Source organism: Macrotis lagotis, chromosome 5, assembly GCF_037893015.1.
Source record: "Macrotis lagotis isolate mMagLag1 chromosome 5, bilby.v1.9.chrom.fasta, whole genome shotgun sequence".
NCBI classification, from domain to species: domain Eukaryota; kingdom Metazoa; phylum Chordata; class Mammalia; order Peramelemorphia; family Peramelidae; genus Macrotis; species Macrotis lagotis.
In genome coordinates this window covers 419,788-491,876 of record NC_133662.1, presented here as the reverse complement: position 1 = coordinate 491,876, position 72,089 = coordinate 419,788, and the positions used below count along the sequence as shown (strand labels likewise).

Genomic DNA, 72,089 nt, shown 5'->3' with positions numbered 1-72,089 from the left:
AAGTGTCTGAGACCAGATTTGAACCCAGGTACTCCTGACTCCAAGGCTGGTGCTTTATGCACTATGCCACCTAGCCACCCCATGGTCAACTGACTTCTAATTGGAGGAAAGATTAGGAACTTTCCAAACTGGGAGGTGCGGAGATGAGTGAGTTTCAAGAATTAGGAGGGATAGAGTGAGTAGGTGACTTTTCTGGATATGAAATAGAATATTACTCAATTCTCATGATTAGCAAATATATAGAATTCATAGAAAAATGAAATTAAGGACTCCAAATGGAGTCAATTTGGTTCATTCAATTTCTAGTTTTTTTTTTCATGATTCCAATAACATTACATTCTACTCTGACTGGCTGGTCACCATAATAAGGATGAGATCCCTCACTGAGGGATTCCCTGTTTTCTACAAGGAAGAATTACAGAACAGAGCCTCTCCCAAAGTCAAGATCCTTAGGGGAACCAAAGAAGAGAGAGTTCTGCCAATCCTTGTCTGCATTACTGTCCATACTGAAATAGCCCAGTAGTACTCCATTTTTTAATATGCCTGATGAAAAGGGTGCTGTAATATTTAGTTGAGACAGCTAAGCTGGAGATGATAGATACTGCAGACACCCATATAAGAGCAAGCCCAGGGAATCCCGCATATCCACCTGCTGAGTAGAAATGCCATACCCTATGAAGAACTCAGCAGCTGAGTTATCTGCTAGATCTAGCCTGGCAGCCAAGTCACTCATCCAGCCAAGATGCCATGCCAGCCCAGTCTAGCAGTGGAATGACTCATCTACTTTCAAACTAATGTCCCATCCTGCAATAATGCCTTGAGGCCTTTTCTGAGAAAGAAAAATCACTAAGTCTCTGAAGTTCCAGAGATGTTGGCCATGTGTTCCTTATATATGTGCCTTATGACCATTGTATGTTAAAATTGTGCCTACTCTCCCCTAACACAAATTATGTATTTGTTGAAGAGTTCATCCTAGGTTTAGGAGAAGTGAAGGAGCAAAATGTAATCACTGCTCTTGATATAATAGGTGAGTAAATGTCTTTTTAAAACAGCTTATTGGTTGATTATTAATGATATTCACATTAGTGGGTTACCTTCACGAGTTATTAACAGTATTTCTCCTAAAATCTGAGATAGTAGCTGCCCTTTTAGGTATTTAGTTTTTGGGTTTTAATGCAAGTTGAAGGAGTAAGTACAGACAGGGTGCTACAGACTCAAAAAGTGTTAGATCTAAAAGGGACTTAGAACTCATTTAATTGTAGATCAATGTCAACCATCCTTTGTAGGGTCTTGAATTCTATTTGTTCTGGTCAAGAACTGTGTGTATTCTGGAACTGCTAACACAGTGAAATAAGACAGGAAGAACTCTAGAATGGGAGACCTGGATTCTAGTCCTCTGGCCATTGCAACTGATTTGCTGTGTGAACTTTTATATAAGTCACAAAATTCAGTAACTCCATTTTCTGATCTGTAAAATGAAGATGGCATTATTGTCCTCCTGACTCATAAGTTTTATGTGAAGATTGAATGATTTCTTGCCTAATTTCTACCCTTCCTTTGGTAGAGAAGTAGTGAAGTGGGACCTCCCATTTCAGCCTCCTTTGAGAAGAGGAGTGGCACCTTTTACTAAAGGATGAATATTCTCACACCTGGTCCTTCACATCCCAGTGATTCTGAACCCCTTTAGGTTAGCATTCAAAACCTATTCTAGTGTTCACCTTCCCCACCATCCAATTTCTTATTCCTAAACTCTCAACCCTCCTACCAAAAAGTTTCAATCTAATTTCCTCCCATCTTTCCACTTCCAGAATGCCTATTCTATAGGCAATAAAATTCCTTCTTAAATTTTTTTCCTCATCCTCTCCTTCTATGTACTTTTACTGAAACTTGCCTTATGACAGAACATCCCTGACCACTCTTTTTAATGTTGGCTATACCTTCACTTCTACTCAAGTCATTAATTAAGAAGGGGGAGTTGGAAAATCCCTTGCTCCTCATTTTTACTTTTATGGTCCTTCCCAAAATCCATACCCCAATAACTTTCTCTTCTTTTGAAGTTCATACTACCATCCAATCAAAATTCAGTAGCATTTATCTACAGACATCTACAGCACTCCCTTTCCTTCCAGTGAGTTGAGTATATGACTCATAATTTTTCTCTTGTCTTCAACTTTTGCCCTCATGCTAGGACACTTCAACATACATATTGACTCTTCTTTAAATACTCTAACCACTCAGTTCTTCAACCTTCTAATTTCCTATGACCTTCCCCTCTACCCATCTCAGTCATACACAAAGAAGATAGTCATACCATGATTATTGTGGTCTTGCCATCACCCCAAAATTGACCATCTCTATATTTAAGAATTCTGAAATCACTTTAACCAATCACACTTTGACTTTTTACCTGTCTCTCTCTGGCTCCTTTCCCACTTTTCACCTCCACTATGACTTCCATTCCCTTGACTCCTTAATATTCTCCCAGGCCATCTCTCCCACATTAGCCACTCTCTTTTCCTTTCCCCATTTTGGCCCCTAGGTGAACCAATTCAACTCTATCCTTCCTCTCTTGAATCCCTAGTCTTATCTTTTCATTGATTATGCTCAAACTTAGATCTCTCCCACCATTTACCACTTCCTCATGCTGCTGTATGAAGGTGGAGAAAATCATGTAACCATTTTGACTATTTCCATTGCAAAAGTTATGTTATACAACCTCAACTAGATCCTCAATGCTGCTAGACAATTCTCCTATAAACTACCTTATCAAGTCACTATCTTACTCTCCACAGTATTTTTTTTCAAACTTTTTCATGCTTCTCCAAAACTCTCCAGTAATTCACTATCACATCCAGGATCAAATACAAAGAACTTGGGCATTCAAAGCTCTTCATATCCTGCCCCCTTCCTACCCTTTCCAATCTCCTTACACCTTGTTCCTGGAAATGTACTTTTTCATTCAATGACACAGGTCTCCTGGCTCTTCTATGAATAAGAACCTCCACTTCTAGCCTCCAAGTATTCTCTCTGATTATTTGTCATGCCTGAAACACTATCCTTCCTCATCTCTTCCTTTTTTTCTACAGGAATCCTTCATGCTTGTACTTCGCTATTTTTCATTATTTCCTTTTTATCTTGTACATAGGTAATTTGTCCATATTTATTTACTTGCTGTATCCCCCAATAGATTGTGATCTCCTTGAGGGTTGAGACTGTCTTTTTTTTTTTTAGATTTTTGCAAGGTAAATGGGGTCAAGTGGCTTGCCCAAGGCCACACAACTAAGTAATTATTAAGTGTCTAGGGATAGATTTGAACTCAGATCCTCCTGACTCCAGGGTCTAGCTGCCCAAACCCAATCATGGTTCTTTACAAAAACTGAAGTAAGACTTGGAGGTTTAAAATTTTTTTAATTTTTAAAATTAATTTAATTTTTTAAAATTTTATCTTCACAATAACTGTGGGAAATAAGAGCTATTTTTTTTCATTTTACAGATGAAACAATGAGGAAGACTAGAGGTTAAATATTGCTCCAAGTCACACAGTTAATAAGTGCTGAGGCTAGATTTAAACAGGGCTGTCCCTAACTAAAGACCCAATACTCTATCCAATACTCTACCTAGTTAAAATATTGATTTGAGGACATGTTTCCTAGATTCTTTAGGTAGATTTACCATATTTCCATTTTAAAAAACCCACCTTATTTCCTAAATGAAACATAATCAGATGAGGGTTGATGTTTGCTCTCTCATCATAGGATCTCATGCATTAGAAGATGGTCCTGTACATCCATTACTTTGTTGTCAGTCTTTTAGTGAGAGCCTTATGATCTTATTTAGGCTGGTCCTCAAATAGCAAACTTCACTTGGCTTTTACATGTAGTGGAATACAGTCAGAGGAACCTGCTGACCTGTTGTTCTCAGGTACCCTCAAGTTGCTTCTGCTCTGCCTTAGGAAGGATAGCTAGAATCTGGGTTCCATTGGGATTGCCTTTGAGACTCAGGGCTACCACGCCTAGATTAAGTATCCAAGGGGAGCTTGATTTCTTATATAAATAAAACTTATTTCTTTAGTTTACCAGCAATAACCCTAGTGCCACAATCTTGTGAATTTCTTAATTATGTAGAGTTAATCTTGAAGTTGGAAGGGACCCTAAGAGATCATCCAGTTCAGTTCAATTTAACTTTACTGTCACAGAACTATTAATGGTTCCCTAGGGCCCATTGAATAAACCTCAAACTCCTTAGCCAGCATGGGAGATTGTGCAATATAAGAAGGAGGGAGAGTCTCACATGTGCATTTAGAATCTGAAGACCTGGGTTGAAATTCTAACTGGTTCTTATTACCCATGTAACTTCTGGATCTAACTGGTGTTAGACAAGATTAGTGGTTCTCAAAATATGACCCAGATCCCTGACCTTTCAGGAGGTAGTGCTGTTTTGGATAAATTATTTTTCAGTCACATATAACTTTTTGTGACCCTATTTGGGAAATTCTTGGCAAAGATACTGGAGTGGTTTATCACTTCATTCTACAACTCATTTTACAGATGAGGAAACTGAAGTAAAACAGGATTGAAATGACTTGTCCAGGGTCACACAGTTAGTAAATATCTGAAGCCAGATTTGAACTCAGGGAGAGAAGTCTTCCTGACTTCCAGACAGGGCACTCTATCTGCCATGCCATCTACTGCCCTTCAGGGGTACACAAGATGTTTTAATGAGATGTTTTAATTTCTAATATAATAAATATCAATAGATGTAATCTACATAAATAAAAACTCTTTAAGGTCTTCTATAACTTTGAAGAATATAAGGGGATCGGGGCAGCTAGGTTATGCAAATTAATAGACAGAGCACCAGCCCTGGAGTCAGGAGTACCTGAGCTCAAATCTGGCCTCAGACACTTAACCCTATTGCCTTAAATTTTTAAAATAAGAATATAAGGGGATCCTGAGACCAAAAAAGTTTGAAAACCTGGGTTAGATAACATCAGAGGTCAGGGTTATATAGCATCAGGGAGGAAAATGCTCTGATTCTAGTCATCCTTAATTAGGTACATTAACTAATTATGCAATTCCAGAGTCAGCTTTATTTCTTTTTATTCTTTTTCATGAACACTACAACCCAGTTAGAGTTTTAAATTGGAGTTCTAGTTGGCCTTCAAACTCAAGTACTGAATCTCCCTCTTCCAAGTGTTTCTATAAACTGGTCTCCATATCTAGAATATGCTCCCTCTGCATCGCTGTCTCCCAAATTCTTAACCTTTCTTAAAAACTCAACTCATGTCAGTTTTTCTGTGCAGCTTGTTCTGATTACCCCTAGTTCTTAAAAGTATAGATATAAGGTCCCAAAAGACATAACAATTTGATTGTTTTCTGCTAGTAATGACCTGCCCTCCTCCCTTCACCTCTTTTGGTCAAAACCCTATCATCCTAATAAGGCCAAGCTCATATGCTACCTCTTTTTTTAAAGACTATTTTATTTTTCCCCCAATTATAAATAAAGACAATTTTTAACATTCATTTCTTTAAAATTTTGAATTCCAAAGTTTCTCTCCCCCCTCTATGAAACAGTAAACAATTTAATATGTTATACATGAACAATTATGAAAAACATATTTCTATATTAGTCATGTTGTGAAAAAAGACAAACCAAAAGAAAAAAACATGAAAACATAAAGTGAAATTGAAAACTAGTATGCTTCAATATGCATTCAGATATGCATCAGTTTTTTTTCTGGATGTGGATAGCATTTTTCAACATGATTCCTTCAGAATTGTCTCAGATCATTTTATTGCTGAGAATAGCTCAGTCATATTATTATATTGTTGGTGGAGCTGTGAACTCACCCAACCTTTCTGGAGAGAAATTTGGAACTATGCCCAAAGGGCAACAAAAATGCGCATGCCCTTTGATCCAGCAATACCCTGGGTCCCTACTGGGGGTATTGACCCTGAAGAGATGGTGAAAAAGGGTAAAAACATCACTTGTATAAAAATATTTATAGCAGCCCTGTTTGTGGTGGCAAAGAATTGGAAATCAAGTAAATGTCATTCAATTGGGGAATAGCTTAGCAAACTGTGGTATATGTACATCATGGAACACTATTTTTCTATTAGAAACCAGGAGGGATGGGAATTCAGAGAAGCCTGGAGGGATTTGCATGAACTGATGCTGAGCGAGATGAGCAGAACCAGAAAAACACTGTACATCCTAACAGCAACATGGGGGCAATGATCAACCTTGATGGACTCACTCATTCCATCAGTGCAACAATCAGGAGCAATTTGAGGCTCTCTGCAATGGAGAATAACATCTGTATCCAGAGAAGGAATTGTGGAGTTTGAACAAAGACCAAGGACTATTACCTTTAATTCAGGGGGGAAAAAACCTGATATCTTATTGTCTGATCTTGCTATCTCTTCTACTTTATGTTTCTTCCTTAAGGATATGATTTCTCTCTCATCACGCTCAATTTGGATCAATGTATACCATGGAAACAATGTAAAGACTGGCAAATTTTCTTCTGTGGGGGGTGGGGGGAGGGAAGTAAGATTAAGGAAAAATTGTAAAACTCAAAATAAATAAAATCTTTAAAAAACATTTGATGAACACTTTATAAAAGTTATCTCTTTCCCTTAATCCTAAATCCTTATACCAAAAATGACTAATATTTAAATATGTTTATCAAAAACATGCTACTCTGACTGTTCGCCACTGAGGGGAAGGAGTAGGAAGAGAGGGTGACAGGAAATTTCATAACTTCAAAATATACTTGTGCATAAGGATGAAAATAAATAAATAAATGAATTTTTAAAAATAGAAAAAAAGAATAGCTCAGTCATTATTAACTTATCATCATACAATTAGACTATTACTGTGTACAAGATCCTCCTGCTTCAGCTCACTTCACTTTGCATCGGTTCATAAATGTCTTTCCAGATTCTTCTGAAATCAACTCGTTATCATTTCTCATAACATATTCCATTACAACCTCCTTAGTAGAAAATGTAGTAGTCAAATCAATAACCTTTTATTAAACACCTGTGTTAAGCACTGAGAACATAACGAAAAATAACCCTGCTCTGAAGGAGCTCACAGACTGATATATATGTATATATTTATGATAAATTGGAGATAATCTCAAAGAGAGGATATTACCATTAAGGAAAACAAGCCCAGGATTTTGAGTCTTAGCCTTGCTACTTACTGCCCTGTTCAAAGTACTTTATTTTTTAAGACTTTTACTACCCTCGGAGGGCTATTGTCAGGTTAGTTCATTTGAAGCACTTTGCAAACCCTAAAGAATTCCATAAACATTAGTTGTTATAATTAGTCCCACTATTGGACATGATCTGAACCCTGTGGCACTTGATTCCTTTCTCACTGCCCTTACCCATTTTGCCTTGGACTGAAGTGACTTATGTACATATCCTAAGATGAGATGGAAAGATTTCTGAATTTGGAGTCAGATGATTTGAGTCTGAATCTCAGGGCTTCTATCTCTGATCTATCATTTAATTCCTTTGGGCCTTAGTTTCTCCACCTGTAAAATGAGATTAGATCTCTAAGATCTTTCCAAGCTCCTATGAGATCCTTTACTAGATTGTAATTTCCTTGAGACCTGGGACTGTGTATTAGTCATCCCTGCATCCCTCTCAGAACCAAACACATTCCCTTGAGCATCATATTCATTCAGTCAGCTGTTATTGTCCCACTCCGAAGCCTAATCATAGTGTGGCACAGGTGGTGCTTTGTTCTTGAAGGTTATGCTAGGGGACTGCAAGTTTTAGCAGGTTCTTCAAAACTGGAAAGACTTCATATACAGGCCTGGTGATGGATTGGGGGAGATGGTGGGGGAAGAGGGGGGCTCTGTTTCTTGAGAATCCAACTAATAAAGTTCAGAGAGGTTTAGCATTGGGTTGCCAACAAGATGATGAATGTTTTGGCGGCAGAAGTGGAGAAAGAATCATAGATCCTTGAACTACAGAAATTACTAAGTGACTGCACCAGAGGAAATATCCAAATCACGTGTAATAAAATAAATGTAATTAAGAATAACTTTCAAGTTTCACTTCACACCTAGAAGATGGGTTACGATGACAAAAGATGAAAATGGCAATTGTTGGAGGCTCTGGGGAAAATGGTTGTAGGTTTGTTGCACTATCTGGAAACAAGTCTGGAAAAAAATTTTATTTTAAATGTTCTAAAGTTATGCATTAAACAGTTAGAAGGACTTGAGTTTAAATCCAGCCTTAGATACTAACTGTGTGACCCTGGGCAAGTCAGTGCTAAACCACTCTGAACTTTATATAGATATAATGTATAGTTAGTTGCCTGACAGAACACTGCCAAGTTAAGGGACTTGATCAGAATAAAAAATAGGGCTACCCGGCTCAAGGGTCAGGTATTCTATCCATTTTTGTTGTTGTTCATTTGTTTCAATTATGCCTGATTCTTTGTGACCCCATTTGGGATTTTCTGGTCTAAGATACTGGAGTAGTTTACCATTTCCTTCTCTTGCTCCTTTGACAGATGAGAAAATTGAGGCAAACATGGTGAATTGAATTACCCAGGGTCACACAGTTAGTATGTTTCTGAGGCTGGATTGGAACTCAGGAAGATGAGTTTTCCTGACTTTAGGCCAGGGCTCTATCCACTGTCATTCTGCTATGGTGTATGAATGTGCTGGAGTATCCTTGCAATGTAAGAAATCATATATGAATAATTTAGAGAAACTTAGGAAGAACTGATGCCAAGAAAAGAAAAAAAATAGGAGAATCCTTAACACAATTGCCACCACAATAAAGAGGAAAACAATATTGGAAGTCTTCAGAACTCTAATAAAAAAGGGGCAGCTAGGTGGCGTAGTGAATAGAGCACCGGCCCTGGAGTCAGGAGTACCTGGGTTCAAATCTGGTTTCAGACACTTAATAATTACCTAGCTGTGTGGCCTGGTGCAAGCCACTTAACCCCATTTGCCTTGCAAAAACATAAAAAAAAAATCATTTGTTATTTCACTGGACTGATGATAAAGCATGCCACTTGCCTATGAGAAGGAGGTGGAACTTTGCCTATCAGAAGGAGGTGGAACTAGGTGAAGCAGAAATGCCTTTGTGGAAGTGACTACTATATTGGTTTGTTTAGTTTGTCTGTCAAGGAAGAAATCTAAAGGGTGGAGAGAAGGAAGTCATTGAAAAGTTATAATGCTGTAAAAAGTATCAATAAAAAATTTATTTGAATAGAAAAAAAAGATAAGGGAACAGAGTATGATAGAAAGGACAGTTGAGTAGAGTTTCATTACAGATAGCATGATATAATAGATAAAATGCTGATCTTGGAGTCAGGAAGAACTGGGTTCAAATCCTACTTCAGATATTTGAATGTGTGACCAGACAAATTATGTAACTTCTCTATGCTTCAGTTTCTTTATTACTAAAAATGAGGAGAATGTACTCTATGGCTTCTAAGATTCCATCTAGCTCTACATGTATAATGTTAAGATTATAGGCTAAAGACTATAAGATTAAGTTCTAGATCTAGTTCTTCCTGGGTCTCAGTTTCTTCATCTGCAAAATGACAAATTTGGATCTTTAAGGTCCCTTTCCAACTATACTGTTTTCTGATATAAGGATACAGATGGCCCTCAGTAAATATTTGTTGAAGGTGAATGAATGAATATCCTCACTATAAGACACTCAGGGTTTCCTGCTAATGACTAGGTCTCCTTCCAGCAGAGTGATCCCTTCCATTGGGAACATCCTTTCCAGAGCTTTCTTTTATATGGGTCTTGGTTGCGTGAAAGGACTAGAGAAGTAAAACATTTTTTAGGATAGAAATCTTTCAGGAAGTCAATTACTAGGAAAGCTATTAGTCTTGCTGAGTCTTTCAGGGCCATGCCAAGAAAATAAGGGAAGCAGAGGAGGGCTGTAGGGGAGACAGACTGATTAGTCAAGAATGGGTGGGGTCCCTCTGAGGGGGAGGCAGGGCTTGCCTCCACCTTGCACGATGTTTCCCAACCTCTGGTCCTTTCCAAGCCATATTGGGGTGTTTCCTGACGACAGGTAGTGACCTGTTGCCCTGTGTGGGAAGGAGGCTTGGAGGGATATGTACCATTTCATTATCTGTGACTCACCTACGACTCACCTGTCACAGTCTGTTCTATTTACCAGAACAAAGTAAAAAACCTCTGAGTAATTGTGGAGACCACACTAATTCCATTCAAAAAACATTTCTTGTCATTTATCACAAGGCTGTCAATGTGCTGGACATTCAAAGATATGACCTAGACTCTGCTTTCAAAAAACTTTCTAATGGGTAAGAAAGTCTCAAATATAGGTAACTACTAAAACTTAGGGGAAGAAGACAGCTTGGTGATGGCAGAGTGGATAGAGCACTGACCTTGGACTCAGGAAGACTCATCAAATCCACTCTCAGATATTTTCTAGCTGTGTGACCCTGGGCAAGTCACTTCACACTGTTTGCCTCAGTTTCCTTATCTATAAAATGAGAAGAAGAAGGAGGAAACGACAAACCACTCCAATATCTTTGCCAAAATACTGGATCCAAGATGGAGTCACAGAGAGTTGTATATGTATGACTGAATAACAAACATTACAAGGGTGGCACTGGCATTTAAAGCAAAGAAGACAGCTACTTGAGGAAAGAAAAAATCCTTTGCCCTGAAAGGGTCAAGGAAGACTTCTTGGAGGAGGTGACAACTGATTTGGGCCTTAAGGAAAAGGATGGGGGCGGCTAGGTGGCGCAGTGAATAGAGCACCGGCCTTGGAGTCAGTAGTACCTGGGTTCAAATCTGGCCTCAGACACTTAATAATTACCTAGCCGTGTGGCCTTGGGCAAGCCACTTAACCCCACTGCCTTGAAAAAAAAAATCTAAAAAAAAAAAGGATGGGAGGTGGATAGGGAGGGGAGTCCATTCAGCTGGGCTAAGATGGGCAAAAGCTGAATAAGAATATATGTTACCACTGAAAAGCAGAGTTCAGAGATAGGAATGATGAGAGACAAAGCTGGACAGGTTAAGTTGGAAGCCAGGCTATGGTTGGTCTTCCATGGCAGAAAATAAGTATATTATTTATAAAGCATTTAGCACAGTCCCAACTAAAATTCCATCTACACAAAAAGTCTTTCTCAACCTCTATTTAAGTACCTTCCCCGCTTTTTTCTTTTTCTTCTGTCTGTATATATTTTTTCTCTTGTATGTACATATTTGTTTGTGTGTGTCTCTCCCATTAGATGATAAGGGCAGAGATTGTCTTTTGCCTTTTTTTTTTCTATGATTTTAGCTGTGTCTGGCACATAATAGATATTTAATATTTATTAACTAACAGTGTTTGGTATATGTAACAGGCACTATATAAATGCTGTTCAAATCATTTTACCCTGTTGGCCTCATTTTCCTCATCTTTAATATAAGCTGGAGCAGGAAATGGTAAACCACACCAGTATCTTTGCCAAGAAAACTCCAAATGAGTCACAAAGAGTCAGACAAGACTGAAAATGACTGAAAAAATGATGATGATGATGATGATGATGATACATGAGGTAGAGGAAATGGGGAGTTATCAAAGGTTGTTGAGTAGAAGTGTGAACTTTTCAGCAAATTAGAGATTTTTGTGGAAGTATATTAAAGGAGGGAGATAATTAGGAGCAGACTCTAACACACCTACCTCACTCCCCTACCCCTCCATAACACACAGATCCAGGGGTCAGAGAAATGAGGTCCCCATGCAAAGAAAGCAGCAACAACAGAGATGAGGCAGGTGTCTGCAAAAGGAGAAACCGAGCTAAAAGCAGAGGTGTTTAAATATGCTGAAGTCACGGAATCTTATACTCACAAGATTTAAAACTAGAAGAACTCATCCAGTCCAATCCCCTCATTTTATATGTAACCTTTGGCCTAGAACACCCAAGTTCTGAATTTACCCAGATGGGATTTAATCCCAGGAGCATTTAAAAAAGGATAAAGCAATAGTCTTTTATTGTAATAGAAAATTTACTCTCACAGACATCGAGGTCAGGGCATGGGGGACCAGGTGCAAGGACAGAGGGGTTCAGGGCAAAAGATATCACTAGATTTCACTCCCCAGTGGGGAAAGATCCACCTGGACCTTAATTGCCAGATGCAGAGTTATATTTATTGCTCTTTTTCTGGAGTATCAATGATGATTACCTTCAAGTCATATAAGAAAAATAGTGGTCAGCAATGGAACTTCCAATAAATTGCCCTAAATCTGATATACCCTGTGTGTGAGTTCATGTTTAGGTCTCTACAGTGGGTAAAAAGAGACCCACTTCTCTCCTCATGTAAGCAGTCAGGGTAACAATACATATTTCACCTTAGAGAATACCTAGAAAATACAGAAGACTCACAGGAGTCACTAATCATCCAGACATTTCCCTTTTCAGCAGTTTTGTACCATTTGAATAATCCATCATAATAGCACAGAACAAAGTCCAGATTTTGCTTCCTCACTTCACTTGCTGATCTCCTAGTTGTGAGATCTAGAAACTCTTGTCTCACATCCAGAAGGTTGAGGTTTGGGAACATCTATCCCTGAGCAGAGGGGGTGTGCTGGAGCTAGTTCAAACCAGCTCCTAAAAGTTGAAAGTTAAATCTTTAGTATGGAGGTTTATACCTCTGATGTTGGCAAGCTACAAATCAGGGATTGACTTTTTGTTGTTATTGACAAAAAATGACCAAGAAAATGCAAATTAAACTTAAAAGTATGTTCTGTGCACGCTTTTTTTTTTTTTTTAGAGTTTATTGTTAAACATTTACCAGCACATCTCTGGATTAGACTTTGCTCTCTTGAAATTCCCAGATATTTTGCCCTTCATTCATGATGGTAAGAAAAGCATTTGAATATAGTGGACTTGGAATCAGGAAACTATTGGATGAAATTCTGCTTCAGAACTAGCTGCAGCATCCTAGGCCACTCATTTAACCTCTCTCTCTCTCTCTACATCATGGTTTTCTCATTGGTAAATTGGGGGTAAAAATAGAACCAACCCTACAGGGTTTTGCGTAGATCAAATGAGATAACATTAGTACAGTACTCGGTGAACCTCAATTATTAGCTATTATTCTAGTGCTTTCTGTCTTATAGTGTGGCTCACTGTGTCCCTGCCTGTCTCATCTTCTCAGTGAGTTATTCTTTTTTTTTTTAAGTTTTGCAAGGCAATGGGGTTAAGTGACTTGTCAAAGGTCTCACAGCTAGGTAATTTATTAAATGTCTGAGGCTGAATCTGAACTCAGGTCCTCCTGACTCCAGGGCTAGTGCTCTATCCACTGCATCACCTAGCTGCCCCCAATGAGTTATTCTTAATATGAGTAACTCATAAATATGTAGAGCTTTAAGTTTAACATGACTTTTGAAATGAGGTAGTTCTATTAGTTACCTCACTTTATTGGTGAGGAAATTGAGACTCAATGAAATAGATTACATGTGAAGCTAGTGACAGATATATAAGGGCTAGAGTTTGTCAGTCAGAGGGTCTAGCCATTAGGCTGAGTATTTGGCCGAGTGTAGCCCCTTTTTTGGACTTCAGAGTAGATACAAATTATTTTTTTACTGTTTCTGGTTCACTTATCAAGTGGTGAAGAAAGGGTCTTTTCTGAAATGAGCAGCATTTAAAAGACACCCCCCCCCCCCAAAGACCCAAACTCTCTTTCCCAGCAATCTCTGAGGCCAGGGTTGATGTAAACTGTTACCTAGTACCCCTCCTAGGGGGACCTGGGGGTATGTTCATGCCACATATATCTCTTTTTCCCTCTTCATTTGTTCCTCCCTGTTCTTCGGTGAAGTTACTGGAGACTGACCAGGTAGGTTATAACCTTGTGAACTTCCATAAGTCAGTCTGCAGCCCATAGCTATTTGCTGGCAGTCAAGACAGGTATGGAGTCAATAAAATACTGAGGAGCAACCTGCTTGACCCAACTCAGCAATAGACAGTAGATTCTATTGAATCAAGGAAACAACTTTATCCATAAGAACTTGTGAACTTTGAAAGACTCAGAGACCAAGTAATATGAATGGCAGTTGAGCCCAGAGGAGCAAAAGGTAGATTCAGATTCAGCAATAAATCAGACAACATCCAAAACCAGGTTTCTGAAAGCAAAGGAGTGACTTCACCTAGAAGCAATTGGATATTGAGAACTTGATGGGACTTTGGAGTAACCTTTTTAAATTTAAGTCTAGAACAGCTAAGTAAAACAGTGGATAGAAGAACCAGTCATGGAGTCAGGAGGACTGAGTTCAAATTTGACCTCAGACACTTAATAATTACTAGCTGTGTGATCTTGGGCAAATCACTTTACTCCACTGCCTTTTAAAAAAGAAGAAGTAGTTTAAGTCTAATCTTCCCCAGGAACCTAGATGGCATGGGGACAGTGTGCTTCCCATTAAGCCGATTGTATTTGTACTTTCATTCTTGCTATATCTTTTCAGTAAATATCTCTTTATTGAAGTTAATTGCTGTTCTTTGGTTAAATCAAACAGAGGGGCTTATCACTGGATCAGTCAATGACATACTGTGAATGGAGATTGATAATTGTTATTATTATTTTTCTCAAAGAGGGCCAATGACAGAAGAGTGACATGCAAATGAATTGGTTTTAGGTGAGGGAGGACTGTGCAAAGACACCAGCCTCATTCTCTACTCTGGAGTCATCTGAGTCTGGTGGCAAGATATAGATCAGAACAACTGGAGTTATCCCTGATGCAATGGAAGACCTTGGCCTTTTTCAACTGAAGTCTTTAAAAGGTCTCAGCTTGAAGGAGGCAACACTCATTTAGTAGCTAAAGGCTAGGTAAGAACTGAGGTATTAAAGCCAAAAATGGTTTACTTTGCCTTCACAAAGAAAACAGGGACGGGAAGACTTTCAGTTTTGCTATTTCTATTTACACTCACTCTGGGGCCATCAAAATCCAAACAATGAGCAAGTGAGGCTTGGGTTGGGACCTGTTATTGGTCAATGATTTCTTGAAATATAGCTGTGAAAAACCAAGCTTTGATAAAGCCCTTGGGATTCAAATAGATCTGCTTGACTGTCTTTAAACTGACATCGCTCTGGTTTCTTACTGATTGATAGTAAAGAGAAACTAACAGAAATGGGGGCTGGAGCAAATGACAGAGGACTCACTCTGACACTCAGGCATACCACCCCCCCAAGAACCTTGAAGAGATATAGCCATCCCAGGATGGGCTCCTGACTTGGTCAGGCCAAAAGGGAGTTGGAATAAGGACCCTCACAGCCTTTATAGACTACAAAGGAAATAAGAGATCCTAAGGTTTAAGTGAGGAGCGAGGGCATCCCAGGTATGAGGTACAGCCTCTGTAAAAGTGTAGGGATGGACATTACCCACAAAGGAGCTGAACTGATTTGGGAATATCTGGGAGTCTTGAGAATACTCCCTGGGAGACACTGGCATGCCCTTGGGAGATCTTAGGAGACACTGGTAAAAAGTCCCTAGGGCACAGCTTCTCATTTTGTAGCTCTTGTCTCACATATCCTCAAGCTCAGTTTTCAGGGGGTCAAGGACCCCAAATAAAGTCCTATTCCATGGTACTGAACATGGGCAATAGGGAAAAAAAAACAAAAACTGCTAGAGAATAACAAGACCCTTTTCAGTACCCCAGTTTGGGCCTCCTGGGCTATGTCCCTGATTACTGACTTAGCAAATTCCCGATTTACTTGACTTGTTTTTTCTCACCTCAGTGAAAGCTATGCCAGAAAAAAAAAATATCCTCCACCTTCCTAAACCCTGCTGTGTAAGGACATGGCTCTAAAGAAGCTGAGGGAAAGCAAGTGTATCAACTCAGGTGGGAACTATGAAACAGGGAAGGCTTTTAAATCATTGTACTGGTAGAATTAAGGAAGTGGGATGGTTTCTACATGTTTCAATTTCACAACAAAAATCATGTTGCTGTGAGGTCCCTTTCAACTTGGAATCCTGGGGATCACTGGGTTTCCCTGAGGTCATCCAGCTCATAATTGGAGGAGCTGGGCTTGAACTATAGATTTCCTGATGCTTGGTCCAATGCCAGAACTATGACAAGTGCTGAAACTAGAATGAGAAGTATTTAGTGCCTACTATGAGCCAGCTATTATTAAATGCCTACTGTGCACTCACCATTATTAAATGCCTACTATGCACCAGTCAATATTAAATGCCTACTGTATGCCAGTCATTATTAAATGCTTATTGTGTGTCAGGCACCATACTAAGAACTTACAAATATTATCTCATTTGATCCTCACAATAACCCTGAAAATTAGGTGCTATTATTATCTGCATTTTACATTGGGCAAACATGTTAAGTAATAGGCCCTGAGACACATAGCATTGTTTGAGGTTAGATTTGAACTCAGGTCTTTCTGACTCTAGGAATATTAGCCTAATTGCTTCCTTAGTTCTTAAATCAAAAATGGTTTTGTAATGCCATTTATTATACTAAGTAAAGATGAGATAGTTTTCTTATCCTTGAGAAGTTCATAGTTTAATTAGGATGTTGCTTCCTGACATCTCCTTCCCCTCCCTCAAGTACCTTCTTCACCCCTATCTAGCAACCCTTTATGTATTGTCTTACCCTATTAGAAATTAAATGCCTTGAGTTCAGCAGCTATCTTAATTGTTTGTTTTGGTATACCCAGAGCTTAACACAGTGCCTGTCATATAGTAAGTGTTAAGAAATGCTCTGTCTATCCATCCATTTGTCAGTCTGTCTATCCATTTGTCTAACTGTTATCTATCTGTTTACTTATCCATCCATCCATCCATCCATCCATCCATCCATCCATCCATCCACCCATTCATCCAACTGTCTGCTCAACTATCTATTTGTCCATCTATCCATCTATCCATCTGTCATCCATCCAGCTAGCTAGCTAGCTATCATCTATCTATTCATTGATACATTCATCCATCTATCCATTCATCCCTTCATCCATCCATTTATTTTTCACATGCAGAAACTAAGATGGTTTGGGTACTATTTTGATTCAACACACACCTATGGTGGCACAATGGATAGAGTGGTGGTCCTGGAGTCAGGAAGATCTGAATTCAGATCTTGGTCTCAGATACTTCTGAGATGACTTCATGACTGGTCTCAGATACTCAGATGACTTCATGACTGCATGCCTCAGTTTCCCCAACTGTAAAATGGGAATAGAAGCACCAATTTCCCAGGGATTGTTGTGAAGATCAAATGAAATGTTTATAAAGCACAATCATCATTATTATTATCAACTATAGCAATAGTCAATTATAAGTACTTGCTATAGAGTCCTTGCCCATATAGAACTTACCATTTATTAGGATGCAACTATTTGTACAAGAAAATAGAATGGTTGTAAGGATATGAAGTGAGAAAGGACCATAGAGGTCTTCTAGGTTAACCCTCTCTTCATCACAAAGGACATCTAGGTAGCATAGTAGATAGAGCACTGGACCTGGAGTCAGGAAGATTCATCTTCCTGAATTCAAATCCAGCCTCAGACACTTGCTAGCTGTGTAACCCTGGGCAAGTCACTTCACCCTGTTTGCCTCAGTTTCTTCATCTGTAACATGAACTGGAGAAGGAAATGATAAACTACTCCCATATCACTACCAAGAAAACCCCACATGTGGTCTGAAGGATGATTTTTGGCAAGTCACTTCAACCTCTACAGGTCATAGTTTCAACTAGAAAATGGGCATAGTGAACCAGAAGATCCCCATTAGCTTGTTGTCGTTGATCAGTCATTTGAGTCACGCCCAACTCTTCATGATCTTATCTTGGCAAACATACTGGGGTAGTTTGTCATTTCTTTCTCCAACTCATTTTACCAAAGAGGAACTGAACCAAACAGGGTGTGAACTGACTTGCCTGGGATCACACAACTAGTAAGCATGTGAGACTGGATTTGACCTCAAAAAAGATGAATCTTTGTCTAGCATTCTATCCACTGAGTCACCTAGCTGCCCCTTCTAGTTCTAGAATCTAATAAATTTTCTCTAGAAAGGCAGATATCAAAGATGCCAAGATTATCCTTTGCATCCTGGGCCATCTGACTTTTTTTTGCTACTGGACTTCCATAATTCAGGAAGAGTGAGGCACAACTCTGCCTCCCTAAAATCCAATTCACTTTGAAGTCAAGTCTCTGGGGTTTTAGAAAACAAAGGATAAGCAATGATAGAACTAGGAAGTGAGCCTAGATTTCCCTTTCAGAGAAATCTGCCTTTGAGAAATTTCTCTCCCTGGGACCCAAGAATTTACAGAAATGACAATTACTGAATCATTATTATTGATCTTGCATCAAGCTTATATTAGTTCATCTTCCCAATCCTTTAAGGCAGGTGGCACAAATCCACTCTCCTGTGACCTGTGATTTCATTGGTGTACAGAATTCCAGATGAATATTATTATTCCCATTTTAAAGGTGAAGAGATGAAGACTCAGAGAAGGGCCATGAGTTGCTTAGGGTCACACAACCTGATATTTTGTAAAGAGCACTAAACAATATAAGATTGGAATCTTATCTATCATTTGTTGTTGCTTATCCTTTGTTTTCCAAGAGACCCATTGACACCACAGGTAATGTCTTGATTTGAGAGTGAATTGGATTTATAGGAGGCCTCACTCTTTCTTCTTGAGTTATGGAAGTTCAGTGGCAAAAAACATGTCAGGAGGACTGGTGATAGCCCAGAATACAACGATGATCTTAGGGTCTTTGATGTCTGCCCAAGCTCTAAGAGCTCCACAGGGCCTGCTTCAGCTGCCTTCAGGGCCATTGGAACAAATTGTTCTCATCCACCGTTTAGTCCATCTGCTCAAGACAGTTTACCAGGGTGTGGCTGCTGCATATGCTACAACTTCTTGGAACTGATAGTTAGGTGAAGGACATCAAAAGTAGATGAGTATGAACTGGTGCTGAGTGAAATGAGCAGAACCAGAAAAAACACTGTACACCCTAACAGCAACATGGGGTGATGTCCAACCTTGAAGGACTCGCTCATTCCATCAGTGCAACAATCGGGGACAATTTGGGGCTGTCTGCAATGGAGAGTGCCATCTGTATCCAGATACAGAGCAGTGGAGTTTGAATAAAGTTCAAGGACTATTCCCTTTAATTAATTAATTAATTAATTTTTTTAGGTTTTTTCAAGGCGAACGGGGTTAAGTGGCTTGCCCAAGGCCACACAGCTAGGTAATTATTAAGCGTCTGAGACCAGATTTGAACCCAGGTACTCCTGACTCCAGGGACAGTGCTTTATCCACTGCCACCTAGCTGCCCCCTTATTCCCTTTAATTTAGGGAAAAAAACCAGATATCTGATCTTGTTATCTCTTAGACTTTTGTCTCTTCCCTAAGGACATGATTTCTCTCTCATCACACTCAATTTGGATCAATGCACAACATGGAAACAAAGTAAAAACAGATTGTTTCCTGGGGGGGGGGGGGGAAGCAAGACTGTGGGGAAAATTGTAAAACTCAAATAATATCTTTAATAAAAAAAAAGAAAAAAAAAGTAGATGAGTAGTCCAGATTTTCAGCTTGACAAGTCCACACACCAACGGTATTAGTTCTCCCTGAACATCCCATACAGAGTTGTAGGATTCTGAGTTGGAAAGTCACAGAGGTCATTGAATCCAATCCCCAGTTTTAAACAAATGAGGGTGCTAATGCCAAGAGAGAAGTGATCAGCCCAAGGTAATACATTTAGCAGGAGAAGTGGGATTATAATCCAAATTTTCTATCCCAAATCCAAAATAATTTTACATTTCCTCTTTCACTTTTACACACACACACACACACACACACACACACACACACACACACATATCCTCCCTGTTATTAAAGTTGAATGGATTGAATGATCTTTATATCTCTTCTGACATAAGCAATGTTGAATCTAGGATCAAACAATCAATTGATAAATATTGACTGCCCAGTATGTGTCAGGCACTGTGTTAAACTCTGAGGAAACAAAAAAGAATCAAAAGATAGTCCCTGCCCTCCAGGAGTTTATGCTCTAATGGGGAAGACAATATGCAAACAAATATATATATATATATGTATATATATACATATATATATATATCAAGCAAGTGATGCATCAGATAAATAGGAAAGTATTAATAAAAGGAAAGTTCTAGGATTTAGAGGGGTTGGAAGGTTTCTGATAGAAGGTAGGATTTTAACTGGAACTTAAAGGAAACCAGAGTTCAGCAGGGGGAAGGGAAAGAGGGAGAAATTTCAGGCATGGGAACAGCCTGAGAATAGGCCTAGAGCCAAGGGATTGACTGTCTTGTTTGTAGAACAGCCAGGAGGTTAGTGTCACTGACCCAGAACACATGGTAGGGTGTGAGGTGCAAGAAAACTGGAAAAGTAGGAGGGACTGGGTTATGAAAGCCTTTGAATATTGGAGCACTTTGTATGTGATCCAGGAGGCAATAGAAAGGTACTGGAGTTTATTAAGTAGAGGGATAAATGACATAGTCAGACCTATACTTTAGGAACATCACTTTGGTGGCTAAATGGAGATTGGATTAGAGTGGGGAGAGACTTGAAGCAGACAAACCACCCCCTCGCCCCGCCCCCAAGAAGACTTTGTCATAGTCCAACATGAGACAATGAGACCTAAAACCAGGGTGGTAGTAGGGTCAGAGGAGAGCAAGGGGCATATTCAAGAGATTTTGTAAAGATGATATCTACAAGTGTTTGCCACATTACCAGATATGGGGAGGGGGGTGCTTGGAGAAATAGAGAGAAATCCAGGATGAGTCCTAGATTGTGAGCCTGAGAATTTAGGAGGATGGGGTTGCCTTCTAGAGTAATAAGGAAGCTAGGAGCAGGGGAGGGTTTGGGGGAAAGAGAGTGAGTTCTGTTTTGTATATATTGAGTTTAAGATGTCTACTGGACATCCAATTGGAGTTATCTGAAAGGTGGTTGTAGATACAAGATTGAACATCAGCAGATATTGGGTCAAGAAAGGCAGATGTGAGAATCACTGGCATGCAGATAGTTATTAAATCCATGGGAGTTGTTGAGGTCACCAAGTGAAGGAGAAGAAAGCCCAAGATAAAACCTTGAGGGTTCTAAACCTATAGTTAGAGGGTATGGTCTAAAAGAGAATTCAGCAAAGGGATAGAGAAGGATAGGTAGGAGGAGATCCAGGAGTGAGTAATGGTCCCAAAACCTAGAGGAAAGAGAAAGTGAGCAACAGTGCCAACGGCTGCAAAGAGGGCCAGGAGAATAAGGACTGAGAAGAATAAGGACTGGATTTGGCAACTAAGAGATTATTGGTAGATTTGGTAGAATGATAAGATCAGAATCTGGACTATAAAAACCAAGAAGGAGAGGAAAGAAAATGAAAGTATTTCTTGTAGACAGCCATCTTGAGTTCAGCTACAAAAAGAAGAGATATAGGATTATATATAGTTAGAGGGGATGGAAGGCTGAAATGAGGATTTTTTTCAGGATGGGGAAGACTTGGTCATGTTTGTAGGCAATAAGAAGTAAGTCAGTAAGGTGGAAGAGTTGGAAAATAAATGAAAAAGGAGGGATGACAGCAAGGCAATCTATTGGAGGAGATGGGATGGAATGGGATCAATTGAACAAGTAGAGAGGTTAGCCCTGGTAAGGAGTAAAGCCACTTCATCATATGAGGTAAAGGTGGAGGAAGACATAATAGCAGAAAATATCTGAGTGAGAAGAGATGAGGAAGAGGTGAAAAAGAGAGAACTGGGGCCAATGACTTCACATTTTTCTGTAAAATAGGTGAGGAAGGAAGGGAACAATGGGAATTTTGAGGAGAGATGATAAAGTTTGGAAGAGTTGCTTTGAAGTAGAATAGTGAGTTTATAAGGTAGGTATAGTAAGATTGCCTAGCAGTAGTGAAGACCCAGCTGAGGTTGTGAAACATAAATTTGAAGTGAACCTGGTCAGAAAATTTGTGTGATTTTTCTACACTATCATTCATCAGCACGTGGATGGGCACAAAGGCAATGAATAGAGTGAGAGTGATATAAGGCTAAGACATGGCTGGAAAAAATTGTTAATACATTCAAAGGGCTTATGAAGAGAGGAGAATAGTGTAGAGTTAAGTTTTCTATACATGGAGTCAAGAAGGGGAGAAGAGGTGAGCATGGTTAGTGAAGGGGAGATTGGAAGAAAAATGAGGAGTCAAGAGATGGGAGGTCATGATATAGACAAAAAGTAGAGTTTTTAAGGGAAAACAAAAGTAGAGGTGAAAACCTGATAGATTATCTTAGGAAAAGAGGATTTCAGAATTCTCATACATACATGGCAAGATCAAAGGTATGACCATCTATGTATGCGTTACTACAATGGAGTAGAGCTAAAGCTCATGGGAGTTGAGAAGTTTAAAGAACTGAGTAGATAGCTTTTTTGAGGAGAATCAATACGTATGTTGAAATGTAGTCTGAAGACAAGGAATTGAAAAGTAGAAAAAAATTGTGAGCTAGGTACTGAACTCTTTGAAGAAGGACTGGGAGTTCATAGACAACAACTATCAGGATATTGATTGGTAGATATGAATAGCATTGGCCTTCAAAGAAAAAGAGATTACTGAGTGATAGATATAGGAAGGAAACCTGAAGTGGTGTTGGAGAGCCAGAAGTATCCCTATTCCCCTGCCTCAAGGCAAGGGGAATGAGTAAAGGTGAGTCAGCACTGGAAAGGATGGCCAAGGAGACTGTTTCAAGTAAGAGCTAGTAGATGGTAGGAGTGGAGAAGAAAGTATTTAAGATGAAGAGAAGTTTATTACAAGCATTTCAGAGGGCAAATGGAAAGGTTAGAGGAAGTTCAGCTGCAACTTTAAAGTGGGAGGGTCGAAGGGGATGGGAATGAGGAATCAGGGGATACAGAATTGAGTTTGGATCATGACCCACAGGGTTCAAAATCTCTGGAATATGAAGGAAATTATCAAATATGAGAAGATTCATGGAGAATATCACTCCTTTGCCTTCAAAGGACAGGCATAGCAAGGAGGCAGGAGGCCTGAAGTCAAAGAGAGAGTTATTCTTTGCATCAAAAGTTTTCCACATCCCACAACCCACTGCCCCCAACTTTCCTCAAAACCCTCCCTCCCCTTGAAGGAGACAGAAGGCACCAGTACCCCAGCATCTTAGTATTCATAGCTAGAGAGGACTAATAACATAGACTTCTGACTCTGTCTTCAATCCCTTTACCTCTATGGTGCTTTCCCTAGTTAATTCACTTAATTCTCTTCTACTTCCATATTGCTGAACAATGCCATGTGAGGTAGTCAGGGAGTACTGGAGTAGTCAGGGAAGGTTCCATGGAAGAGGTGAGATCTTAGCTTAACTGTCTGTCAAATGTAAGGGACTAGGAGAGGACTGAAAGTAGCCCCAATCAAGGGTGAGGATGAATTGGTGGGGTGGAGGGAGAACCTACCAAGGTAGAGATTGGTTTTGGGGGGGGGGAAATCATAGGCAAATGTTTCATAGTTCTAACTTCTCCTTGATAATGACATAATTACACATCCCCCTAATCTATAGGTAATCTTTGTCTTTAGTAGCTACAGGAATTTTCCAAATCTTTTCAAGTCCAGGAGATGATATTAATGATATTAATAATGATGATAATACCCACACTACCCATCTCATTGAGCTGTTGTGAAGAAAGCATTCTGTAAACTGTATATCATCAGTATGCAAGCATGAGTCTTCCAAGAACTTGCTTTTCATTAAACAACTCTTTATAAAAAATTATTTTAGAGGACACTAATATTTTGCATTTAAGGAAATGATATGACTCTGGAAGAACTGGACTGACCAAATTTCACTGTTATATTTTTGGAATATAGCTTTTCCTATGTTCAAAATGTCTCTTCCAACACTGTTTTTGAAGCCTGGTCAATAATATCTCCATCATAGATTGTAAAAACTCTAGTTCAGAATTCAGAATATCTGAATACTCCATACACGATATACCCTCCCTCCCTCAACATTCCCACTTCTTTATAATAAGAGCTCTAACCAGAGTGGGATGACTTGGACTTTGCCCCAGGATTCTGAAAAGAAACCTTCCAGTTTGCTTTCCCGACCCTCAGGAATGTTCCTTGCCTGGTTCCCACCCCCTTCATCCCCCTTCCCAGAGCTGTCTCTCGGTGTCTCTACCTCCACCCATCCTAAACCTTCTCCATTCTTCATTGCTACAGGGGCAGCATCTGAACTCCTGGGGAATTGTAGCCCTGTTCTCTTACCACAACCACATCAGAGGCATACTCTCCTCCCCTCAGTCTCCTGCCCCCAACAACTAAATCTGCCCCTGGAACAAGAACTCCTAGAGACAGTTCTATTTAAAAGCTTTGACTTCCTTCAAGAGTCAGGTGAATCATCACTTTTTACATTGTAAAATTTACAAGAATCCTTTCCCTGGTGAGATGATCAACTATGATGGACTTATTTCCTCTCAGCAATTCAGTGACAAGGATAATCCTAAAAGACATGTGACAGAAAATGCCATCCACATTCAGAGGGAAAAAAAACTATGGAACCTGAATGTACACCAAGGTATAATATGTACAATTTTTTAATTTAATTTTTTTTTACTATGTACACTTCTGTTTTTGTTTTTGTTTTTGTTTTTAGGTTTTTGCAAGGCAATGGGGTTAAGTGGCTTGCCCAAGGCCACAGAGCTAGGTAATTATTAATTTTCTGAGGCCAGGGGAGGCTAGGTGGTGTAGTGGATAAAGCTCCAAGCACCGGTCTTGGAGTCAGGAGTACCTGGGTTCAAATCCGGTCTCAGACACTTAATAATAATTACCTAGCTGTGTGGCCTTGGGCAAGCCACTCAACCCCATTTGCCTTGCAAAAAAAAAAAAAAAACCCTAAAAATAAAAGTTTCTGAGGCCAGATTTGAACTCAAGTACTCCTGACTCCAGGGCCAGTGCTCTATCCACTGCACCACCTAGCTGCCCCTATGTATACTTCTTAAAACTTCTTTTGTGTTTTTTCTTTATTTCTCATGGATTTTTTCCCCTTTAGTTCCAATTCTTCTTTCACAACATGACTAATATGGAAATGTGTAAAACACAATTGTACATATACAACCAGTATCAGATTATTCACTGTCATGGGGAGATGGGAGAGAAAGGAGGGTAGTAGAAAAACGTGGAACTCAGAAGCTTACAAAAGATGACTGTTGAAAACTATCTTTACATTTAATTGAATAAAATAGAATAAAATAACAAGAAAAAGAAAAAGAATTCTTTTCTTAATATTCTAGGGCTTCATGTTCCCTTTCTCTTCAAATTGTATTTACTTCCTTGTGTCCATGTTGTATATGCCCATAAGAATATAAATTCCTTGAGGATAAGGACAGTCTCATTTTTGTCTCTATGTCCTCAGTATATCACACAGAGCTTGGAATGTAGTAGGGGGTGAGTTATGCTGATATTTGTTGAATTGAATTGATTGTTTAAGTTTGTTTTTGGAATCTTGTTCTGCCATTTTCTGTGGGTTATTTGACGGCTTTACAACTAGAAAGGAGGGAAAAAAGACATGATCTAAAATTAGAAGACCTGGGTTTTGCATCCTGGCTCTAAAACTAACTAGCCATCTAACCTGGCTTAGGCCTCATTTCTCTCATCTATAAAATAGTAGAGAGAAGTCAGCTAAGATCTCTATGAGTTCTGACATTTTGTGCTTCAGTGATAAACATCATACAAAGCACCCTGGATATGTAATCTATTGTTATTTTCCATAAATGAGGGGAAATAATATTTGCACGACTTGCCTCAAAGGGGTGATGTAAAACAAGTACTGTGTAAATGGGAATACAGTAGAATTATTGATTAATAATAAACATCATTGCTATAACTTCAGACTAGGGAGCCCCATGGTGTGACGAAGGCTTACTTTGGCTCTGACCTTCACCCCATTGCCCTTCCACAAACATTTTGTCAACAATCCAAACCAGTCAGGCTTTCATCACTGACTAATTATCTCTTTTTTTCAAGGGTAACTACAAGAAATGATGCTAGCAGATAAAAGAAGTAGCTCCCTGTTTAGGGGTGATTGGTGAACCAAAAATGTCTCTGCCTATGTTCTCCAAGTTGGGAGGGGGTCTCTATGCTCCTGCCAGTCACTGGCTAGTTGGAGTGGCATTCCTGACCAATCAACATTTAAGCATCATCATTCCTAGTTCTTACTGCAGAACTCACATGTATGCTATCCATGCTACCTAGAAAACCAAAGATAGATACCACCAACTATTGCCAGACCAATAGCTGACAAATTGTTACAGAGCCCAAGTTGCTGCCTTAGTCATTGAGATTGGTAACACAACAAACCCACATATCAGTGAATATTGAATTTTATCACAGATTCAGAGGTCACCTAATCTAATTCCTCATTCTACAATGAATAAACTGAAGTCTAGAGGTTTAAGTGCCTTGACCAAGGTTATACAAAGTAGTAGGTGGCAAAATCAGAGTTTGAATGGACTTTTATAATTGCTCATTACGACCTCTCCTTGAGCCAATCCTGAATTCCAGAACTGTAAGGAAACACAAACTCTTTAGTGTTGATACTACTTTTTTGATGGATTATGGATAAAAAATATAGGCTGGGGGCGGCTAGGTTGCACAGTGGATAGAGCACCTGCCTGGGAGTCAGAAGTACCTGAGCTCAAATTCGGCTTCAGACAATAATTACCTAGCTGTATTGCCTTGGGCAAGCCACTTAACCCCACTGCCTTGCAAAACAAAAATCCTAAAAAAAAAAAATAAACCTAAGGCTGGAGGAATGTCAAAACTGGCAATTTGGGGAATCTTGTCCTGCCATTTTCAGTGGGTTGTGTGCTATAGCAATATCAAAGATTTCACAAAGGAAGAAGATGTCTCCTTGTTCCTAGAGCTGGTGGATTTGAGTTCTGACTCCAACATTGACTAACCATCTGAGTTTGAAGGAGTCCTCTCCTCTCTCTGAGCCTCCTTTAAAGTGGTGGAGAGAGATGGGTACCTCACTGACTTGTTTATAACACCTTAATAAAATCATTGTCAAATGACATTGGTTAGAGTATCCAAATGTGAATATGGATGTCTATACAAGGCTAGCACTGTATCTGTTAGCTAGATGTTCTCTCAATATCTCTGATTGCTGAAGCTGACTCTGGCTATATTTTCTATCACATTGGCAAGTTAAAAGGAATATTGCTTTTACAAGGCAGACAACATTAATAAGCCACCTACTTCCAAGTTGCATGATGTCAAACCTAGTCTTATAACTTTAAAATTCCATGATCCTTTGTTTCCCACAGGACCTCCACCATCTACCCCCAACCTACTTGGCCTATTTATTTCCCACTACTCCCCCACATGAACCTGTTGTTCCAGTCAAGCTGTCCTCAAGGTATCTCAAAGTAACAGAGGTATTCCTGATTCCTCCAGATACCAATACCCACTGCCAAAATTTCCTTCTAATTTGCTTATACTTGTATAGATACATGCTGTTTCCCCTAGTAGACTGGAAACTCCTTGAAGACAACTAATTATTTTGCTTTTGTTAGTCAAGTCAACAAGATTTATTAAGCACTTAGTAGGTACCAAGTTCTGTAATAAGCACTAAGGATACAGATTTCCTGCCCTCAAGGTGTCCAAAGTATAGTAGAAAAAAACCAGGTAAACAACTACGGACAAACAAGATTTAAACTGCATAAATGTGAGATAATCTCAGGGAGGCTCTAGCAACAAGGGGGAGTTGGGCAAGGCTTCTTACTGAAGGTAGGATTTTTAGGAAACTGGGGCAGTCAGGAGATGGAGAAAGAACATTTGCTGTAGGGGGTTTGCTTTTTAATTCCCAAGCATCTCACATAATGCTCAACATCTGAAAAGAGGGACCTAAGAAAACTTGTTGATGGATTGAGATCTTTGGACTCCCAGTCTACTTTACAACACCATCTCCCTCCAGTCAGTTTCTTTTTTTTTTTTTAAGATTTTGACAAGGCAAATGGGGTTAAGTGGCTTGCCCAAGGCCACGCAGCTAGGTAATTATTAAGTGTCTGAGACCGGATTTGAACCCAGGTACTCCTGACTCCAGGGCCGGTGCTTTATCTACTGCGCCACCTAGCCACCCCTTCCAGTCAGTTTCTAAAGAGGAAAATGACTTGATTGAAACAAAAAAACAATATATTTTCTAAGCTTGTGGAAAACAGAGGACATCCTGGGAATTATTTATGTCAGCTATTATTTCCTCCACCTTCCCCACCCAACCCCCACCCATGCATTTTTCAGCTAGGAAGCCAGAGAGACCCAAAAGCACCCAGAGAGCAGATTTTTAATCATCTAGACTGTGAGAGAATGGATTGACTTGGAAACAGAACAAGGTAGACCTGATGCAAGAGAGACAGTGCACTTTGCTTGGCTGAGGGAAGGGTGGAGGCCAGGTGGAATGGGAGAGAAAGCCAGCTAGGTAAGAAGACAGTGTAGGAGTAAGCAATGGCTACTGGTCCAAAAGTCAGAGGTATCCCAAGATCTGGGACAAGTGATAGAGATGATCTGGGTGAAAGGGTAGAAGAGGGACAAGTTATTTAGGTCTAAGATTTAAATAGGCTAAGAAAGGATAAAGAGTTCTCAATTATGGGTGAGATTAGCTAATAAGCAATAATAATAATAATTGAATAAATTAATAAGCTAACATTTAGATGATACTTTAAACTTTACAAAGCACTTACAAACATTATCTCACTGGATCCTCTCAACCCCTTGTGATAAAAGCTATTATTCTCATTTTGCAGATAAGGAGACTGAGGCTAAGAGTTTAAATGATTTTTTTCCCAGATCACAGGTCATGCTAATTAGTGTCCTAATTCAAATTTGTATTTAAATCTTCCCCTCAATCAATCAATCAATCAACATTTATTAAGTGCCTTCTATTGGTCAGTGCTACACACTGAGGATATAAAAAGAGACAAAAGACAGTCCCTATCCTCAAGGAGATTACAATCTAATGGAGGAGTCATAAGCAAACATATGTGTACAAATAAGTTATATAGATGATAAAAAAAGGAAATGATTAATCAGAGAGAAGTCCCTGAAATTAAGAGAGATTGGGAGGGCTTCCTGTAGAAGGTAGGATTTTAGTTGGAGCAGAGAAAGAAGAGCATTACATGAAAGACAGGCAGAAAAATGCCCAGAGCTAAGAACAGGCCTGGTCATTAGAACAGCCAGGAAGCCAATGTCAACTGAATGGAAATGTGCATGTCTCTCTATATCCAAGCTTCTCTCTCATCTCTGAACCATCATGTCACCAGAAAATTGGAAAGATATTCTCTCTGAGACCATCCTTTCTCTCTATCTTATCTCTGCCTCACTGCCCAGTCATCTCCAAACTATACAGTTTGCTCTGTGACCATCATCCCTACTGTCTCCCTACTGAAAATGTGGGATTCACCCTTAGAACCATCCTGAGCTCATACAAGTGAATATTCACCTTATCTTGTCCACATTCAAGCCTCTACCTCATTCCTACTGAGGAATCTCCAAACCATGATCCAATGGGTAAACTCTCCCACTCCTGTTTTGCAAATTTCCCTGGTGTAGTTTTCTGCCATTTGAAAGTAATTTCCATGAGGGCACTGATTGCCTTGCTTGTTTTTATTTACATCCTTAGTACTTAGCATTGTAATACATAGCAAGCACTTTATAAATGTTCTTCTGTCTAGCTATGATATTCTATCTAAACCCACCTAGCTGCTTCTCATAGGTAACTTCCCTTGAAATAATAGAATTTTAGGAACTTTGGAGAAATCTAATCCAATCTAAATAAGAGAGAGATCCCCTCCCTGCAGGAGGAATCAGGGATTGACTCATTAAAGAAGTCCAAGGACATCACCAGGAAGCAATTTGGGAAAAGGGTCATGTATCTTCCAGTTTAAAGTTGGAAAAAGGACTTCAGTGGTGATGTCCTATCCTTTATTTTTTACAGATGAGGCAGCTAATGCCTAGAAAGGTTAAGTGAACTTGGTCAGGGTTACAACAGTGTACACAGAGATGGTGTCTGAAAACTAGGTTCTTTTGACTCCAGAAACAATGTCCTTTCCTACCATGCTATACTGACACAGTAGGAAGTAAGGTCAAGAATGGAGAAATGCAATTTGCAAGGCATCTCCTGAAATAAAGATGAAGGAGGGTATCAGGATGTACTAATAGGTAAAGGCAAGATGGTCATCAAGGAGTCTAGAAAATAGAAAGCTGAAGATGATTTGGAACCAGGCATAATAACATGTGCTGTAAACTGGGGGAGGCTGAGGTTGATGGATTCTTGATCTTAGGAGTTTGGGCTAGACCCAGTTATGCTAAGCTGACTTGATGTCCTCAATAATGCAAATCTGGTGAACTTCCAAGATTGGAGGTCACCAGGTTGCTTAAGAAAAGATGAACCAGGGGCGGCTAGGTGGCGCAGTGAATAGAGCACCGGCCTTGGAGTCAGGAGTACCTGGGTTAAATCCGACCTCAGACACTTAATAATTACCTAGCCCTGTGGCCTTGGGCAAGCCACTTAATCCCATTGCCTAGGAAAGAAAAGAAAAGAAAAGAAAAGAAAAGAAAAGAAAAGAAAAGAAAAGAAAAGAAAAGAAAAGAAAAGAAAAGAATAGAAAAGAAAAGAAAAAAGGTGAACCATTCCAGGTTGAAAAGACAACAAATAATTATTGGGAATGGGCTGATGGGTGGCTGCTGCGCTTCTGGACTTGGAAAGATAGGGAGATACAGTATCAAATCAAGAGAGACAAAGAGACAGATACAGATACAGAGACAAGACAGACCAAAACAGCGAGAGACCAAGAAAGACAAAGAGAGAGACACAAAGGGAAAGATAGAGTCAGAGAGTGAAAAACAACAAGAAGACAAGACAGAGAGAGAGAGAGAGAGAGAGAGAGAGACAGGAAAATAGAAAGACAGACATAATTAGAGGCATAGAGAGATAGGTAGACAAAGAGATAGAGGGAGATATAGAGACAGCAATAAAAAGAGACAGAAAAAAAGAGGGGCAGAGACAAAAGAGACCAGAGGCAGAGACAAAACAGAGAATGAAGAGATAGAGTCAGAGACAGAGAAAGAAAGGATTGTTAGATGTCACCATCACTGCCCCATTAAAGGGGAATGAGGGGAATGGGGGGGGGGGGCTCCAACAGGAAAGCCACCCCAGTTATGTGGTAGGTGTATTCCTCTAGTGGAGAATGGTGACTCATCAGACTTGTTGCAAAAATCCCTTAAGACACCTGACTCCCTTTGCCCTAATTCTAGACTCATTAAGCAACTTTTAGGGGATTAATCAGATTTCCCAGGCACCTTGATACTAGGAGGAGGTGCCTGGCCAGGAGACACCAGGACTGCGGTCTGGGTAGCAGCAGGTATGGCCCACTTCATAAACAAGTAAATTGGTTCTCTGGCTTATTAATTTGTTTTGTGAGAGTTGAGAAGGGTGAGGCACCCAGCCAGAAACAACCAAGCAGACCCTATGATTATTTAAGATTATTGTTAATAACAACAACAATAATAATAATAATCCACCAAAGCCCTCCTCCTGTGTCTTATCATGCTATCCAGGTGACCCTAAGTTCTCCAAGGCTATCCAGATGGAGCACAGGTCCTGACAGGCATTACCATAGAAATATTTCTAGCCCTGACCCAGGGACAGACAATGAATCTATAATTATAAGACCAGACTAATCAGGTGAATAGACACTGAGCCACCAGGACTCTGGCTACCAAGTGGTGGATTTTGTTTTTTGACAGAAACACTTGCAACCATTTACTAAGACATGATGTGTATATTGGCATTTGTTATGTTGATGGAGAAAGGACCCACATGAATGAAATTACATATCTTTTAAAGCCACAATAATGAATAACAGTGTTTTCCTTATAAAGTACTGTACATACATTAGTTCTTTTGATCTTTACCCCTAATCTGTGAGGAGGGCAAGTCATAGGATCATAGACCTAGAGTCCAAAGAAACTGTTAAGGAAAGCTACCATACTTCCCCATGTATAAGATGCTCCCATATATAAGAGGCACCTTAATTTTGGGGCTCTAAATTTGAAAAAAAAATATGTATTACATACTTACTAAGCTCAAGTTTTACTCATCATGAAATTCAAGGTCCTTCTGCTCATAGCTTTCAGGCATCTTATGGTCTTCTTCTGTCATGGTGTTTTCAGGAGGGTTTCTTCTTTCTGAAGCCAGTCTCTGATTGTTTTCTCAATTGGAGGAGAACCAAATTGACACTCAGCAGCACAATTTCCATTCACTTTTGCAAACTGGATCACTTTTAACTTGAATTCAGCACTGTATGAAAATCTTTTCTGAGCCATTTCTAGGCAGAACATGGCAAAATGTAACCTATTATACAGGTAACAAATGGAAACATAATGAGCGCCAAGACAATAAGCATGAAAAAGCAGGAAATGCAAGTTAAAAAAATCTACGAGTGCAAAAACAAGCTCAAAAAAGAGAGAGATTTGAGTAAAAAAATTTACAACCATTGTATAAGATGCTCCCAATTTTTAGACCCCAAATTTTTCAAAAAAGGATGAGTCTTGTACATGGGGAAATACAGTAAATGGTGCAGTACATAGAGCACCAGTCCTGAAGTCAGGAGGTCTTGAGTTCAAATTCAAACTCAGACACTGACTAGTTATATGACCCTTGGCAAGTCACTTGACCCTGATTTCCTGCCCTTTCCCCCCCAAAAAAGTAAATAATAATCAAGTAAACTGGTAGAGAGGTCACTTGGTCCAATCTCTTCATTTTATATGCAAAGAAACTGAGGCCCAGAGATACTAAGTGATTTGCCAAGGTTGGCCAGACTGTAAGTGAAAGCTAGAATTCAAATCTAGTTCCTCCAAATTCAAATCCTGTGCTTTAAATATTATCACCAATTTTTTTAAAAGAAAGATTTTATTTATTTTGAGCTTTACAATTTTCCCCCTAATCTTGTTTAATATGATTTTTTTTGCAAAGCAATGGGGTTAAGTGACTTGTCCAAGGCCACACAGCTAGGTAATTATTAAGTATTTGAGGTCAGATTTGAACTCAGGTACTCCTGACTCCAAGGCCAGTGCTCTATCCACTGTGCCACCTAGCCACCCTATCCCCCTAATCTTACTTCCCTTCCCCCCCCCAGAGAATGCAGTCTGTTAGTCTTTGCATTGTTTCCATGGTATACATTGACTTAAGTTGAATGTTATGAGAGAGAAATCATATCCTTAAGGAAGAAAAATAAAGTAGAAGAGATAGCAAAATTACATAATAAAATAACAGGTTGTTTTTTTTTTTAATTAAAGGTAATAGTCTTTGGTCTTTGTTAAAACTCCACAATTCTTTCTCTGGATACAGATGGTATTCTCCATCGCAGATACCCCAAAATTGTGCCTGATTGTTGCACTGATGGAATGAGCAAGTCCATTAAGGTTGATCATCACTCCCATGTTGCTGTTAGGGTGCACAGTGTTCTTCTGGTTCTGCTCATCATGCAAATCCTTCCAGGCTGCCCTGAATTTCTATCCCTCTTGGTTTCTAATAGAACAATAGTGTTCCATCACATACATATACACAGTTTATTAAGCCATTCCCCAATTGATGGACATTCACTTAATTTCCAATTCTTTGCCACCACAAACATGGCTGCTATGAATATTTTTGTATAAGTGATGTTTTTACACTTTGTTATAATCTCTTCAGGGTATAGACCCAGCAGTGGTATTATCACCATTTTGCAAAGAAAGAAACTGAGGCTCACCCAAGTAAAATTACTCAATATTTTCTTTTTTTTCTAAATCCTCATCTCTTAGCACAGTGATTGATGAATAGAAATAATAATTAATATTTATAAAGCACTTAAAAGATATTACCTCATTTGTTCCTCACAACAACAATTCTGGGTAGTAGACACTATTATTTTCTCCAATGTACAAATGAAGCAATTGAGGCAGACAGTGGTTAAGTGAAATATCCAAGGTCACAAAGCTAGAAAGTGAGTGAAGTGCGATTTGAACTTGGGTCTTCCTGATTCCAGGTTCAACTATCTAACTGCCTATCAATCAGCTATCAAACATTTATTAAGTACATAATACTTGCCAGGCACTGTGTTACCAAAAAAAGGCAAAAGTCAATCCCTGCCCTTAAGCAGCTTACAATTTAATATGCAAACAAAAATAGAAAAAAGCAAGTTATATTCAGGAAGATGATGTTTGTTCTTCATTCTCAAAGAAGACCATGACATCAGGAGAGGTTATACCATGACAAGCACATGGATTGGATTTGAGTGGGGAGTGCTGTGCTAAGTCACCAGCCTTACTTTCTCCTCTGGAACCATCTGGGTCCACTGAGCAGATGTGAATCAGGACAATTGGAGATGGCCCTGGATGCAGAGGCAATCATATAAATTCTCTAAGGCCAGATTCAAACTCCTGTCCTCCTGACTCCAAGACCAATGTTCTATTCAATGCATCAACTGAGGTTAGGAAAGACTTCCAAGGTGATATTTTAGTAGCGATTTACAGGAAGCCAGGGAGGTCACTAATTGGAGTAGAGGAAGGAAAGTATTCCAGACATGAGAGAAAGCAAGAAAAAAATAGCAGGAGCAAAAGATGGAATCATTTTTCATGGAACAACCAGGAAACCAGTGTTTCTGGATTGAAAATATAAATGCTGAGGAGCAAGATGTAAAAAGAATGGAAATAGAGGAGGACACTAGGTTATGAAGGGCTTTGAATGTCAAACAGGGCAAGACATTTTGTATTTGATCTGGAGGTAAGAAGGAGCTACTTAAAGGAGCTAGAGCAGGGATTTGCACTTTAGGAAAATTATTTTTGTGGCTGAATGTATTGAAGGGGGAGATACTTGAGGTAGGCAGAGCCCCAGGAGATTATTTAGTTCATTCATGAGGTAAAGAGAATCTGCAGTAAGTTGGTAGTAGTGTCAGAAAAGAAAAGGGGGGTATATTTTAGAGATATTATAAAAAAAACTGATAGTTCTTGAGCTTAACTTGAATATGGGGAGAGATAGTGAAGCATCCAGCAGGACTCCTAGGTTGTGAGCCTGAAGGACTGGGAGAATGATGTTCTCTATGGTAATAGGGAAGGTGGGATAGGTAAGTGGTTAGATGGAAAGATGAGTTTTATTTTGAGTTTAAGATGTCTTCTGAACACTGGAAATGTCTGGAAGGCAGTTGGAGATGAAAGATTAGATCAGCAGAGAGATTGGGGTAAGATTTTAAAATAGTCAGCATAGAAATGATAATTAAAATCCATGGGAGCTTTTGAGGTCACCAAGTAGTATAGAGGAAATGAAGAGAAGAGATCCTAGGACAGAACCTTAGAGGAACACATACAGTCAAAGGGCATGATCTGAAAACAAGAGGATAAAGTAAAGGAGACAGAGGAGTGGTCATATAAGTGGGAGAACAACCAGAAGAGAGGGATATCCTAAGAAGCTAGCCAGAAGAGTGAATCAAGGAGGAGAAAATGATCAACAGTGCCAAAGGCTGCAGGCAGGTTCAGAAGAATAAGGACTGAGAAATGCTCTTTGGATTTGGAAACCTAGAGATCATTAGTAATGTTGGAAAGATCAGTTTGGGTAGAATGATAAAGTCAGAAACCAGATTGTAGGGGTGGCTAGGTGGCATAGTGGATAAAACACCGGCCTTGGAGTCAGGAGTACCTGGGTTCAAATCCAATCTCAGACACTTAATAATTACCTAGCTGTGTGGCCTTGGGCAAGCCACTTAACCCCATTTGCCTTGCAAAAACCTAAAAGAAAAGAAAAGAAACGAGATTGTAAAGGTTAAGAAGAGAATGAGAGGAGAGAAAGTGGAGGCACCTACTGTAGATGGCATTTGGGAAGTGAAAAGAGATAAGATAATGGTTAGCAGCAGTGGAAGGATCAAGTGAGAGCTTTATCAGGATAGAGGAGACATGGGCATGTTTGTTTATTTATTTTCCAACTACAAGATAATTTTCAAAATTAATTTTTTGGCAAGGTTTTGAGTTTCACATTTTTTCTCCCTCCCTTCCATCTATCTCCCCCTGAGAACAATCTAATAAAGGTTATATATGTATAACTATGTACATAGGTATATTTGCAGGAGGTAAGAAATGATCCAGTAAACAGAAACTAAAAGATGGGTTAAAACTGGAAGAACTAGGAAGTAGGAAGATCAATTAAAGAAGCCATGAATATACAGTTTTACATTTTACGTTACATTTACAAATTTACATTATGATGAGAGCTTAGGGATCATCTAATGCAGTCCCCCTAACTATGGTAGTCAGTGGACTTTTAATAAAAAGAGCTTTTGAAGTCTGAAAAGCTGAGTTCAAATCCTAACTAGAAATTAATCCATTAAAAGAATTTATTAATCATTTACCATTCACTTCATCAAGGTTAACTCCTCTACCTGTTCAATTGACCCTATTCCATCCCATCTCCTCCAATAGGTTGTCCCCTCTCTTTTAGTTTATATGGAACTTTTACTTCTCTCAAGCAATAATATGTATTTAGTAATTGCTTTCTAAATCCAAGTAGGGCAGCTAGATGGTTCAGGGAAAGAGCACTGGGACTGGAGACCTGAGGGATAGAAAAGAAGGTGAAACACAGTCCCTACCCTCAAGGAGTTTGCAATCTCACAGAAAGTTCTCTCCCAGAAGCTTTTATTAAATATGTCATACAAGAAGCATTCCTTTTGCCCCTCCCCCCCAGACTATGCTATTCTGATTAGTACCAGACACAAGAGTTCCTGAGATATAGGAGAAACTGTTGGGTACCTGGGGGACATCTAGGTAGATCAGTAGATAGCATGGGGCCTGAAGTCAGGAAGATCTGTGTTTAAATCCAGCCTCAGATAATTCATAGCTTTGTGATCCTGGCAAGTCACTTAACCCTATTTGCCTTAGTTTCCTTATCTGTAAAATGAATTGGAGAAAGGAATGACAACCAAGATAACTCCAAATCGACTGCTGAAGAATCCCAAATGACTTAACAACAATAAAAGTTGTGTGACTGTCTGACATATATGGGCTGTGTGATCCTAGAAAAGTCACCCAACTTCTCAAATGTCCCCAAAAAAACTTCTAAGATAACAATATATTAAAAATAACATTGATTACCTTCAAGGAGCTTGTATTCTATTGGGGAAAATAATATGAACAAATATAGGTCGATACTAAATTTTAACATAATAAGGAGAAAGTAATTTGAGAGGTTGGAGAGGAAGATGGCGGCATCTGGAATTTTCCTAAAAGGCCTCATATAGGAAGTAGCTTTGAACTGAATTTGAAGAAAGATAGCAATTTCCAAAGGTGAAGGTGAAAGAGTGCATTTCAATCTATGAAACAGGTACATTTTTTGAAAGTTTCTTTGCCAGGTGTTCCCTCTTGTCAATGAAATTTCTGGAAAAATAAAAAGAACTGGGTGTGAATTCCAACTCTGTTTGTGTGATCTTGGACAAATCAGGTGGTAGAGGTTAAGTTTTCTGGGTCTCAAATTCCTCATTTGTATATTAAGGATGTTTTATAAGATAGACCCTTCTCCATACTGTGAAGTCTCAGTTTCTCAGTTTATGGCATCCCCTAATAAAAAGACAAGAAAGCTGAATTCTCTGAGGGCCTTAAAATTGAAAAGTGTTTCCTCAAAACAACCCACAGTGTGAGATGGAGCAGTTTACAGATAAAGAAATCAGGAGACATGAAAGGACTGGAGGATTCGATGAAGGTCACAGATCCAAGTCTCCTACCTCCCAAAAGAAGTGTTCTTTCTCCCCTTACTGAAGTAACACAGCCTCCTGAGAGCTGACAATTCTAGACTCCATTCAAATTTAAACTCCCTATTCCCAATGTAGTCACATTCACTGTCCCAGGAATTTCCTCCCTCCCTAACTTTGCCCAGGATGTTCCTAGATCATCCTCCCTATGTACCTTTCTTCTTATCCAAATCATCTCTATCTTTCAGTACCCTGCTTAAGTTTCAACTCCTCTTCAAAGACTTTTTTTTTTGGTTTTTGCAAGACAAAGGGATTAAGTGACTTGCCCAAGATCACATGGTTACAGAATTATTAAAGTGTCTGGGGCTGAATTTGAACTCAGGTCCTCCTAACTCCAGGGCCGGTGCTCAATTCACTGCACCAACTAGCTACCCCTCGAAGGCTTTTCTGACCACACAATGACCTCTTCCTGGTCAGGAACTTTTATATTACTCAATTCAGTACTTGATCAAAATGCACTTACTTCCTAATATTGGTCTCTGATAGTTTTGACGGCAGCAAGGTGGCACCAGGATAGATCTGGCATCCCTGAGTTCAAATCTGTCCTCAGGCACCTATGTGACCCTAGGTAAGTCACTTAATCCTGTTTGCCTCAGTTTCGTCATCTTTAAAAATGAGCTGGAGAAGGCATTGGCAAACCACTCCGGTGTCTTTGCCAAGAAAACCCCAAATGAGTCAAGAAGAGTCTGACTGAATAACAACAATAATTTCACTGATATGACTGAACAATGGATTCAGCCTTGAAAGAACTGTGCTTGAAGTCTGCCTCACTTGTAACCTTTGTCACTTTGAAATATAAAAGGAGAGGGTTGGACTAGAGCAGCAGCAGTTTTCAAAGGGTTGTCTAAGGACCCCTGGAAGTTCCTGAAGTTCTTTCAGGGAGTACAAGACGTCAAAATTATTTTCATAATAAGACTAAGATCTTATTTACCTATTAAGTGCTCCTTATCACTTCTCGGCCTTTTGGCTAAGATCAAATGTAGTATTAAATGCTTCTTTTTCAAATTACTTAACTGTATGAGTTCAGATTTTCCTCATATACTTCCACCAAAATAACATTATAACAGATTGAATACAGAAGGCATGAAATCCAGCTGTCTTCTATAAAGTCAGACTTTAAAGAGATTTGCAGAAATATGTAAAACAATGCCACTTTTTTCCCTAATTTTTTATTTTGGAAAATATTTTGATAAAAATGTTGTTTATTGTTATTTAACTTATTAATAATTTTTATTTCAAAATTTTTACAGCTTTAAAAAATTTTGTATTTTCTGTTCCAGAGTCCTTCCCCTCAGTCCCAACCCCACATTGAGAAGGCAAGAAATGTAATCTCCAAATAAATAATTTTTAAAAGTTCATGAGTTTTAATGTCTAATACAGTAAGTATTAATAGATTCTAAAATCCAATAAACAACAGCTCTTTGGAGCCTTTAATAATTTTTGAGAGAATAAAGGGGCCCTGAAACCAAAAGTTTGAGAACCACTAGAGTGGTTGAACTCTTAAGTACCTTCCAACTCTAAAACTTCAGATTCTCTCATGGTTGTTGAGTTGTGTCTGACTTAATGATCTCATTTGTGATTTTCTTGGCAAAGACACTGGAGTGGTTTGCCTTTTCCTTCTCCAGCTCATTTTGCAGATGAGGAAACTGAGGCAAACAGGGTGAAATGACTTGTCCAGGGTCAAAATAGCCAGAATGTGTCTAAAGTCAAATTTGAACTCAGGAGGATGAGTCTTCCTGACTCCTGGGACTGGATCCATTGCATCCTCTGAATGCTATGTGTGTGTACATAGAAACTCCCTGATTAGTTTATAAACTCCTTGAAGACAGGACCCACATCTTCAGTCTCTTCCTCACAGAGATCTGGAAGTATAATAGGAACTCAATACATGGTCATTGATTGATTGATAGATTCAGGAAACACTCTTGGAAAAGCAGCTTCTCTCTCGGCTCCCAGATGCCTCTTCGAATGATCTCCACAACTTCCTGTCACATCAGCACACACTGTCCTCTTTGTCCTGATTTGCCCCTTCCCCTCAGTTACCCTGATGCAGGCTTTTCCTTGAGGATTCCAGATGTGCCTCCCGGGATGCTCTAGCATCTTTCTAATGGGCTCCAGATGTGAACTGTCCCAGGAAGACAATGCTGCTCCCTTCCAAAAAACAGGAGCAGCAGCTGCCAGCCACCATCCCAGCTGTGAGCTGGAAATGATGATGTCCTCTTATTCACACTGCTAGATTGGGGGTCTGTGGCTTCCTCCCAGCTCCTTGCATTTCCCCCTCCCACCCCAATGGAATGCAAAGCACTCTGAGTCTCTGCCTAAATAAGGTCTTTGGTTTCACTCTTCCTTGGGCCCAGGGCCTCCCAGAGAGGCCCATCAAGGTGGCAACCGCTCTAAGAAACATACTGCTGGCTTGGATCTGATACAGAATTCCTGCATCCAGACCAAGGACTAGACACAGCTTCTTCAAAGCTGTATGAGAGCAGAAAGAGCACAGAAAAGTCAAGTCAGGAGAACGAAGTTCAAATCCCAACCCCGTTTCTTGAGCCTTCGGTTTCCTTGTCTACAAAGAGGGAATAATATAATCTCTCCTCCCTACTTCACAGAGTTGTCCTAAAGTACAAAAGTAATAATTCATATAAATCATATTAAAGTTGTGAAGTATTTTATAAATTATTTATGGAACCCCCTTAATTCATACTTTTTTAATGGTGCCAGTCCTCCATCCAAACCACATACATGATAATATTGGCTAGCACTTAATATGTGTGAAACACCTTTTTACAATTATCTCATTTTTATCCTCTCATCAACAACCATGGCCAGTAGATGTTATTAATGTGCCAATTTTACAGATGAAGAAACTGAGGCAAACCAAGGTTAAGTTACTTAGCTAAATAAGGATCTGAGGTCAGATTTGAACTCAGGTCTTCTTCAAGGCAATGAGCCAGCTATTTGCCCAGAAATTGCAAGGGAGAAAAGGGGAGGGAATAAAATATGCCCCTCGGGGTTGTCTTTCATTGGAAAGGACTCAAGAGGCCATCTAGGCCAACTCTCTCTTTTTTTTTTAGATTTTTCAAGGCAATGGGGTTAAGTGGCCACACGGTTAGGTAATTATTAAGTGTCTGAGGTCGGATTTGAACCCAGGTACTCCTGACTCCAAGGCCGGTGCTCTATCCACTGCGCCACCTAGCCGCCCTGTAGGGCAACTCTCTCATGTAAAAAGTGAGGAAATTGAATCGTGAGGTTAAATGATTTGCCCAGGTTCACACCAGGTAGTGTGTGAGTCAGCTTTTTTGCCTTTTTTTTCCCTAAAGATCAAAGAGAAATCTTTGCTTCCTCCCCTCCCCACTTCCAAAAAGAAAAGAAATTCTGCTCTTCTACCATGCCAGCAACTGGATCTCCCCAAGATCCTTTTGACCTTGGCTGAACTGGCAAGGACCGTCTCAGAAGAATCCCATGGCAATCATGCCTTCAGAATTTCCTGAATGCTGCACAGGCAGATCCAACAGTAGAATCTCATCCCTGCATGTCGTAACTTGAGGTCAGCCAACAGTATTCTTTAATTGCATTTGATTAACTGGAATTTGGATTTGAGACAAAAAAAGGCAGAGGGAGTCCTTGATTGCACAGGTCAGATAGCCATATATTGCTAAGAGGAACAAGAGGTTCTCTTTCCTACGACGCTATTACGTTGCCAACACTGGGTTTTTAACCTTGTCCTTGGGCCCTTTCACACCACTCTCCTCATAGATTGCCATAGAATGTAAGAGTTGGGAGGGACCTGAGGACATAAAAAGCTGAAATACAGAACATAGACCAATAAGAAGAATTGACTTGTTCATTCCACTTTTATTCTTATGAATATATATCACTTCATATTGAGTCTCACAACAACCCTGTGAGATAGGTGCTAAAATAGTTGCTAAAAGATAGGTTCAGGGTGGCTAGGTTGCACAGTGGATAGAGCACCGGCCCTGGAGTCAGGAGTACCTGAGTTTAAATCCGACCTCAGACACTCAATACTTACCTAGCTGTGTGGCCTTGGGCAAGCCACTCAACTCCATTTGCCTTGCAAAAACCTAAAAAATTAATAAATAGATAAATAAATAGATAAACAAATAAATAAATGAAGGAAGGAATAAATAAATGAATGAATGAATAAACAAATAAATGGATGAATGAATAAATAAAGAAATAAATAAAGGATAGATTCCCATTTTACAGACAACTAAAACAAGACTCAAAGAGGGTAAGGAGCTGACCCAAGATGTGACAATCAGGGGCAAGACTGGAACTTAAGTCTTCTAGTACTTTCTCACATGGACTATAGGTCAGAACTAGAAAACCATTTCCTTCATTTTACTGAGAAGACTCTAAAGAGAAGAGATTTGCTCAAGGTCATTCAATAAGCTGGTATCCCCATTTTATAGATAAGAAAGTTGAAGCTTATAGAAGAAAGAACCTTGACCAGGATAACATAGCTTATCTGAAGTGAGATTTAAACCCAGGTCTTTCTGACTACTTATTGGTCTACTCTAATCATATTGCCCCATTCTAAAATAATAATTTATTCAGGTCCAATTAATCAGCTATATAAGGATGTGGATGGAGGATATTTGCTTTGAAAGCAATCCATGTAAAAAAGATTTGTACCATATAGTTAATTACAAACTGGCACAAATTGGCACATAAAATTCATATTTTCAGAATTGCTTCATGATTTGCCAAGACAGACCAAAATCACTGAACATGATAATCTCAGAAGAATCGAGAATGCAGGTGATACAGAAGTAATGAAGATGTTCACAATAGATGTGCACCACATTAGGATTATCTAGGCCTGGAGTCAGTAAAACCTGAATTCAAATTAGCCTCACATATTATAGTTGCATGACTCTGGGCAAGTCATTTAACCCCTATTTGCCTCAGTTTCCTGGTTGGTAAAATGGGAAAAATAATAGCACTAACTCTCATAGTAGAGTTTTTTTAACTGCTTAAAATTTTTTTAATTAAAAATAAAAACTCTAAAAATTAAAAAAAATTGTTGCTGTTCACTCATGTCTTTTTGTGATCCTGTTTGGGTTTTCTTGACAGAGACACTGGAATAGTTTACTTTTTCCTTCACCAACTCATTTTAGAGATGAGAAAATTGAGGTAAACAGGGTAAAGTGACTTGCTCAGAATGGCAAAGCTTGTAAAGCCTGAAGCAGATAAGAACTTACAAATATGCCAGATTTAAACTCACAAAGATGAATCTTCCTGACTTCAGGCCCAGCACTCTAGTTACTATGCCATCTAGCCATAAATGTTAGATATTATAATCATTATTATTATCATCCATATGTTAAGAATATCTAAACTAAAAGGAGACTACCGGCAAATGGGGTAGACCTTTCATAAAAATTATGGAAAGGCATGGCCAAGAAAATTGGAGAAAGAGTGAAATCCTTCAGCCTCCTCCTCTGGTGAGGAAACTCTAGTCAGCCATGCTCATTCCTTCACTGCTCTCCCAAACCATTCCTGACTCTCTGAAGTTCACTATGTCCATAGTCAAATAACTTATTTTCCCCACCCCACCCCACCCCAATCCCCTTTTCATCATCCTATATGTGTTATCTTTCTTCATTAGAATCTAAATTCCTTAAGGTCAGGAGCAGTTTTTCTTTGGACTATTTGTTTTCCCAATGCTTAGCATAATGTCTGTAAAAAATGATTCATGATCAGGGGTGGCTAGGTGGCACAATAGATAAAGCACTGGTCCTAGAGTCAGGAGTACCTGGATTCAAATATGGTCTCAGACACTTAATAATTACCTAGCTGTGTGGCCTTGGGCAAGCCACTTAATCCCATTGTCTTGCAAAAACCTTAAAAAAAAAAAGAAATTCTTCATGATCTGTTGGCTTGAGTTGGCAAAGAGAGTACTATCCACTAATGAGAATATAAGACCTGGGCATGAATGTCAGAATAAAAGTGATGGTTCCATTGTACTCAGTACTAGACAGGTCTTACCTGAAGTCACTGTTACTTCTCCAATAGAAATACTAGGCAAACTCCCCAAAGTCATTGGAAGGGAATCATTTACCCTGGATTCCTCCCTTTTTTGCCAAACTTGCCCTTGAGACATGAAAGCAAAGTGTCCCTCATATCCTATATTTGCCATTGCTACCAATGAGATTTTTGGGGGCAATTACTTACCAACTCTGACCTGATTTCTTCATCTATAAAATGAGTTGAACTAGATGACCCCATCTGGGGTATTCGTGTCAAACAAAATGGAGTGTTTTGCCATTATGTTCTCTAGTGCAGATAAGGAAATTGAGGCAAAAAAGGTGACTTGTCCAGGGGTTACACAGCTAATAACTGTCTAAGGCCGAACTAATGTTGTGAGCACTGACTACCTAGTGTTGTGAGCATTAAAAGAGAGACAAGAGGCTACTGAAAGACCACAGGACAAGATGAAAAATTTCACACACACACACACACACACACACACACACACACACACACACACACACACACACAACACAGACACACCCTGCAATACTCAGAATAGTGAGGAATAGAAAGGCAGAGAAAAGCAGGGAGGGAAAAACCTATTTTCTTGTAATACTTCTAGTTACTCTTAATAACAACGTGTATATTTTTAAACCTTAGAAAATAATAGACAAGATAGCTTTCTTTTTTGTATTTTTAAAATAATATTTTAAATAAGTATTTAAAGTGTATTGAAGTAAGATAACATTTTTTTTAAAAGAAGGGCTTTCTAAATAAGAAGAAAATGATTAAAACTGAACTCTATAAAATTTTAATGACCAAGGCTGACCTTCAAGAAAAGATGTGAGAAGATACCACCCACAACTCTCTAATCTGCAAAGAAGGGGAAAGTCAGGGGTAAACATTAGTATATATAAAATCAGACTTCTGTTCATATGTTCATTAGTTTTGTAGAATTTTTTCTTTTTTTCTAATTTAAAAAACTTTTTTATTCTTTATTATGAGAGAGCTGGGGGAACATGCACTGTACTAAGCACTTTATAGATATTAATTCATTTGATTCTCACCACAACTGGTGGGAGGTATGTACTATTTTTATCCCAGTTTTACACTTGAAGAATCTGAGGCTAAGAGCACTTAAATAACTTGTCCAGGGACATATAGCTAGGAAAATATCTGAGGTAAGATTTGAACTCAGAATTCAAAATGGGATACAGTGGAAATCATAGGTGATATAAAAATGAAAAATTCCATTTTTTTTTTCAAAAAGGTAGGTTTCTGTTGAAATCATTTTCCTTTGCCCTATCCCTCATCATGGTATCCTTCTCAAAGACTATATCAGTGAACCAGAAACCCAGGCAGGTCCTACAAAGCTGTGTGTGGGGAAATGGTGAAGTGATAGACTGCTAGGCCTAAAGTCAAGAAGACCTGAGTACAAATACTACCTCGGCTTGACTCAGTTTCCTCATTTGTAAAATGAGATAAAAATATCTCAGGACTGTTGTCAGGATCAAATGAGATAATATTTATAAAAACTTAGCACAGTTCTGGTCCTACAAAAGGCCCTTAATAAATTCTTGCTTCCTTCCTATTTTCCTTGGGCAACTGGATCCCTGCTCAGAATAATGTTTTTAAATGCATTAAATGAAATACCTAATATTATTCCCTAAAAAGATTATATTAAAAGACATTTTTCAGAGTATTTTTACTTATGTATATATTTGTGGTATTTTTGCAATTTTGTATATTTTTAAAATTTATGTATGATTTTTTAATTCATTTTTTAAAGTTCCAAATTCTCTCCCTTTTTCTTCCTCCTCTCCCATACAATAATAAAGAAAAACAAAACCTATAACAAATATATACAGTTATGCAAAATAAAATTTCACCTTAGCCATGTTTGAAAGAAAGTAAGAATGAAAGAAAGGAAGGAAGAAATAAAAAAATAAAGAAAGGAAGAAAAGGGATAAAGAAAAGAAGGAAGGAAGGAAGGAAGGAAGGAAGGAAGGAAGGAAGGAAGGAAGGAAGGAAGGAAGGAAGGAAGGAAGGAAGGAGAAAAAAATACGATTCAATCTTGAGATCATCAGTTCTCTAACTAGAAGGGGATAGCATATTTCATCACAAATTCTAATAAGGGTTTGGACTAGATGGTCTCTAAGCACCCTTTCTTGGGGATTATGTATCTATGTGTTGATTAGAATTCCCAGATCTGGGGGCAGCTAGGTGGAGCAGTGGATAGAACCCCGGTCCTGGAGTCAGGACTCAACTCCAACCTCAGACTCTTAATAATTGCCTAGCTGTGTGACCTTGGGCAAGACACTTAACCCCACTGCTTTAAATAAATAAATAAAAATTTTAATAAGTAAAATAATTTCCAAATCTTTCATAGTTGACTATCTTTACAATAGTTTTTTTTTTGTTTTTGTTTTTGTAAGGGAAAGGAGGTTAAATGGCTTGCCCAAGGCCACACAGCTAGGTAATTATTAAGTGTCTGAGACCGGATTTGAACCCAGGTGCTCCTGACTCCAGGACTGGTGCTTTATCCACTACGACACCTAGCCGCCCCAATAGTTTTGTTTTTGTATAAATTGTTCCCTAGGTTCTACTCACTTCTGCATCACTTTATATGTCTTTCCAGTTTTTTTCAGAACTTTTCCCCTGATCATTGCTTGTAGCACAATAGTATTCCACCCCTCATATACTGTATTCCATCATTCACATATTACAATTTGTTCAGCAATTTCCCAGTTGCTGGGCATCCTCTTAATTTCCAATTCCTTGTCACAACAGAGAGTTGTTCTAAATATTTCTGTTCATATGGGTCCTTTTCCTCTTTCTTTGATCTCCTTGGAGTAAAGCCCTAGTAGTAGTATTACTGGGTCAAAGAGTATGTATAGTTTATGAGCTCTTGGGGAAAAGTTCCAAATACTTTTCAGAATATTAAAAAAAACCCCAACAACCCAAGATCATTGTCCCCTGATCTAGGTGATGTTTTAAGTCCATTCCAACTATGTGATACTATGATATGCTTATCTCTTTTGGAAACTAGACTAAATTTCTTTTGGAAGAACTGGAGGAGAGGGAGAAGGTTTTCCAAGCCAAGGTCCACATTCATACAAGTAGAATTCAGTCTCAAGCATCAATTTTTAAAGGGTCATTGACAAACAGCAGTCTTTACAGGAGGACAATCTGGTTAGTGAAGTGGCTCATCTGGAACAGAAAGAAATCTGAAAACTAGAATTGAAGAAACTAAGATTTCTAGAGAAAGAGATGGTAAAGGGAGAGACAAGACAGTTTCAAATATCTGAAGTCATAAGGAAAAGAGATCTGGGTAGTTCAATAAGGAAAAACAAAGACTAATGAGTAGCATTTATAGTAGTAAATTCAAAGTAAGGAAGACTTCTTAACAGTCACCCAATGATTAGAAGGATTGTCATATAAAGTAATGAGTTCCCTGTGTTTGAAATTGTTCAAGAAGCTTAAATAAAGTTTTTCCTTAAAGATGTTGTAAGGAACATCTCAAAGATGATCCTTTTAATGAGCACAGACTATCAGGGGCATTCCTTCCAATTCAGATTCTGAGCTGTTGTGAATATATAAGATAAAATGTTGCCATGCAGGGCTGAAATCTTGGGTTTAACACTTGCAACCCGTGTCATCTTAAAGTAATGATTTTAAACTCACTGGGCCTCAGTTTCTACATCTGTAAAATGACTTCAAATTAGGTCTTAGACACTTACTAGCTGTGTGACCCTGGGCAAGTCCACTGGAAAAGAAAATGGCAAATCACTCCATTATCTTTGCCAAGAAAATCCTATGAACAGTATGGTCTACAGGATCATGAAAAGTCTGACATGATTAAATGACTAGACAGCAACAAAAATGAGGAGAGTAGACTAGATGGCCTTCAAATTTTCCACCTTCCAGCCCTAGCTTTATGACCTTACTGCAGTTTTACATCCTGTATATTATACATAGCTATTTCTTTAAACAGCTTATAAAGTTGTTATTTTTCTGCTTTCTTTTGTGAGTGGGTGTTTTGTCTCCTTCTCCCACCCCTGCAGAACCAGAAATTTGGATTATACAGGTTTCCTCCTTCTTTTATAGTTCCCAATAAGTCTCCAGTACAGAACTCTATTGGGTTCATCCTTGGTGTTGTCTGATTAATTATTAACTAGAGGATGGTCCAGGAGGACTCCCTTTGAGGCCCCCAGAAAGCAGTGCATGGGAGAGAATGATCAAGGGAGGAGGGAGATGCCATGAGGAAGAAACTGACATTTGTGGACAAATCCAGCTCAGGAATTTCTGAGTAGAATGGGAAATAATCTATTTATTGGGGCTGCTGAATGGGAACCACTAGCTGACTTGGGGTGAGTCACAACCAGCCCCACCCCTCAGACCTACATCCCATTGGGTGGGTGTGCAAAGTCATAAAAGTTTCAGGTGAATTTAATTCAAAAGTCAATTTCACAAACATTTATTAGGGGCTCACTGAATGCAGAGGTCTAAAGAGAGAAGGGGGGGAGACAAATCTTGCTTTTCAAAGAGTTTACATTTTAACTTATGATCAATATAAAAGAGGAGCAGGTTATAGCTTGGAACTCAAGGTCTCATTTCACTTATTTACCACCATGTTAAGAAGATTGATGTGTTGGAAAGAATGGGTTATACTCCCAGTTCTTCTATTTATTAGCTGTGTGAACCAGAGTAAATCATTTACCCTCCCCAGGCCTCAGTTTCCTTATCTGTCAATTTAAGGAGTTATTACCCATGAACAGAGAGAGAGAGAGAATAGATTCTGGGGTGCAAAATGAGATATTTTCCAGATTCAGTCAATGTGAAAATTTACTTTGCTTCAATAAGTTGTTATTTTGGGTTTTGGTTTTTGCAAGGCAATGAGATTAAGTGACTTGCCCAAGGTCACACAGTCAATTTAAGTATTACATTATCTGAGGCTTTTTGATCTTTTGTTGTCCTGACTCCAGGGCAGATGCTCCAAACATTCCACCACTAGCTGACCCTTCAATATGTTTTTAACTTCATTTTTCCACAATGGGGAAGAAGGCAAAAAGGTGGAAAATAGATTTTTGCTCACTGAAAAAAAATTAAACTTTAAAAAATATGGAGTTAGACTCAATGGTCTCTAAGCATCCTTTCTAAATCTATGATCAAATGAAAACCCCTAAGGTCCCTCTCAGCTCTGGCATTGCATTACTAAATGAAGACTAGATATGTTCTTCTTCCCCCCAACACCCTTGTTTCTGCACCTGGGGCTGGCCTATTTAGGTGTCTCCATTGGAAGAAAGACCAGCTAGGGAGGGGCAAGTGATGCCAAAGGGTGTGCCAGAGAATCCAGGCCAGGGAGGAAGTTGTCATGGAGTCTACCTACCAGGGTCACAATGTTACTCCTGTAAGCACATGCTCCCAGGTTCTCACACTTTCCGGGAAAATTCAGAAGCCAAGTCACATTTCAGAAATGCTGCAAAAAAAAAAAAAGAAAGAAAGAAAATTAAGAAAGAAAAAAAATGTTGTAGGGGGGATTCAGAAGCTTTAGAGCTGAGAAAGAACTAATAACCAGTCCAACTCTCTCTCCTATATTTGAGGAAATTGAGGACCAAAGAGATGGTCCTCCTCTCTCTATCTCTATCTCAACTCTCTCTGTATAAATGTGTGTGTGTGTGTGGGGGGGAGGTGTTTGTGTATCCTAAAATAATCTCTGACTGAAAATACAGAACACTAACCCACCAGGGTCTGTGTTCAAATCCCACCTTTGCCTCTGGTATTTTCTCTGACTGGTATTTCCCCATGCCTGGAATGCTCTACCTCCTCCACTCAGTTTCTTGACTTTCCCTTAATTCTCAACTAAAATCCCATCTTTTACAGAGTACTCTTCTAGTGCCTTCCCTTTCATTAATTATTTCCTATTAATCTCCTAATTTCCTAATTATCTCCCATTAGACTGTATGTTCCTTGGAGGCAAGACTGTCTTTTGCCCCTTTTTGTTTCAGATTTTAATACAGTGTCTGTTATACAGTTTGCACATGTTGTTTAATTATTTTGGTCATGGCTATCTTCATGACCCCATTTGCAGTTTTCTTGGCAGAGATACTGTAGCAGTTTGCCGTTTCCTTCTTCCGGTTCATCTGTCACATGAGGAAACTGAGGCAAAAAGGGTGAAGTGACTTGCCCAGGGTTCACACAGCTAGGATCTGAGGCCCAGCACTCTATCTGATATCACCCAGATGTCTGAATGCAGACTTAATAAATATTGATAAATTGGTTGATTGATAGAATTTCCTCAATCTATTCAAATAGAGGGCTGAAGTTGATGGCCCTCTGCAGCTCCTTCCGGCTATAGATCCAGGAATCTGATGTTTCCTAGCTCTGAGATCTGGAATTCCATGATCTCCTTGGAGAGGCTCTACTCATTCAAACACTTCTCAGAGCTCAGGTCACTGGTGCCAGCTGGAAATTGGTGTTTTATTCTGCCAGGATTTTCTCACCTTCTAAGGAGACAAATTGATAGGCCAGGCCTGTGGTCTCAAGTCTGGGAAAAAGGCCAATGAACAGTTTCCCCCACCTCCAACTCCCCCCCCCCTTCCCTTCCCCAGTACATAGTGGTCTTCCAAGCCAAAAGTAGCTCTCTCTGCTGATGAGGCATTTATCTCTGTTATAAAGTCTTGTCCGTGGCAAGAGAAATCACTGTGGACCAGATTCTCAATGCCCACCACAAAGCAATGTGTTCCTTAGAAACAGTGCCCTCTTACCCAGAGGTGAACAACAGCCTGTTGCCAGCTTGTGGTTTGAGGATCCCCTCCCCCAGCTTATCCTACCCTCTCTCCATCCCCCACACCCAGTGAAAAGAATCTCTCCCACCCACATACCACAGTGCCTGGAATTCCATTATGAAAGATTCATTCCCTCTGGGATAAGAGATTACCTCTCTAAAAAATGCTCCCTCCTCCTGAAGGCGGGGTCAGTCATCGACTCTTTAGTATGAATTAGTTTACGGGCGTGGTCTGTGGACTAACTCTTACGTGCTGGCCGTGCGAGGCTGCCGGGGAGTGGGCAGGGAACAGTCCGGGAGGGTTGCGGGAGAGGCGCAGTGCGCAGGGTATCCGGGGAGACAGGCAGGCTGCTGTGGACGCACGGGAACTCCAGCCAGGAGGCCACGACAGCCTATTATTAGCTCCTAAATTGTATGGTACAGACCTGGAGTGGCTTTTAGCTCCGAGGAGAGAGGTTGCTGAGGGGGGCGGGAGGGAGGGAGGGGAGTCAGCTGAGGGGGCAACCCGGGCAGGACGGACCTGGGCGTGGGGGGGCACGCTGAAGAGCCCTGCCCCAGGATCGGGGTGGGGGGTCGAGCCGGCTCCCCTCCGCCTAGTTAGCAAAGGGGAGCGCTCCAGAAAGAGGCCGTTGATGGAGGGTTGGGGGGCGGCCTGCAGACACGCTGGGGTGGCCGTGGGAGAGGCAGAAAGAAAAGCCCCTGCCCTCTTGCTTTCCAGTTTCTCCTTTACACACAGATACACACACACACACACACACACACACACACTTTGTATATAGTGTGAGCTCATAAAGACAGCACAGTGCCTGGCCTACAGCAGGCACTTAATAAATGCTTGCTAGGGTATATTTTAAATCCTCAATGCTTAGCCGTGTCTGTCATACACTAGGTTCTTAATAAATGTTTATTAAGGTGTTTTTAAGACCCCAGTGCTTAGCACAGGGTCTGGCAGACAATAGACATTTAATAATAAAATAATAACAATAATAAAAGTTTTACAAGGATTTTTAAAATATCCTAGTGTTTAGTGCAGTGTCTGGCATACAGTAGGCACTTAATAAAAATTTATTATCAAGTGTCTGAGCCCAGATTTGAACCAGGGTCAGTGCTTTATCCACTACGCCACCTAGCCATCCCCCTTTATTGGGATTTTTAAACTATCCCCAGAGCTTAGTGCAGTGTCTGGTATACAGTAGACAATAAATGCTCATCATAGGTTTTTAAAATCCCCAGTGTTTAGCAGAGTGCCTGGCATACAGTAGGCACTTAATAAAGGTTTATTAGGATTTTTCAAAATTACCCAGTGCTTAGCAAAATGTCTGGCATATAGGAGGCACTGCATAAATGCTCATTAGGTTTTTTAAATCCCCAGTATAGGGGGGCAGTTAGGTGGCACAGTGGATAGAGCAATGGCCTTGGAGTCAGGAGGACTTGAATTCAAATCAGACCTCAAACACTTAATATTTGCCTAGCTGAGTGACCATGGGCAAGTCACTTAACCTCATTGCCTTAATAAATAAAAATTTTTTTTAAAATCCCCAATGTTTTTTATCTGAGTACCTGGCACACGGTAGGCACTTAATAAATGTTTATTAGGATTTTCAGACAATCTCTCCTGGTTTTCTTCCTATCTGACTGTTTCCTCTTAGTCTCCTTTGCTGAATCCTCCTCTAAATCATGGCCTCTAACTCAAGGTATAACTCAGGATTTTGTCCCAGGCTCTCTTCCCTTCTCCCTCTCTACCACTTCACTTGGTGATCTCAGCAGCTCCCATGGATTTAATTACCATTCTGTATGCCAATAATTCTCAGATCTACCTTTCTTGCCCCAATCTCTCTGCTGATTCTCAATCTTGCCTCACCACCTGCCTTTCAGGGATCTCCAATAGACATCTGAAACTCAAAATATACAAAACAGAATTCACTCTCTATCCCCCAAACCCTCCCCTGCTTCCTAATTACTCTAGGGGGCAACCCCATCCTCCTAAACTCTCTGGCTCACAATTTAGGATTTATCCTGGATTCTTCACTATCTCTCAACCCACTCCCTCCCCAACCCCCACCCATGTAGCAAATACCTATCAATATCTTTACAACATCTCTTGAATGTGCCCCCTTCTCTCCTCTGACCCTACCACTACCCTGGTACGGAGCCTCATTGTCTCATGTTGGACTATGGCAAAGCTTGCTTGGGAGGGTCTGCCTGCCTTATATCTCTCCCCACTCCAATCCAGTCTCCATTTAGCCACCAAAGTAATGTTCCTAAAGTACAGGTCAGACTATTGTCCATTTCCCTACTCAAAATAGTAGGCTTTAGTAGGCTTTCCTATTGCCTCCTGGATCTAATACAAAATGTTCCAGCATTCAAAGGCTTTCATAACCCAGCCCCTCCTACCTTCCCAATTTTCTTACCCCTCACACCCTACCATAAATTCTGGTCCAGTGACACTGGTCTCCAGTTATTCTACAGACAAAACAGTCAATCCCTTGGCTCCATGCCTGTTCTCAGGCTGTTCCCATATACCCTCTCACTGCTGATCTTTCTGTCTTTAAATTCCAATTAAACTCCTACCTTCTATCAGAAACCTTCTAACCCCTCTAAATTCTAGAACCTTCCTTCTGTTAAATACTTTACTATTTATCTGGTGCATCACTTGCTTGGTACATAAGGGTTTGCATGTTGTCCCCCATTAGGAGCATAAACTCCTGGAAGGCAGGAACTGCCTTTTGCTTCTTTTTGTATCCTCAGAACTTAGCACAGTGCACTTAATAGTTTAATAAATACTGATTGACAGATTACTCACTGTCATAGGGAGGGGGAGAGTAGAGAGGGAGATAGGAAAATGTGAAATTCAAAATATTACAGAAAATGAATGTTGAAAACTATCTTTACAAGTAACTGGGAAAAATAAAATAAAAAATTTAAAAAACCTTGATTGATTCTCATGTATCATTTGTTCAAATCCTGCCTCTAGCACTTGATAGATGTATGAACTCATGGGGCAAGTCACTTAATCCTGTTGAGTCACAGTTTTCACATCTCTAAAATGAGGATAATAATGTAAGCAGTCCCAATCTCATTCCCACTCTCACAAACTAGAATGTAGTAGTAGTTGTCTTTCAATATTGAAGACCATGACATTGCAGTAGTTTGAATACAAATGAGATTATTTTATTTTACTTTGCAAAACTTAAAAAGTGCTATGTAAAATGTCAGCTATTATTATTGTGAATTATAATTTATCTCCATGTTCTATCAGTCAATAAACATTTCATAAGTGACTACTATAATAATTTCTGGTGGTGGTATTTTCAATCAAGTCTGACTCGTTGTGACTCCATTTGAGGTTTTCTTGGCAAAGATACTGAAGTGATTTTGCCATTTCCTTCTTCAAATCATTATTACAGATTAGGCAAACAAGGTTCAATGACTTCCCAGGGTCGCATTGATAGCATTTGAAGTCACTTTTGAATTTAGGAAGATGAGTCTTCCTAACTTTAGACCCAGCATTCTGTCCAATGAGTTATCATCAATATTATCATCATCATAGCATTCACTATGATGTCGATTTTACAATTACTATCTCATTTGATCCTCACAACAACACTGGGAGGTAAATGCTATCATTATCTCCATTTTATAGATGAAGAAACTAAGGCAAAGGTTAAAAATAACTAGATCATGCAGCAACTAAGTATCTGAGGACTCATTTGATCTCAAGTCTATCCTGACTTCAGGCTCATCCCTCTAGCTACTCTTATCACCTAGAGGATACATAAGTGTGGGGACTCAAGGAATGAAACAGTCTCTGCTTTCAAGCGGCTTCCATTCTACAGAGGGAATCCAAGGTCTCTGCAGCAGGATTCACTTCACTGCCTTGTCCAGTGAAAAGATGCTTGACTCTGAAGTCAGAAGAACCAACTGGAATCTCCAGCTCTGATGCTGGCTTTGTGAGGTGACCCAGGACAAGGGACTTGATGCTCTTTGGGCTTCAAGGATTCTATTTTATCTCTTGATTTAATATCTCCCTTCATGCTGTACAGGCTGCTTTGAGGCCAGTTCCATTCAGCACTAAATGTCCCTGAAGAGACAGTGAGCAAGTACTCCCCTCTATCCAAGGAAGAAGAGGGGTCACAGACCTGTTGAGCAATCCCCATATTTGCAGTCAGGAGAGTCGCTGATATGTAGACAGCACCTGCAGAAAGCTTTCTCTACTTGGCATTATTTGAGCTCCCACACCAGTCCTTTTAGGGAAGAATTATTATCTATATCTTACAGGTAAAGAAAAGGGTTCACAGAAATGGTGTCACACCCATGGTCCCACAGCTATTAAATGACAGAAGAACTAGAGCCAAACCATGGGAATCGTAGCTCTAGAGCTGGAAGGGAAGAACAGTCCAACCCCCTCACTCATCTTACATAAGTAGAAACTAGGGTCCAGAGAATTGGAATGAGCAGATGAGAACAAGCCACGGAGGCAGCTGGAACAGGTGCTGTGCTGCCCTTAGAGCTTGGTCAGACAGCAAAGATACTACACTTAGCCACTGCATCACCAATCATCTAGCTTCTGTTCTGCTACTGGACCTTTATTATGACTGTGGAAGAGTGAGGCTGAGGACTTAGTGCAATCCTGCCTCACTTAATTCAACTCCCTAAAGTGAAGGCAATGTTGTGATGTCGTTGTTCTTCTAAAATATTTGTTAAGCACCTACTGAATGCTAAGCATTGGGAATAATCAATACAAATTTATTAAGCTCCTACTGCATGCCAGACACTGTGCTAAGTACTGGGAAGAGACTGTAAACATTTATTAAGCACCTACTTATGCCAGGCACTGTTCTAAGCACTGTGAATAGACTATGAACATTTAATAAGTACCTGCTATACACCAAGCACTGTGCTGATTACTGAGAATAATCAATAAACATTTATTAAGTACCTACTTTGTGCCAACTCTAGACTTATGTGCTGAGGATACAAAGTATCCTCAAGGAGTTCACAATCTAATTGTGGAGACATGTAAATAGCTTTGTTTTTTTAATTTATTATTTATTTATTTATTTTCATACATTAGTACATACATATTTCCAAGTTACAAAATTTCCCTTCACCCTCCCTTTCAGAAGGGTTTTGTGTGTGTGTGTGTGTGTGTGTGTGTGTGTGTTTTGTTTTGTTTTGTTTTGTTTTTCTTCCTCTGGTTTGGGGATAATATAGTCCATAACCACTCAAATACAGTTGTCCTAGCTCTCTGGACTATAGAAAGGAGTTGCTTCCACCAAGGTTGTTCATCTCATAATGTTGTTGATATGTACATTGTTCTCTTGGCTCTACTCCTTTTGCAGATCCCATAAGCCAACCCATGCTTCTCTAGAGTCCTTTGGGTTTCTTATAGAACAATAATATTCCATAGTATTCATGTACCATAACTTGTTTAGCCATTCCCCAAATGATGGCATCCCCTCAATTTCCAGTTTTTTCCACTAAAAAAAGAGCTGCTATGAATATTTTGGAACATGTAGGACTTTTCCCATTTTTAAAAATTTCTTCTGGATATAGTCCTAGAATTGGAATTGCTGGGTCAAAGGGTATGAACAGTTCCATATTGCTCTCCAGAAAGGTTGGATCCATTCATAACTTCACCAGCAATGAATCAATATCCCAATCCTCCCACAACCTCTTCAACATTGATCATCTTCCATTTTTCTCATCTGGACTAACCTAATGTAAATAGTTTTGGACAAACAAGCTAGGTTAAAGTGACTTGCCCCAAATTACACAGGTAATTGGGATGGGGTTTGAACCCAAATTCTCTGACCACAGAGCTACTATTCTTTCTCCCATACCAGGCAGGTATGCTAAACCTAGGTCTTGGGATACAAGGACACTCAGTCATTTCACTGACTCTTCGTGACCACATTTGGGTTTTTGGTTTGTTTGTTTTTTTTGTGCCAGATACTGCAGTGGTTTTGTCATTTCCTTTTCCAGCTCATTTTACAGATAAGAAAATTGAGAAAAACTGACTGAAGTGACTTGTCCAGGGTCATACAGTAAAGTGTCTGAGGTTCAGATCTGAACTCAAGAATTTCTGACTCCAGGTCCAGGGCTCTGTCCTAGGCACCACCCAGTTGCACTCCTTCCTATATTGGGTTAAAATAAAAGAATGCTTAACAGCAGAAAGGATATTTAGAGGAAACACAGGCTGAGCACAGCAGGTCTGGCTAGACAGTTAAGGCTGTTAGAACTCAGAAAGAGGGATGGTCAGAGAAGGTTCCTAGAGGAAATGGGACTTAAGCTGATTAGACAAGGCATCCTCCAGTAGCATTTCTAATGGTCTGGAGCTCAGGTAAGAACTGGATTGAAGAATTCAATGAAAAATATCATTCCACACCAGCTATGTGCACTGCCTGTGTTTACTCTGGTGAATACAAAGGAAATATGGCAGAATTCCCTGCCCTTGATGAGTTTATGTTTGAGTTGGGAGAAAACTATATAAAACTACACCTGCAGTATTTAATAAATGACAAGTAAATAGAAGCTTGGAGATTTAACAGAAGTTATGTTCATGATGACTTGAAACATTTATTACATTTATTTGACTTTCCTACAAAACTGTAAATTACCTTCATTTACCCCTTACATTACAAAAAAAATGTTTTTTTCTAAAAAATTCATTAAATTTTTAAAAAACTTCATAGCTTAATAAAGGAGGGAGCAACTCTTGGGGATGTGAACATGGATGGATACATATTTTCAAAACAAGAGATGGATAAGATGGGTCTAATAAAGCTGCCATTTGACTAGAATATCAATCTAGCAGTCAATCAGCAAGTATTTATTTATTTGTTTGTTTTGCAAGGCAATGGGGTTAAGTGGCTTGCCCAAGGCCACACAGCTAGGTAATTATTGTGTTTGAGGCTGGATTTGAACTCAGGTACTCCTGACTCCAGGGCCAGTGCTCTATTCACTGTGCCACCTAGACGCCCCTAATAAGTATTTATTAACTACTGTGTTCCAGGCTCTCTGCTAAGCAATGAAGATACAAAAGAAGGCAAAAAATAATTCTTCCTCTCAAGGAATTAGAAGTCTAATGGGAGAGAAAACAGCTATGTACAAACAAATCACATACAGGATGAATTGAAGATAGTCAAGAAAATACTAGTGTTAAGGTGAAGCATGAGATGAGCAATGACATGACTAGTGTGGGCTGACAGGAGCCCACACTATAAAACAGTTTGCTTCTTTCTTTAGGGTCCTCTAATCTACCAATGCTGACCACCCTCTGCAATTTAATTTGCCTTAGGTGCAAGAATTCCTAATTATAATTCTATATACCCATAAAGATAAGTAACTAATCAACTAGTATTTATTACGTGCCTACTATGTCCTAAGCTATGGGGATATAAAAGAAAGCAAAAAATAAAACCAAACTAAAAATTAAAAAATAAATTAAAAAATAAAAACAGAACAGTTCTTGTTCTCAAGAAGTTCATGGTCTATGGAAAGGTAGTTTGGACCAGGTTGTCCTGCCTCCATTCTTCAACTTCCACCCTGAGCTGAAGAGTTTTTATTAGAGAATTTTCATTCAACAAGAATGGATGGCCCAGAATACAAGGACACCTTGGTAAGAAAAATGCAGTCCTCTCCTCTTCCCTTGAGCCGTCCTGGGCAATCATTTAAAATGGTGAGGTATTCTCTTGATCCAGAGAACCCCACAAAATCATGCAAGTCAAGGGGTTCAAATCTCCGGGTCCACTTCAAGAACACCCGTGGAACAGCTCAAGCCATCAAGGGCATGCACATCGGAAAAGCTACCAAGTATTTGAAAGATGTCGCATTGAAGAAACAATGTGTTCCATTCCGTCGATATAATGGTGGTGTTGGCAGGTGTGCCCAGGCTAAGCAGTGGGGTTGGACACAGGGTCGTTGGCCAAAAAAGAGTGTTGAGTTCTTGCTGCATATGCTTAAAAATGCAGAGAGCAACACTGAATTAAAGGGTTTGGATGTGGATTCTCTTGTCATTGAGCATATCCAGGTTAACAAGGCTCCCAAAATGAGACGGCGTACTTACAGGGCTCATAGTCGAATCAACCCATACATGAGTTCTCCTTGCCATATTGAGATGATACTTACTGAAAAGGAACAAATTGTTCCTAAACCAGAAGAGGAAGTTGCTCAAAAGAAAAAGATATCCCAGAAGAAACTGAAGAAACAAAAGCTTATGGCACGAGAGTAAATATGGCATTAGAGTGCAAATAAAAGTGAAATGAAAAAATTTGTTACCGTAAAAAAAAAAAAAAGAAAAAAATACAGTCAGTTCATACTTCTGTTGATCAGTATGGCTCATTGGGGTACCAATCTGGGGACAGAGACATTACACACAATAAGGATAGCTCCCCACCTGGAAATCAAGGGTTCTTCAAAGGAGTTCACACACACACAGCATCTGGATCACATGTCAACAACTTCTGTTTACTCTGAGAAGGTGGCTCTCCCTCTCCAGAGTCCAGGTGTTGGTTTCTTGCCATTATAGCTAAAAGGAAAACTCTGACCTATTTGTTGTTCCTGCAAGCATTTCCTTTCCCATCCCCTCTGCATCTCCATATAATAGAAATGCATAATATTATTAATAATAATAATTGGCATTTATATAGCAAAACTTTCCATACTTTTCACATTTGATCCCAGAAGTTGTCCAATGGGGAAAGTACTATAGATATCATTCTCTTTAATATGTTTAACTTAGTTATACCAGTCTAACATATCAGATTAGTCACTGTCAAGGGGAGGAGGGGAAGGAAAGGAGGAAGGGAGAAAAATGTAGAATTCAAAATCTTATCAAAAAATTGAATGTTGAAAATTATCTTTGCATGTAGTTGGAATAATAAATAAATTTAAATTTTAAAAAAGAACAACAACAAAAAAAAAGGAAATCACTCGCCTCATTTCCCAAATTTTTTGCCATTCAGTCACTGACCAACCAAGATAGCAAAGGTTCAACTTCCCACCTCTTGTTCTGGGAATAGTAATTAAATTAATAGTGGCATCACTATTTAAAAGAGTGTATATTAATCCAGTCCCCCATGGCACCACTTGCCTTCTCTATGATTCCCTAGACCAAAATGCCCCTCCCTGGTCACCATTACCCATAATAGTTTTCTCCATTAGAATATAAGCTCTGTTAGATCAAGACTGTCCCACTGATATTTTATTGGTAGTATTTGGTACACAGTGCTTAATAAGAGTTTTTCCAACAATGTCTTCCCTCTGTGTATTATCTCTGGTTTGTTAGTCTATATCATGTTTGTACAAAGTTGTTTGCATGCTGTTTCTCTCATTAGATTGTGAACTCCTTGAGAGAAGGGACTGTCTTTTACCTTTCTTTGTACCTCAGTCCTTAGTATGGTTCCTGGAACAATTATTTGATTTCATTGATTTCTAAAGAGAATTATTGTTTCTGGGCCTACAGGGATTGGAGCTCTGTGCTCCCCTCTCCTCTAATATGTGTTCCACCTGCAAGCCAGATTGAATTAATTCTAACTACCTAAAAGGCTAGGATTATTTTAGCATATTCTTTAGCACCTAAAGTGTCTGGTCTGGGAGAAATATTGCCTAAAGCTGCGCATATCTAGAGTCTTCATAAAGGAGAAAACAAAGATTTTCAATGTACAATATTAATCAGGTATGGGACAGGTACTTATTTCTTACCTACAAAAGAAATGCAAAACATAAAACAACACTATTGTTATAGCCTCCCAATGTTCCCCTTGCTTCCAGGTTCTCCCCATTTCTAAACTATCCAATACAAATCTGTCAAAATAATTTTTCTAAAGTATCACCATTTCATTCCCCTACTCAAAACAAAAAACTATCAATGGGGTTAACAAAATATATTTCTTCCTTCATAGCAAAGAGGTGGGGAACTATGGACATATTATGTTATTATGTACATGGTCAGACCAGGATTCTGTATCAGAAATTTGTTTCCCTGTTTTTCTTTGTCAGAAGAAAGGATTCAGTGGAGGGAGGGGAGAATGAATGCGAGAAAAGTATAAAGATGAAAAGTGTTCATAAAATATTTTTTAAATTTCAGACTCCCTATTTGTTCTAAAATAAAAAAATCAATTCCCTATCTTGGCCCTCCACAATAGGCCTGTCAATGTTTTTAGCTTTTTTACTCATCTTCAATCTCTCCCCTACTAGCCACTTCTGCCCAGACACCTTCCCAATTTAAGTGACAAAACCAAAAAAAAAACCCCAAAAGACAAAAAACCTTTCTTTTATCCCGGCTTCCCCCCCCCCCCCCAATCTCTCATCTCCTCTCTTTCCTCTTCATTACCCACTTTCCAGAAAGAGATGTCTCTACTTCCCTTAGGATCCACTCATTTCTCAAGCTCTTCCAATATGACTTCTGGGCTGTTTCCTTTTTTCAATGCCTCATAGAATCATCAAACATATCGGAAAAAGAATCCACCCAACCAACACAACAAGGAGTCATCCAAACTTTACTTGAAGATCTTCATTGAGGAGGAACCTATGACCCCTGAGCCAGTCCAATTCACTTTAGCAACTTCCCTCTTCGATGTGATTAATGACCTCCTAATTGCTGTATCCAGTTGTCTTCTCTCAGGGTCTCAAGATGACCTCTTTGACCTGTCTTCAGAATCTGATACTGTTGACCCTATTTTCCTTCTTTAGAAGCCTTCCTTCCTTCATTGCCATAAGGAAATCTATTTTAATTCTCTCCCCCCCCCATTCCTTTAATTCATTCATTGTGTTTAATTGATATTATATTGCTTGCCTTCTAAAAGAGTGGGGAAGAAGTGGGAAGGAGGAAGAGAATGTGGAACTCAAATTTTTTTTAAGGTTAAAATAAAAAATAACTTATTAATTGGGTTTAGTTCCAGTTTCCTAAGTGTAGACATAATCCAGGGTGCTTGGTTCTCTTGGACTTCTCTTTATCCTCTTCCTTAGTGATCTCATCCATAACTATTGTTTCAATTATCAGGCCTATGCAAATAACTTACAAATCTTGGTCATTGTGTGGATTTGTTTTGCTTAATTATACTTATTTAATACAAAAGGCCCCCCCCCCCCCCCCCCCCCCCCCGTGTTTAAAGGTTAGGGAGGAGAGTTAAGGGTAGTAGGGCCGCAATAGTGATGCAAAAAAAAAAAAGCTTTTGAAACATTTTTTTGATACACCAGAAGCTAAAAGAAAGCACCAACAAGCAGGATAGTTTCGAAAGTAACATGTGAAATTTATTATACATTTTAAAAAAATCAAACAGCATGAACAACAACAGTTTCATATTACAACCTTTTTTGTTCTGTAGCATATTTTTGAGGAGGGGGGAGAGGGCCTATTTAAAATTAAGAATTAAAAACAAATTAAAAACAAAAATCTAAAACAAACAAATGACTTCCAAATCCAACCCTGATCTCTTCCCTAAACTTCAGTCCCACATTTCCAACTGTCTTTGTAAATATCTTTACCAGACTATTCCCCAGCAATTCAAATTCAACATGTTCAAACTTAACCTATCATCTCACATCCAAAATTTGCCAGCCCCCTCCCCCACTTTCACATTGCCATCATCAAATGATCCTTCCAGTTAGGTACCCAAGCTCAAAACATCAAAGGCTTCTTTTACTTCCCCCCGAATTCTGCCTTCTGACAGTCCCTCCCATCCTTCCTCCTCCTTTCCAGTACCATTGTGATTACCTTAATTCAGGACCTCAAGGTCTCTAGCTTATTCTATTGTTGTAGTTTCCTAACTGGCCTCTCTGTTTCCTATCCCCCCCCCCCCAATCTATCCTTCACATAGCATACAGGTATAGTCATATTACCACCTTGCTCAACATCTATCAATGTTCCCACATTGTCCACAAAATAAAAGACAACTAAGTGGCACAGGCCAAAGGGTGGTAGGCTAAAGACTGAAAGACCTTAATTTTTTTTTTTGGAAGACCTTAATTTAAATCCAGCTTCTGACATTTACTAGCTGTGTGACTGACCCTAGGCAAGTCACTTAATCTGTGTCTGTCTTGGTTTCCTCAACCATAAAATGGATAACAATACTACATAACTTCCAGGGTGGTTGTGAGGAACAAAATATGATCATATTTGCTGCATTCACGTGGTGGGTGCTCTGTCAATACTTAGTCCCTTTCCATTTCCCCAAACTGCTCAGATCAACAATTAAATCTGGATATAGACTTTTAGTAGCTTGTGTGATCCCTGGGCAAGTCACTTCACTATTTGCCTCAGCTTTCTCATCTATCAAAGGTACTGGAGAAGAAAATGGCAAACCACTCCACTACCTCTGCCAAGAAAACCCCAAACAGGGTGGCAAAAAATCAGACACAAATGAAAAACTACTGAAACAACAACAAAATTCAGTTCTTCAATAAAAGTTTTAAGAGGAGAGGCTAGGTGGCACAGTGGACAGAGCACTGGCTCTGGAATCAGGAGTACCTGGTTCAAATCTGCCCTCAGACACACCTGGCTGTGTGGCCTTCAGCAAGCCACTTAACCCGATTTGCCTTGCAAAAATCTAAAAAAAAAAAAAAAAGTTTTAAGTACCCAACTATGTGTAAGGGATTTTTGTTAGGTTCTGAAGATATCCTCAAGAAACTCTTAATCTAATGAGGGTAAGACAATAAATGTGTTAAAAGCAAATGAGGATAGGGCAAAGAAGTTTCAGGTAAAGTATTTTAAAATAATCTGAGGGAGGGGCAGCTAGGTGGCGTAGTGGATAAAGCATAAAGCATAAAGCATAAAGCCTTGGAGTCAGGAGTACCTGGGTTCAAATCTGGTCTCAGACACTTAATATTTGCCTAGCTGTATGGCCTTGGGCAAGCCACTTAACCCCATTTGCCTTGCAAAAACCTAAAAAAAAAAAGTTAATCTGAGGGGAGGGGAGGGGAAGAGATCACTTTTAGTGAAAGGATTCAAGGAGGGAAACCTACCTGAACTGGATCTTGCAGGAATAAAAAAAGATTCCAACAGACAGCAATGGAGAAGGAGGAAATTCTGGGCATGGAGGAACCTGCATGAAATGCCAGAAAGAAAAGAGCAGAGGACAAGGTTGTGGAGCAGGTAGATGTCTAATTTTGCTAGGATGCAAAGGTTCTAATCTATATTTCCATCCTTATTTTGTAATAGAATTTTTCTAGACTTCTTTACCCTCTACTAGCTATTCCCTTATCCTTTCTGCCCCCTTTAGATAACCCCCATTCCCCAAATGACCTCTGTCTACCTACTGAAATCTATTACCTTCTTCAAGACCCAACTTAAGCACCCCCTTCTTCAGGAAGTCTTCTCTGATTCCCTCCACCCCTCCAGACAGAAATCCTTCTCTCCTTTCGTCTTTCAGGCCACTTAGCCTAAGTGCTTGTTACATGAATGATGAGGAAGATGATATTAATAATAGCTAGCATGTATATAGCCCTTTAAGGTCTAAAAAACATTTTATTTATAAATTTTATTTATTTATGAATATCATCTCAGTTAATCCTCATAAAAACTCTGAGTTAAATATTATTATTATTATTATTATCCCTACTTTAGAGAATGAGGAAACTGAGGTAGACAGAGGTTAAATGATTCTCCTCGAGTCACAATCTAGTTAAGTGTCTGAGGTCAAATTTGAACTCAGGTCTTCTTGACTCCAGATTCAGTGTTCTATCTACTTCACCAGGAACTACTGGTGAAGGAACAAATGAATGCACTTATTTTCTCATTTATAAAATATTACTAGTGAAACTGCAAACTACTCTACAAGACTATAGATACCCTAAGGATAGGGACTGGGGGATTTTTTTTTTTATCTTTGCAAATAGCATAGTGATTGCAACCTAGTAGGCACCTAATAAATGTTCTTTGAATTATTTATTGAATTGTATTGCCATTTTACATGTATTCCATTCCATAAATAGGTTGATTGGTAGTTTCTTGAGGGTAGGAATGGATCTGTGACAAGACTTAGTTTTGAATTCTGACTCTGATTCTTCCTAACAATCTGTCCTTAAGCAAGTCAATTTATTCCAGGTTTCTTATCTATAAAATGTGGGTAATAATAAATATATGACCAACCTCAAACAGCTAAGGAATAGTGAATAGTCACCCTCAGAACCTGAAAGACCTGAGTTCAAGCCCCACCTCTGACTTATACTGGTTATATGAGCTAGTCATTTAACCTTCATTCATACTAGACAACTCTTTTAAGAGTAGAAATTTTAGACTTTCATTGGTAAGGGGAGTTTTCTCAATGGGAAATTCCCAGTACTAAGGAAATCAAAGATCCAATGCCTATCCTTATCTTTATCATAATGGTGTTATCAGAAATGTTCTTTGTAAACTATGAAATGCCATAAAAATGTGTTATTGTGATGATGATGATGATGATGATGTCCTCAGTCCAAAAGAGTGCCTTCCATAAAAAGGCACTTGATAAATATGAATAATGAAGGTATAGTAGTTGTTAGAGCACAGAGCAGCTGGGGAGTAGTCTGAGGAATAATAGACTAAAGTTTAGGATCAGAGCAGTGAGGAGATGGGATGAGACTTGGAATAGAGAATTATTTGTGAGAGAGAGATGACAGATGGATACATTGTCGATTATGTACATGAATAGATTAGATAGCTAGATGAAGAAAGAGATCAGATAGGTATGTAGATAGATGGATTGATATGTAGATAAGGTAGATTGACTAGATGGGTAGACAGATTGATAAGCAGGTATGTATATGGATAGATAAACAGATTAGATAGGTGAATTAAGGGAAAGGACGTGATTGTATTCAAATCCTACCTTCTCTAACTACACAATCTCTCAAATGGTTTCAGTTTCTTCCTCTGCCAAATGAGGCACCCAAACTAGATGATCTCTAAGGTCCCTTCTTGCTCTGTTATTTCTTAGTTATAAAGAGCCTTCAAGGCTCTAAACAACTCATCTTTTTAGACTCTTTTGAAGAATGTAAGCTCTTTTCCTTGCAACAAATCTCTGAAGTAGGTAGTATTACAAATATTATTAGGTCCAGTTTTCAAGTGAGGAAAAGTGCAACTCAGACAGGAAAACTATGTTCATATCCTGCTTCAGAGTTTTAACCCGTGTAACTTTGGGCAAGTCAGTTTAACTTCTCTGGTACTCAGACCTCTCATCTATAAAATGGAGGAATTGGACAAAGTGACTTTTAAGGTCACAGCTACAATTCTATAATCCAATGACTTAATCAGGTTTTCCCTACAGAATCCAGGTTGTGAAACATGAAAACAAATAAGAAAATTCTAGTAGAGGATGAAATGTTATGCAAATCTCATCAAAGGGGATTCAGATGGTAAATTCTCTGGGACTTATGAGGAAGAGAGGACTCCATGGGCTAACTTCAGAAAAACAAAGAACCTCAGGTGTCTTTCTGATGCATCCTTCCCACTTTACAGTAAGAAAAGCAAAGCTAAGAGAGGTGATTGGGGGAAACTTCACAATGATGAGACTGATTCAAGTAAACAGGAAAGAATGAAGGGAGAGGAAAGGGCAGGCTTGAGACTTGCATTTTTTTTTTTTGGCGGGGTGTGGGTAGAGAAGAAGACTTTGGTCATGTAGAAATTTGTTTTGGCTAGACTGGATTCTTGCTTCCCAATCTAAATCATAGGATCCTTCCAATCTTTTGGCCCTGCCATTTAGAAGGAGCAGTTTTCTGGGTGGGAGAGGCAAGCATCATGACAGAGGGAGCAAGGACTCCTGGGATCGTCTTCTATGGAAAACACTGGCAGCCAGCAGCCTCCAGTGGCCCTTTCCCTGACACCTGCCCTCTTCTCCCTCTACTACCTCCCCCATCCCTCCAGGGGAGTAGTGGTGATGCTGACAGGGTTGGGGGGTGTGGGAGGAGGTGGGAAGAGAAAACGATTGGGGCAGCTCCAATTTGTTGTCCCTATTTAGTCAAATGCGCCGGTTTGAAAGAAAGGGACTAGAATCACCAGTCTTTTCCCAGAGCCAACCAGGCCCCTGGGTCTTCGGTGTGGAGCCTGGGGGTCTGAACACCCTGACCTGAGCTCCAGGCAGCCACAGAGACACAGTTCCCAGTACCCAGAGGCTGCTATGACAGCGCCTCGTATCTAGGAAACTGATCTGGGGAATAGACTGTTTTGGCAACGAGAACTGGAGTGCCTGTCCCCACCCCCTCGGTTTCACTCCTTTCCCTCTCTCTCTCATAACCCCCACTAGTTCCCCCTCCCCCCAGAGGGCAGCCAATGGCCGCTGCTAGATTTACATATCCACCCAAGAGCTCTCCCTTAAGGGAGCTTGCTTGGGGCAGGGTCCAAGCTCCAGTCTCCGCCCCCTCCCGCCCCCCCTTCTCTCTTCTTCCCAATCCGGCCCCAGGCCCCTTAGGACTCCTGATAGTCAGAGTCAGTCCTGCTACCAGCTCAGCCTGATTGATCCCCAAAGCCACACCTTCCAGTGCCTTGCTGCAGCCAGGCAAGCACGACCTCTAGATGTGACATTTCCAGAAATTCTGAAGGCATAGGAAAGGGAGTGAAAAGGAAAGGACAGGGTGATGAGGGATTAGAGAGGAAAAGGGTATATCCCACAAAGAAATTTAGGGGACAATTAAAATACATATAAGACATTTTTAGCACCACAGAGCTGGCTAATAATTATGGAGGTGGTGTAGCATAGGAGAATAAAGGAGAGATGACTTTGAAGCCAGGAAGATCAGAGTTCATGTACCACCTCTGACACATATTGGCTGCATGACCACGGATAAATAAATCCCTTAGCCTCTAGGTCTCCGGCAACTCCCTAGACTATAAATTACAAAGAAAGGGCAGAGTCTTGTACTGGTACAAGGAGTTTCCTTACCAGGGAAGTCTTTATGCTAATGAAATCACAAGTCCAGTTCCTAACAACAACAATCTACAAAAAGTTACTGGACCTTAAGTATAGGAGAATAATATCAAGAGAGACTTGTTCCTGGACCTTTTCTGAATTGCATCCAAGAAGATAAGAATAAGAAAAATCACCATCACCAATTACACTCCAACAACACTTCATAGCTTACCAAGTGCTTTTCTCACAATTCCTTTAGGTGATGCAAATATTATAGTTTACCCATTTTACAGATGAGACTAGTGGGATTTAGAGAAAGGCTTGTCCATGGTCAGCCAGGTAGAATAAGTGTTGGAGTTAAATGGAAATCCATGACCCCTGACTCCAAGTCCAGAGTCTTTCCTACTAAAACAAAAGTAGGGAGCAGCTAGGTGGCACAATGGATAGAGCATGGGCCCAGGAGTCAGGAGTACCTGAGTTTAAATGTAGCCTCAGACACTTAATAATTAATTACCTAGCTGTGAGACTTTGGGCAAGTCACTTAACCCCATTGCCTTTCAAAAAAACAATACATATGTAAGCATATATGTAATACTCATGAGCCCAAACTAGCTTTATACCAAACACACATGTAAATATATACTTTTATGTTCTCAAAGTATGATATTTATGTATACTCACATATATACTTTTATGTTCCAAACCAATTTTATAACATATGTGCATATGTATATCTTGACTTGCTTTACAAAAGGATTAGTTTTCAGTATATTAAGAGATGGAAAAAAAAATCTAAGGAGAAAAATACCTGAAAAATTTAGGGGAAAACCACTCCCTCTCCATATACACACACGTTTCCCCTGAGAATCAAAGAAGCTTCAAAAAAATGAAAAAAAAATTCCTCCCACCCCCATTTAATTCCACCCTACCCCTTTTCTCCCCTTTGGCCTTCACAACTCAGGGTTGGTGCGTGGTTCAAATGAGATAATGCCAGTCAAGTATTCTGTAAGTCATAAAGCACTGTATAAATGTCAGCTACTGCTATAATTATGAGTCAGGAGAAGCTGAGTGGGGATTGAGCTGTGAGCTGTCAAAGGCTGGCTTCCTTCTGAAGGCGGGCAGGGGTGGGGCACCCAGGGCCCAACCAAGCAGCCCCTGGGCTCCAGGCTTCCATCTCGCTGACCGAGGCAGGGGCTGGGCTGGGCCGGGCTGGGCTGGGCTGGCCGGGATTCTCCTGCGGGGCAGGACGCCGGTTTCGGGATGCAAATGTGAGGTGGCAGGGCAAGGGGCTGTGTGGATTGATTTGAACTTTGCTCTAGCCCAAGGACACATGGCCTAGGTTGGAATTAGAGGAGATGGGGGGGGATTGGGAGGGGCAGGTCACTCCAGCTGAGCGATCACATATCCTTGGCAGCTGTCCAAGGGGCAGCTCTAACTGCACCTGTTTGTAGGGCGATTAGCTTTTATCAGTATTGACACAGGAGGGCAAGGAAATAGTATCGTAATAATTTTTTTTTTGAGCACCAGTGAGGCAGAAATGCTGAGGTCCTTTTTTTTCACCCGGCTGGCTGCACGTCAGCCAATGAGCCCACTTCAATTCTTTTTCTCCACCCCAGAAATCTCTGAGGATATCAGAGCAGGCTCAGCAGTGGGAACTCTGGGTCTTAAAGAAATAGAGGCATAGCTCAAGAAGGGACCTTGCAAATCATTTACTTCTAGAGTCCTAAGCTAAGAGATCACAGGATTTTGGGACAGGGAGGGACTTTACCGATTACCTAGTCAGTCCAATTCCCTCTTCCTAACAGAGAACTGAGAGCCAGAAAGGAGAAGTCATTTGTTTATCATAGGGGAAAGAGTGTTGTATGGGGAGGGCGTGAACCTGTATTCAAATCTCTTTACTACATTTGAAATTCTTGGACAAACCATGAAATATAGTCGGGGGCCCTCAGTTTCCTCATCTGTAAAATAAGGGGGCTTTAATAGTTCTTCAAAGTTCTTTCTCATTCAAAATCCACTTTCATAGGCGCATAGATTTAAGATCATAAGGGACCTCAGACATCTGTTTCAACCCCTTCATTTTATGGATGGGGAAGCTGAGATTTGGAGAGATTTTTACTGTCCATGATTATGTAACAAGTTTGTATCAGAGCTAAAATGAGAACCCAGTCCTTCTGATTTCCAGTTCAGTGTTGCATAACACTATCATACATTTTTCTTGAAGCAAGACACCAAGATGCACCCCTCTCCATGACTTACCATGTATTAAAGGTATTAAAAATAGGGAACCAGAGGGCAGCTAGGTGGATAGAGCTAGTGGATAGAGCACCAGCCCTGGAATCAGGAGGACCTGAGTTCGAATTCAGCCTGAGATACTTTCTAATTGCCTAGCTGTGTGACCTTGGGCAAGTCATTTAATTCTATTGCCTTGCAAAAAAAAATTTAAAAATAGGAAACCATACCTTCTGTGCTCAGGAACTTTATGATAAACAGTATTATTCTCTGCTCCACAGCCCCCAGGTAATCTAGAGTTGTAAAAATGAAAAGTAACACCTCCTCCTACAAGTACCTACCTACAAAAACATCTTTTAATGGACAGGTGGCACAGTCGATAGACTACCACCCCTGGAGTCCTGAGAGGACCTGAGTTCAAATGCAGACACTGAGTGAAAACCTAACCTCAAACACTAGCTACCCCTGGACCCTTGACTCCAATTGCCTCCCAAAAACAAAACACCATATAGAATGGAATGAAGGAGTACTAGGTTATCACTCTTTCCAAGAAACCTTATGAAATGGTGAAAGAACCCCCTAAATCAGTAATAGGAAATCTGGTTCTAATCCCAGCTCTGCAATTTACCACCCTGGCAAATTATACCTCCTCTCTGGACTTCAGTTTCTTCCTTTGGAAGACTTGTAGTGCCTACCTCACAGGACTGTTGTGAGAATCAAATAAGATAATGGATGTAACATGGTTTGTGAACTTTAAAATGTAACATAAAGATCAAGAATTCTTGCTAGTCTGCCTCTCAGACTGGAGACTTCGGACTTTCCAAAGCTGTCCTTTCCCTAGCATTTTATCTTATGTATTTATTATATCACATGAGTCTATGAATATCTATTATATCTTATATATTTATAAGTGGGCAGGTAAGTGGCACATTTGTTAGACTGCTATGTCTGAAGTCAGGAAGACTCTTCTTCCTAAGTTCAAGTCAGGCCTTAAATTCTGTGTAACTGTGAGCAAATCACTTTACCCTGCTTGCCTCTAGTTTCCTCATCTGTAAAATAAATTGGAGAAGGAAATGCCAAACTACTCCATCATCTTTGTCAAGGAAAATCTCTAAATTGGTCATGGATAATCAAACAGAACTGAAGAAATGACTGAACAGCAACAATATGTATTTACGGATTTAGCTTAGTCTATTTTTAAAATGTTAATCTGTGTACAATCTAATCATCCTTAGGAGATGGAAGTTCCTCAAAAACAGGAAACATACCTCATTTAAACTTGCATAGAATAAGTTTGCAGAAGGTTTAGTGAGAAATTCAACTGAGCAAATCATTCCAAAGCTGGTGGAAAAGAAGACAACAAACAAGAAAAATGGAAAAGATCTGCCAGTATTGTTATAACTAACCCTTTCCCCCCATAATCAATATCAGTGAAACCACCACATTTGAAAACTAATATCACAGTTCCTAAGTTACTACATGAGGAAGTGAATATGGCACTAAAGAAAACAAAAAGAGAAAATCAGCTTGACTAAACCAAATATAAGCAAAGGAGGCCTAGAGGTGACACAATTTTGAAGAATCAGTTTTTAAGCTATAGTAAGAATAGTGTGAAGAAAACGTAGGACTTTTCAATCAAAAAAAAGGGAAGAATGTTAAAAATTCCTGATCTATACCTATATTTCTACCCCTTCAACATTTTCTTTGTGGTTTTTGCAAGACAATAGGATTAAGAGATTTGCCCAAGGTTACACAGTTGAGCAAGTATCAAGTGTCTGAGGCTGGATTTGAATTTAGGTCCTCCTGACTCCAGGGCCGGTACTCTATCCACTTTGCCCCCTAGCTGCCCCACTTCGACATTTTTGAAAACACTCTATATAGACATGCATTATGGGCATTCTTGATGAAGGTATGTGAAGGAAACAGGCAAGCTTTCACAATTATGTTCCACAACAGATCACATTATCTTGGCTTTTGTCTTGCCACTGGACTTCTATGATTCTTTAAGAAACAGGAGGTTGATGACTTTGTGCAACTCTGTACTTAAATTCAGTTTACTTAAAAGTCAAGACAGCCTGTGACTTCATTGGTACTCTTCCAAATAAAGGTCCAACAACAACACCTTTCCAGTCATACAATTGAATTAAAAGAATCAAAAACATGAAATTGTCTGTATTTATTCTTAAATGACTCAAAAAAGGCATTTGATTCACTAGAGCAAATGTTTCCTTAAAAAGTTCCCTGGGGGGGAGGGGGGCTAGGTGGTACAGTGGATAGAGCATTGGCCCTGGAGTCAGGAGTACCTGAGGTCAAATCCGACCTCAGACACTTAATAATTACCTGTGTGGCCTTGGCCAAGCCACCTAACCCCATTGCCTTGCAAGGAAAAAAGTTCCCTTGAATAACAACAATAATTTTGGGTTTTTAGTATA

General features: G+C 39.6%; 1 protein-coding gene and 1 long non-coding RNA gene across 2 annotated transcripts; one reads left to right on the top strand and one right to left on the bottom strand.

Annotated features, from left to right (window-relative positions):
• Nucleotides 1-30,970: 30,970 nt before the first annotated feature.
• LOC141523309 (uncharacterized) lies at nt 30,971-50,924 on the bottom strand. The gene is made up of 3 exons (XR_012478452.1): nt 50,756-50,924; nt 49,205-49,294; nt 30,971-32,399 (listed from the first exon to the last, which is right to left on the bottom strand). It is a non-coding gene; the product is annotated as an uncharacterized LOC141523309 (long non-coding RNA).
• Nucleotides 50,925-58,248: 7,324 nt separating this feature from the next.
• Nucleotides 58,249-58,893, top strand: LOC141489581 (large ribosomal subunit protein uL22-like). The gene has a single exon (XM_074190136.1). The coding sequence runs from the start codon at nt 58,281-58,283 to the stop codon at nt 58,833-58,835; it is 555 nt and encodes a 184-aa protein (XP_074046237.1). The 5' UTR covers nt 58,249-58,280; the 3' UTR covers nt 58,836-58,893.
• The last annotated feature ends 13,196 nt before the right edge of the window (nt 58,894-72,089 follow it).

What these genes read in the sequence shown, in the direction of transcription:
- LOC141489581 (XM_074190136.1), top strand. Translation starts at nt 58,281, where the DNA reads ATGGTGAGGTATTCTCTTGATCCAGAGAACCCCACAAAATCATGCAAG.